At 41.9% G+C, this 72,089-nt stretch overlaps 1 protein-coding gene across 2 annotated transcripts; it reads left to right on the top strand.

Annotated features, from left to right (window-relative positions):
* Nucleotides 1-25,684: 25,684 nt before the first annotated feature.
* On the top strand, nucleotides 25,685-59,796 carry LOC120302948 (keratin, type II cytoskeletal 5-like). 2 transcript variants are annotated; one of them, XM_039331976.1, is made up of 10 exons: nucleotides 25,685-26,206; nucleotides 40,437-40,651; nucleotides 43,609-43,669; nucleotides 44,567-44,662; nucleotides 46,406-46,570; nucleotides 47,144-47,269; nucleotides 49,512-49,732; nucleotides 55,976-56,010; nucleotides 57,222-57,262; nucleotides 59,427-59,796. In XM_039331976.1, the coding sequence occupies exons 1-10, from the start codon at nucleotides 25,685-25,687 to the stop codon at nucleotides 59,766-59,768; spliced, it is 1,824 nt and encodes a 607-aa protein (XP_039187910.1). In that variant the 3' UTR covers nucleotides 59,769-59,796. The 2 variants fall into 2 exon arrangements, with proteins under 2 accessions (XP_039187910.1, XP_039187911.1); XM_039331977.1 differs by lacking the exon at nucleotides 59,427-59,796 and adding an exon at nucleotides 57,300-57,565 and having other exon boundaries at nucleotides 57,222-57,257.
* Nucleotides 59,797-72,089: the final 12,293 nt, after the last annotated feature.

Raw genomic sequence — 72,089 nt, 5'->3', positions numbered from 1 at the left:
CTCAGGTAAGCTACCTGCAGAAAGGCAAGCTGCACCTCAGAGCAATTCACTGCAGACCAACTGCTCAGCATGGCTCAAGTGGGCCAAAGTATAAGATCATAATGGAAGAGGAGTAGGAAAAGATGGGGAGTCTGCCTTCACAGTGAACTCTCAGAGGGGAGGATGAGGACGAGAGCCTATGTTCTTGTCAGTTTGTGGACTATCTTCTAATTAGGGCAAACTCCCACCCCTCCAAGTCGTCGCAAAAGGATACCATGATCGATGGTATCGAAAGCTGCTGAGAGGTCAAGTAGCACCAAGACAGAGGAATAACCTCTGTCTCGGGCCTGCCAGAGATCATCCATCAGCGTGACCAAAGCGGTTTCTGTGCTGAAGCCGGGCCTGAAGCCAGATTGAAAAGGGTCTAGATAATCCGCTTTATTCAGAGACCATCAGAGCTGGAGCGCCACCACTCTCTCTACAACCTTCCCCACAAAGGGGAGATTGGAGACTGGACGGAAGTTATTTAAATCAGCCGGGTCCAGGGTAGGCTTCTTGAGCAGTGGCCTCACAACCGCCTCCTTCAGGGATTGTGGAAAAGACCCCTCCCTCAACGAAGCGTTGATCAACACCTGGAGCCAGCTTCGTGTCACCTCCTTGGCAGCCGAGACCAACCAGGAAGGACACGGGTCCAATAAACAAGTGGAGGCGCTCATTGCTCCCACCGCTCTGTCAACATCCTCAGTGGTCACAGACTCAAATTCATCCCATAAAACTGAGCTAAGACCTGCCCCAGTCATCTCAAAAGGCCCTGCCCAATCCGAGTCTAGGTCTGTCCGAATCCGAGCGATTTTGTCTGATAAGAATTGCACAAATTCCTCCGCTCTACCCTGTGAGGGCTCCCCAGTTTCCCGAACATTAAGTAGGGAACGGGTCACCCTAAACAGGGCGGCGGGGTGAGATTCTGCAGATGCAATAAGTGCGGAAAAATGCGAACATTTTGCCGCTCGTATCGCCACTAAATAAGTCCTAATATAGGCTCTTAGAAGTGTCCGGTCGGATTCGGAGTTACTAGCCCTCCAGCGTCGCTCTAGACATTATACCCTCAAGCAGGCTGCTCATCTCTAAATTCCAGCTCCAGAGTTGAAATAATGGATCTCCTTCTATTGATTTTAATTGGAGAGAATGCTAAACAAAACAAAACAAAACAAAACAAAACCCAAGAATAAGCAGAGGCAGGAAGGGAAGCATCACTTCCTTATTTCCATTCGCTCAGTTTCATCTTCGTTTTTAGCCACAATTATTTAGACAGGGTAGTTGAGCCTGTTTGGTTTTTGTTTGAAGGTCAGCATTATGCCAATGGCAACTATTGACTAAATACCTCAGAATTATGTTTGGAAAAGCTTCAAAGTGCAGAGGGGAGTGGTTGCTCATAGAACTATTTGAATAAACCAGTTATCTGCAGGCTGGCAATACCTTGGATGAATCGTTGTGTAGCAACTCAGCAGTTTCATCTATTTATTTCTGGAAGATGTCTGAGGCTGGCCAGTCTCCTTTGAAATTTTCCTACCAATCTGTTTCCTGTGCCTGCTTCCCCCTCCTCCCATTGTATTATATTATGGTATTATAATGGCCTAAGAGCCAGAGTATGATCTGGTGTTAAGCAAAACCTGTCATCAATAACCTTCTTGTTGTGAATAATCTGGGAGATACCTCCCTGCTGCTTCAGCATTGACTGACAGATTTGATTTATGTCCTTCCTTTTATTTTATATACACATCCTATACTCTCTAAACCATGAGCTCCTGAAAAACATTTCTATTATTTGTTGTTAAGCTGCCTCTAATGATCACTATCTTCAACCAAAGATTTCAAAATCAGGAAAGGAATTCTTACTATGTTCCTTTTGAATGAAAGGGGAGAGAGATCAATGCCATAAATTGTTCTCCATTCCCATAGATTACTCGTCAAACCTGTCCAGGCTGACTGCATTGCAGAAAATCAATTAAAAAGACATTTCAAAGCTTTTTAAAAGATTGATAGTTGTCAAATTTAATACCTATCTACTCAGTTAATTATATAGGGAACAGTTCCTTGAAGTTAAAATATTTGTGAATTACTGCTAGATAGGAGGGCGAGGTAGTCCCAAAGAAAGTTAAAGGTAAATGCAATATGTAGTGGGCTTCAACAAAAATGGGATGGTGCCAAACCAAGCCCATGAATACTTTGCATTGCTTTCCTTTCACTTGTCCAACCAAGTCTACTTTGGATAGTCATATATAAAGGATCACTTCGTGGAGTGGCTATAGAACTGCATATCTCTTTATGGGCTGCTACCATCACAATGCAGAATTGACAATTGAATGCAGAAGCTTTAGGAAGAAGGATGGGGTTAGGTCCTGGTCCTATCATTATTTCTGGATGGGATAGAACTAATTGAACCTCTCCAAGGTGTAAAAGCAGGAGAGGAGAAAGTAGAAATTCTGGCTTTAATATAGCAGAATTCTCCAAGATCGTAGTGGGGATAATAAGCATTTCCCAAGCTATGCTTTCCAGGAAGGGCTTCCCATGGATACAAATGCAAGTTCATTTGGTGGTGGCCCTGGACTTTCTTTGGGTAGGTTTGCTGGGACTGGATGAGACAATGGCAACTTTGGTAATGGTCAACACGAACTCAGCTTTTATAGCTGTCAAGTCTGCTAGCACCACTTAATCCAAGTCTGCTAGCACCACTTAAACTGGAGACTGACTCCAAGATTCAGAATGTTCACAAAGAAGAACAAGAGCAAATCCAGAAGAAATGTGCTTGTTTCATTGACAAGATGGAAAATTGAATATTATGTTGGTGTTTGCACATTATTATAAGCTAAGCTTCAACTGGGAAATGAGTCTAGTCATGCTCACTGTTTTCTGCCTGTTTAATTGAATTTCCAGGGTTGTATAAATCGGGGATACTAGCTTCTTCTGCCTTGAACATATTACCATAGGAAAATAAATCCTAAACAAATCATGTTCCAGGAGGAAAAAATAAGAATTTGTGGTTTGTACAACACAGAAAAATAGGTTAGAGAAACTTTGGAAGATTCTTCACGACACCTGTTAGTGGGCAGGAGTGTGTGGGTTTATCATTAAGCTACAAGTAAGCAAAGATCAAATATTTTTGCTTGCATCATAGTAAATATTTAGCAATACTCTTGACTGATGGGCCCATGATTATATGTTACTACTTTTTAAAATGTTAATCTGTGTCTTTTACATTATGAATATTTGTCTGGGATCAACTAAGTCCTGGATCCAAATGCCTTGCAGGTGTTCCAAGACTTTTTGGAAGGTATCTGATTTACAAAAAAGATGCCTGAAAAATTTTGTGATGCCCCCTTTGCAACTTTTTATAAAAGCAAGAGAAGCAAACTACAAGGATATCTCACTACTGTCCATTCCAAGCAAGAGTTTTGCCAGCATTCTCCTGAACAGACTTGCTACCATAGTCATGTGATCAAAATTCAGACACATGGCAACTGACATATATTTATGACTGGTGCAGTGTCCTAGTCAAACAGTCACTAAATAAATGGACGTAAGTCAAGGACTACCTGTATTAATGCATCACCCATCTTTCTGACACCTTTCCTAGGAAAGTTGGCATGCACCAAGGCTCAGCATTATTACCATTGCTGTTCATTCTTGTTATGGATACCATCAAGTGAGACCTGCATCACACCTGCATCCAGGGCCTCTCTTTATGCTGCTGAAGTTCTGCTTACAGGTGCCACCAGGGAAAAACTGCAATGCTATATCTGTAAATGGGGAAAAAAAATCATTTTAACCAATTCAATATGGGCTTCAATATCAAGAAGATTATCTAAAGATTAGCCCAAGCATCTCCAGCATCTAATGGAGATGATTAACCTTTGATATGCCATGCAGATGCACATGCCCAATTGGTCATTAGGTACTTCCTTTTTTGACCATGCCAGCAATAATAATAATAATAACAACAATAATAATAATAGTAAGTTGGAAGGGACCTTGGAGCTCATCTAGTCCAACACCCCGCTCAGGCAGGAAACCCTATACCATTTCAGACAAATGGCTGTCCAGTCTCTTCTTAAAAACTTCCAGTGTAGGAGCATTCACTGCTTCTGGAGGCAGGTTGTTACATTGATTAACTGTTTTAACTGTCAGGAAGTTTCTCCTTAGTTCTAGGTTGCTTCTCCCTTTGGTTAGTTTCCATCCATTGCTTCTTGTCCTGCTTTCAGGTGCTTTGGATAATAGCTTGACTCCCTCTTCTTTGTGGCAGCCCCTGAGATATTGGAACACTGCTTTCATGTTCCCCCCCTTGTCCTTCTCTTCATTAAACTAGACATACCCAATTCTAGCAACCGTTGCTTATATGCTTTAGCCTCCAGTCCCCTAATCATCTTTGTTACTCTTCTCTGTACTCTTTCTAGAGTCTCAACATCTTTTTTACATCATGGTGACCAAAACTGAATGCAGTATTCCAAGTGATACAGTCCAGAGCAATAACAGAGAAAATGTGGGGAAAAACAACTATAGTGGCATGACTTTGTTTTATAAGCAGCACCTCAGACCATCACTTGCAGCAACTATCACTTTAATGTCAAACATTAAAGCAAATGCCCACAAAGGAGACCAAAGCAAAAATGGCAGGACACGGTTAATGCAGACATGAAAAACATTCAGTTGGACTCAGTTGGTTCATTTGTTTGTGTGAAAAGGCATTCTTTGATCTGAAAAGAAGATCTGCAGGAAAATGCTAGGATGATTTTTTTTATCCCAACAGTTTGTAGTTTTTGACACATTCATGCTCAGTTATTATCTATAATGAGATATTGTTGGGCCTATAATTTCCTTTTGTGCACAAGAACATAGGAGAGGGGCTATAATTCCATGGTACGAAATTTGCTTTGCATGAGAAAAGTAGATTTAATTCTTGACATCTTCTGTTGTTAAAAAAAACTGTGTTTAAGCAGATCATATCAAAGATCCCTTTGCTATTCAAAGCAGAAAAAAGCTTAGACCAGATGGACAAACAATTTAACCTCATAAAATGTTTTTCTGTATTTCAGTAATTCCTGTCCTCGGCCTCCAGTTGATTGTGTCTATTTTCTCTGTTGGCTCAAATTATGAAAACGGTAGTGTAGCTGCTTCAATGAGGATGTCCTAAAAGTATGTCATGAAGTTCATGAAATACCTCCTTGTAGGAATGGATTAAATGCATGGAATAAGCCCATATACCAGGTAAACGAATTTGCACAAGTTGAGCAGCAGAACAGCGGGGACAAGGAGTTAATTGATACGGAACAACCCTGTCCCCGGCAATTTAAAAACTATAGGGCTATCAGTGCATGTAGCATAGATGTGTGTGTGGACAAGAATACCAACCTTGCTATCAAGCAAAATGAAGCCTCTAATAGTGAGTGCCACATAAAGTGCACTAACCAAATAGGTGGTAAGACAATAGGGGAACTCAGGCACCACACAGGTTATGCAGAAAGTAAACACAGGGCCAGTCATAAAGGACTCAAATGTCTATACACCAATGCACAGAGTATGAACAGCAAACGGTAAACTAGAAATTCAGGTTAATGAGGGCAGATACGATATTGTTGCCATTACGGAAACATGGTGGGATGAAACCCACACATGGAACACAAAGCTAGAGGGATTTAAATTATTTAAAAGAAACAGACCAAATAAAAGAGGAGGTGGAGTAGCTCTCTATATAAGAAATAACTACATCTCCACAGAAATAGAGTACAACAATGATAAAAACTGTCTTGAATGCATTTGGGTCAATATAAAAGGGGGGGGGAATGACATTGCCATAGGTGTATACTACAGACCACCCAACCAAACAGAGGAAATAGATGAACTTTTTGCTAGTCAGCTAACTAAGGTATGTAGGAAGCACATCACAATAGTAATGGGGGACTTTAACTACCCTGACATCAACTGGGAGACAAACTCCGCACCAAGTGGAAGATCAAACAGGTTCCTGGCAAACCTAGCAGACAACTTTGTCTCCCAAAAAGTAGAGAAGGGAACTAGGGGATTAGCCATTTTGGATCTAATTCTCACTAACAGAGATGAAATGATAGACGGTGTTGAAGCCATAGGAACCCTGGGAGGAAGTGATCATGCAATATTAGAATTCAACATTATAGAAGCACAAGCAATAGAACACAGTCAAACTAGAGTCTTGGACTTCAAGAGAGCTAATTTCAATAAACTTAGAGAGGGCTTGGGAAGGATTCCATGGATGAGAATCCTCAAGGGGAAAACAACTCAAGAAGCTTGGGAAATTTTGAAAAATGAGATAATAAAAGCACAGTCTAGCACAATACCAACAAAGAGGAAAAACAACAGCTCTCAAAAGAAACCAGCATGGCTGCATAAAGAACTCTCTGACAAATTGAAAGATAAAAAGGACAAGTATAGAAAGTGGAAAGAGGGGAACATAACTAAGTCAGAATATCAGCAAATAGCCCAAGCCTGCAAAGATGAAGTGAAGAAAGCCAAGGCTCAAAATGAACTAAGGCTTGCGACCAAAGTCAAAAATAACAAAAAAAGCTTCTTTCAACATGTAAAAAACAAGAAAAAAGTGAAGGAAATGATTGGTCCATTAGTGGGTGGTAGTGGCAAGAAGGTGACAAGCAACAGGGAGAAAGCAGAACTATTTAACTCATTTTTTGCATCTGTTTTTACACCAAGGGAAAAAACAGACCAACCTATCAAAAATAGTGCCATAAAAAACGAAACAGAAACATAAGTTAAGATAGGCAAGAAAATGGTTAGTGAGCACCTGTCCAGCCTAGATGAGTTCAAATCGCCAGGACCAGATGGATTACACCCCAGAGTTCTCAAGGAACTGGCAGATGTGATATCGGAGCCACTGAACTATATTTTTCAAAGATCCTGGAACACAGGGGAACTACCAGAGGACTGGAAAAGAGCTGATGTAGTTCCCATCCTCAAAAAAGGAAAAAAAATGGATCCAGGAAATTACAGACCTATCAGCCTGACCTCAATACCTGGGAAGATCCTGGAAAAGATAATCAAACAACGAATCAACGAACACCTAGAGGCAAACAAAGTCATTACTAAAAGCCAACATGGGTTTGTCAAAAATAGATCATGCCAGACAAATCTTATTGCATTCTTTGACCAAGTGACAAAATTAGTGGATCAGAGGAATGCTGTGGACATAATTTACTTGGACTTCAGTAAGGCATTTGATAAAGTAGATCACAACCTACTACTTGACAAGATAGAAAAATGTGGGGTAGACAGAACCACCACCAGATGGATCCGTAGCTGGCTGACCGGCCGTACTCAGCGAGTGGTCCTCAATGGAACTGCATCTATATGGAGGGAAGTGTGTAGTGGGGTGCCCCAGGGCTCTGTTCTGGGCCCAGTACTCTTCAACATCTTCATCAACGATTTGGATGAAGGGATAGATGGGGAACTCATCAAATTTGCAGACGACACCAAGCTGGCAGGAATAGCCAACACTCCAGAAGACAGGCTTAAGATACAGAAGGATCTGGACAAACTTGAACACTGGGCACTAACTAACAAAATGAAATTCAATGGTGAAAAAAGCAAGGTTCTACATTTAGGGAAGAAAAATGCACAAGTACAGCATAGGTGGCACCATGCTCAATAGTAGTAACTGTGAGAGGGACCTCGGAGTCCTAGTAGACAATCACCTAAATATGAGCCAGCAGTGTGCTGCAGCTGCCAAAAAGGCCAACACAGTGCTAGGCTGCATTAACAGAGGGATAGAATCAAGATCACGTGAAGTATTAATACCACTCTTCAATGCCTTGGTAAGGCCACACTTGGAATACTGCATCCAGTTTTGGTCACCACGATGTAAAAAAGATGTTGAGACTCTAGAAAGAGTACAGAGAAGAGCAACAAAGATGATTAGGGGACTGGAGGCTAAAACATATAAGGAACGGTTGCTAGAATTGGGTATGTCTAGTTTAACGAAGAGAAGGACAAGGGGGACATGATAGCAGTATTCCAATATCTCAGGGGCTGCCATAAAGAAGAGGGAATTAAGCTATTTTCCAAAGCACCTGAAGGCAGGACAAGAAGCAACGGGTGGAAACTAATCAAGGAGAGAAGCAACCTAGAACTAAGGAGAAACTTCCTGACAGTGAGAACAATTAATCAGTGGAACAGCCTGCCTCCAGAAGTAGTAATGCCCCAACACTGGAAGTTTTTAAGAAGAGACTGGACAGACATTTGTCCGAAATGGTGTAAGGTTTCCCTGCCCGAGCAGGGGTTGGACTAGATGACCTCCAAGGTCCTTTCCAACTTTTATTATTATTATTATTATTATTATGGATCATCGCATAGTCAGCCAGATGTTCAGACTGGATTTGGCATTTTGTCTACCTATCGAGTCCTTACCCAGACCTGGGATAGGCAGATGTGGATGTTTGATGGTATTACAGATATCGTTGCAGGATGGAAGCAGTTCCTAATAAGGCCGCCTTTTGCAATTGACTAATAGCAAATTTGTCAATGCCAATGGTGTTCAAGTGGTGCTCCAGTTGTTTTGGGATTGCACCCAAGGAGCCTATGACTATTGGTACTACCCTTGCTTGCTTTTGCCACAGTCTTTCTATTTCTATTTGTAGGTCTTTGTATTTTGTTATCTTCTCCAGTTCTTTCTCTTGTATTCTGCTATGTCCAGGCACTGCCACGTCCACTATCCAGACTTTTTTGTCTTTCTTATCGACAATTGTTAAGTCTGGGTGTTATGTTGCAGGTGCTTGTCTGTTTGAATTCTAGTCCCGAGCAGCTTTAATTTTATCATTTTCTATGACTTTTTCTCTATTTTATGATCCCACCATTTTTTGCTTACAGGCAAATATATTTTTTGCAGATCTTCATGCACCATTGGTTTGCTACTTTGTCATGCGCGCTGCTTGTATCATCCTGGCAATCTTCTTGCAACAGCTTTTACCAAGTGGTCCACTGTTATCTTCTTCAGCTTCTTTGCATAGGCGGCACTTACTGTCTGTTGCTGTCTTCTCAATTTGACTTTGTATGCATTTGTCCTTAAGGCTTGGTCTTGTGCAGCCAGAATTAGTCCCTCGGTCTCTTTCTTCAATTTTCCTGCTCTTAGCCATTGCCAGGTTTTATTATTATCTGCTTTCCCAGCTATTTTTTTCATGTATTGGCCATGTAGTGCTTTGTCTTCCCATGCCTCTATTCTGTTCTTCATTTGGTCTTTCTTGTAGGCCAGTTTGGTCTCTCCAGTAGTTAGTAAGCCTTCCTGATATACTAATTTCAGTGCATCTTCATCATTGTTCTTCAGATATTCTTCCAAAGCCATTTTTTCTTCTTCAACCATCTGATGTACTTGTAGCATTCCACGCCCACCTATTTGCCTTGGTAGATAAAGTCTATCAATGTCACTGCGTGGATGAAGGGCGTGATTCATTGTCATTATTTTTCTGGTCTGCCTATCCATTGCTTTTAGTTCTGCTTGAGTCCAGTCCACTATTCCAGCTGTGTACCTAATGACTGGGATTGCCCAGGTGTTGATTGCCTTTATGGTATTTCCTCCATTGAGTTTGGACTTTAAAGATCTTCTTCACTCTCTTGATGTATTCACCTCTAATCTTTTTCTTGACTTCAGTGTGCTTGATGTTGTCAGCTTGAAGGATACCCAAGTATTTGTAGTACTCTTCCTCATCCAGACTCTTAATGTTATTTTCGTGGGGCATCTTGATTCCTTCAGTTTTCACTATTTTTCCTTGTTTGATAGTAAGTGTGGCACATTTGTCCAAGCCAAACTCCATTACAATATCTTGGCTATATATACGGACAGTGTTGAGCAGCGATTCTATTTCAGATGATGTTTTTCCATACAGCTTCAGATCATCCATATAAAGGAGGTGGGATAGTCTGGCAGATGTTTTTGATGTTTGATAGCCATGTCCTGAGTTATTCAGTATTGTTGACAGAGGAAACAGTGCAATAACAAATAGTAATGGTGATAATGAATCTCCTTGAAATATTCCTCTCTTGATATTAACCTCTCCCAGCCTCTCACCATTGATCTGCAACTGTGTCTTCCATTGTGCCATCGATCTTTGCACAAATTTTCTGATGTTTCTACTGACTCCTGTTATTTCTAGGCACTTTATTATCCAATCATGTGGCAGAGAGTCAAATGCCTTTTTGTAGTCAATCCATGCCACATTCAGGTTGGTCTTCCTTCTCTTGCAGTTTTCCAAGATCATTTTGTCTATTAGGAGTTGATCTTTTGTTCCTCTGCTATTGGGGCGGTTTCCTTTCTGCTCAGGTGGAAAGAGATTGTTTTCAACTAGATGCTGTTGTACTGCATCAGCTACTACACCAGTTAGTAATTTGAAAGTTGTTGGTAAGCAGGTAATTGGCCTGTAGTTACCTGGTGTTGCCCCTTTTGCTGGATTTTTCATTATTAGGTAGGTTTTCCCAGTTTTTAGCCACTTTTCAATTTCTCCTCCTTGTAGTATATTGTTGAACTGCTTGGCAATGAGTGGGTGTATAACAGTTAGATGTTTCAACCAAAACCCATGCAGTTCATCTTCACCTGGTGCTGACCAATTTTTGATTTTCCTTGCTCTTTTTTCTACCATTTTTGTTGTTATTACTAGTTCTTTCATTTCAACTTCTGTTTTATTTGCATCCACCTCTTTTAACCAAGCCGCATCCTTGTTGTATTTCTTTGGGTTATCCCATATCTGCTTCCAGAACTGCACTGTTTCTTCCTTGTCAGGTACTGACTGATTCCTTGCAGTTTCTCCATGATGGATTGGTAAAACGTTTCTGATTGGTTGAAAATTGTAGGTTCGGCCTATAGTTTGGCAATTCGGAGCTTCAATCTACTACTGATTTTCCTGGCTATAGCTGTTATTTGTTGCTTTATTATTTCCAGTGCTTCCTTGATCTTCCTTGTTTTCTAAGTGGTAATTTGCTTGATTGGTGTCTTGGTCTTCTTGTTCTTCGCTTCTTTTCTTTCATCTTTCTAGCTTGCTTGCATGTTGATCTTGAACTTGCTGATCTTATTTTCTAGTCTAACCTTCCATTTTTCTGGTGCACTGTTTGTTTGTTTTTCTTTTTTGTTGATTTTACATCCCAGGTATTCTGTTATAACTGCAGCTGTGCTGTACCTTAATTGGTTTGTTTCTTGCAGTGAATTGGTGCTTATACTTGCTATTGCAGTATTTGCATCTTTTAATGCTTGTGCTAGCTGTTTCTTTGGAACAGCTTCAATGCAGGCAGCCTTATTCTGTTGTTTTTGTGCTGTTCTAGATGCTCAATTATTCTTTGTTTCAATTCTTTTATTTCTTTAGTTAGAGGGTTTTGTTCTTCCTGAGGTAGAGGTGGCCTGGTTTTCCCAAACGAGAAACATTTGTATATCTCTGCTAGATTCCTGCACTTCTGCCACTCCCCCTGGTTTGCCTCTACATTCGAATTACTTCTGTAATGCTTTTTGATTTCTTGCCCTGGGTAAACCTTTGCAATTCGTCCAATTCTGTTTCTGTGAATATTTTATTTCGTATTATAAATCTGCGTTGATCTGCTAGTCTCTGTTCTGTTATTTCTGATTCTGGATGTTGTTCTTTCCAGAACTGGTGCATTCGTTTTAGATATCCTCTTCTTGTTGGACTTGATCTGTAGTAACAGATCATTCTTTCTTTGTTTTCCATCACTGTGTATCTGCGACGGGTAAACACCTTTTCTTCCAGTAGTTCTGCAGCTGCTGGCCCTGGTTGCTCAGCCAACAGTCCTGAGTCCTGTAACCCATTTTTCACCAGATATCCAGGAACTCCAATATCTAGTGCGGACCTTGTTAACCCGGCCGACGTCCGAGCCGGTATGGCATTCTGAAATTTACGTCTCACCATATGTTTTTTTATGGAGAACACTCTTTGTCTGACTCCTCTGATGAGCCCGGTCAAGTATGTTGAACCTCTGGCCTAGTCTCATCTTCTCAAGTACATAAGCCCCGCACAACCTCGTCAAGGTATTTTAGTATTATTGTGTATCATCGCACAGTCAGCCAGATGTTCCGACTGGATTTGGCATTTTGTCTACCTATTGAGTGCTTACCCAGGACCTGGGATAGGCAGATGTGGATGTTTGATGGTATTACAGGTATCGTCGCAGGATGGAAGCAGTTCCTAGTAAGGCTGCCTTTTGCAATTGACTAATAGCGAATTTGTCAATGCCAATGGTGTTCACGTGGTGCTCCAGTTGCTTTGGGATTGCACCCAAGGAGCCTATCACTATTGGTACTACCCTTGCTTGCTTTTGCCACAGTCTTTCTATTTCTATTTGTAGGTCTTTGTATTTTGTTATCTTCTCCAGTTCTTTCTCTTCTATTCTGCTATCTCAAGGCACTGCCACGTCCACTATCAAGACTTTTTTGTCTTTCTTATCGACAATTGTTAAGTCTGGGGTGTTATGTTGCAGGTGCTTGTCTGTTTGTATTCTGAAGTCCCAGAGCAGTTTAATTTTATCATTTTCTATGACTTTCTCTATTTTATGATCCCACCAGTTTTTGCTTACAGGCAAATGATATTTTTTGCAGATCTTCCAATGCACCATTGTTGCTACTTATTATTATTATTATTATTATTATTATTATTATTATTATTATTATTATTATTATTATTATTATTATTATTATTATTACTATAATCAACAAAGCCAGCTATTAAAATGAAACATGACCACAGGTTTGTTTTGATACAGATCTGTAATCTTGGTATACCCCTTTTTCTTATCAAGGGCATGAAGAAATAAGGGCAGAAATATAATTAGGGAGTTCAAACAAGCTTAATGCATTAGCTAAGTGTGAGCATCTTTTCTTTTGTATTATTATCAGTTTTTTTTTTTTAAGGCAAACCCATCCTAGCTCTAAGTCACAGGTCAGTTTAAATGGCTGATCCAGAGATTTCCATGCCTCACTTCTCACCAGGGTGATTGAAGCATGTTAGCCTTGGATGCTCTAAAAGTCAATCAGGCAGTGGTGGGATTCAAATATGTGAACAACCGATTCTCTCTGTGGATGCTGCTTCAGAAGTCCGTTCTGGGCCTGGGCAACAAAAAAATAGCTACCGGTTCTGCCGAAGTGGTGTGTGTTGAGTCCTTCGCGGAAATGCAAGACACGAGAAGCAGTTGTAGTTCTCAGTTTTCTTTATTCTGCGTTCACCTTACAAGTAGATGGCTTCAGCAGCTCCCCAAACCTCCCAGCTTCTTATATAGGCATTTCCCGGGTCAATAAGATACTTTTCCCGCGCCAGCACCCGCGCATGCGCACAGTGCTGGCGACAGCCTGTCTGGTCCCGGGCAGCTTTGCACCTGCCTGGGACTGCCTGCAAATGCCCCGAGCCGTTTGCAAGGCTCGGGACATAACACCCCTTTCCCCCGGGCTAAAACTACTACCAACATATAATCATTTATTTTATGCAGTGTTCTGCTTCCCAGTGCTCCTATCGTTACCTGGCTTTTGTTTAGCCAGCACTGTTATGTAATCTTCTAAGTATTTAGGAGATTTCCTTGCTCTCTGTGACCTTCTCAGTTCTGGGTTTCTGACAGGTGTTCCCTGACTGAGGGGTGACAAGAGCCTGTTCCCCTTATCAAGCCTTGGTGCCTTCCAAGGACTTTGCCCCAATGCCTGGCCTGCTTGCTTGCCCACCGGGCTCGTCAGGCCAGGGCTCCTGTCACTTTGTGACCTGGTTGACCCGCCTAGCTGTAGGACCTCGGCCCCCTTGAAGTGATAGCCACTGCTGGGCGTTTCTGCAGACCCTCCTAAGTCCAACCAAGACCTGTCAGAGGGTTGTCCATCCCTTAAGTCCCGTTCTGTATCCGGGCTTGTGTGGGATTCTGTACCTTCCCAAAATTCAGTTACTTCCTGATTTGGGCTAGAGGTGTTGTAGTCGGGACTTGGTTCCTCGACCACCTCCCTGTATGTTTGACCCCCTGTAGGATTTGGGGTAAAGTCAGGCCAACTCTGGGGATTGTGTGCCAGCTCTCTTGCGGGGAATGATTTGTTGGGATGCTCCCGGGTATCCTCCGTGACTGGAGTGCTGTGTGCTGTGTGTGGAAAGTGAGTATGCCCCCGGGGTGACTCCCTGGCTGGAGTAGGTGTGAGTGCCTGTTGTGTGGGTAAGCTCCATGAATTCCTTTTCGGAGCACTTGCGGAAGCTTGAAATGGGCCGTCAGTGGCTCCATCAGTGGAGATGGGCAGCAACTCGTGCCCTTCCTTTTGCTCCAAAGGGTCCCCCTCCCCCCCTGGAAAAGACCCAGGAGTCGCATCTGAAAGGTCCCGCCTAGGGCGGAGTTGGTCGATGTGCCGACGCAGGACACGACCGTTGTCCAGGGCTACCTCGTAGGATAGAGGACCTGTGACCCTGGAAATAGAAGCGGGGACCCATTTATGACCAGGCCCGTAATTGCGAGTCCAAACCGGGGCACCCACAAGTCGTTGTCTAGGTGCCCTATTATGTGAGGTAATGAAGGCATCTGTCCGGATGCAACCGGTCAAGTTTTAGTAGTAAGTTGACGGAAAACAGAAAAAAGAAAAAAAAAAAAAAAAAAGATTTGAGATGATAAGAGAAAAAAAGAGACGGAAAAAAAAAATAAGTAGAAAGAAAGAAAAAGAAAAACGGGATTAATGACGGTTAAGCAGTATAAAAGGGTAGTGGAACAGCCCCAAGCGAAGTTTTCAGCTGGGGCTTCTCCTGTAAATGGACGGTGTGGTGCGATTAAAGGAGAAAGTCATCCAACCTAGATTCAAGTCCCCTTAGGTGGTCTTTTCAAGGCGTCCTTTGTGTGCGCACCATACTTCAGGCCTACCGTTTTTGGTTGACAGGGTGGAAGGGTGCAGACTGGCAATGACGAATCAGGTTTGCCTGTAAGAAAGCTTGGAATTCGGAGGAGGTGAATTGAGGGCCTTTGTCGGACACAATGACATCTGGCAGCCCGTGTGCAGCAAAAATCCCCCTCAGTACCTGAATAGTCTTTGCAGTGGTGGTGGATGAGACAGGCACAACCTCAATCCATTTTGAATGGCTGTCAACAATGACCAAGAAGAACTGGCCCTGAAAGGGCCCAGCGTAGTCAATGTGCACCCTAGACCATGGGGACTGTGTTTCCTCCCATCTATGCACGGGAGCTTGGGGCATCTCTGGGCAAGATCGTTGGCACAGGTGGCATGCATGCACCTTAGCCTCAATATCTTTATCTACACCAGGCCACCACAAGTGGCTGCGCGCAAGAGCCTTCATACGAACAATGCCAGGATGACCCTCGTGGAGGGATTCTAAGACCCTAGTCCTCATTGAGGTGGGAATGACAACTCTGTTTCCCCAAAGCAGACAACCTGAGAAAGGGACAGCTCGTTCCTTTTGGACCAGAAACTCTGAAACTCAGGACTAGGGCAGTGCTCAGGCCAACCAGACAAAACCCAGGAATGGACACGTGAAAGTGTGTAATCTGTACCTGTTTCAGCGGTAACATCCCTGGCACTAAGAGGGAGCTCGGGCAAGGCTTGGATTGATAGAATGTTGACAGCTGGCGCGGGGTCAGCTTCTACTACTGGCAGAGGCAACCTACTGAGGCCATCAGCATGGCCCCTTTCTTTCCCAGGCTTGTGGAGTAATGAAAAATCATATGCAGACAAGAAAATAGACCACCTAAGCATTCTAGGGGAAATGATGTGGGGAGTCTGCTTACGTGTGGTAAACAGTCCCAGCAGAGGCTTATGGTCAGTGAAGACCGTGAAATGCCTGCCATATATAAAATCGTGGAATTTTTTAATTCCAGCAACAACAGCCAGAGCCTCCCTGTCTATCTGAGCGTAGTTGCGCTCAGCAGAAGACAATGTTCTGGAGTAATATGCAACAGGAACCTGAGTTCCATCAGACCTGAGGTGGCTCAGGACAGCTCCAACCCTGTAAGGGGACGCATCACAAGCGATGCACACAGGAAGAGACTCGTTGAAATGTGCACGTACACTGTTAGAAGTGAGCAAAGCCTTGACTTTGTTAAAACAACCCTCATGCGTTTGTGACCACTGCCACACTGCTTGCTTGTCTAGTAGCCTGTGAAGAGTCTCAGCTACACTAGCTTTTTGTGGAAGAAAAGAATTGTAGAAATTCAGGAGGCCCAGGAAGGCCTGAAGTTCGGCCTTGGACTTTGGCCTAGGTGCTTCTAACATAGCAGTAGTTTGGATTCAGCAGGGTGAATCCAGCAGCAAGCATCAATTTTGAACCCCAGAAATTCAGTAGAAGGCTAACCCCAATCTTGCATTTGTCTTTTTTGAGCTTGAGGCTGATTTCCTGAATCTTAACAGAACAGCCCTTAGCCTTTCAGCTTGAATGTGTGTGGCATCTCCTGCAATCCAAGACATCTCAAAGTAGGGGCAAAAACCCCTGGTACCTCTTAGTGTGTTTTCCATTCGCTTTGGAAATCCCAGGAGCGACATTCACGCACTCCTTTTACCTTGAAGGCCCTCCTTGTTGTCCATAGTCTGAGCTATAGCAGCCTCATCATCAACAGGCAGCTGTTTGATATGCTTGGGCTAGGTCAGTTTTGCAAAAACATGCCCCCCCTTTGATGGAGGCCGGATGTGACTGACCACCGGAACATGATAGGCATGTTGCTGCAATGCCTTATTGAGTGTGCATTTGTAATCAGCACAAATGCGAATGTCCCAATTTGCCTTTAGAGGCGTGACAATGGGGGTCTCCCATGGGCTGGAATCAACAGGTTCTAGGATTCCTTGTTGGATTAGTTTGTCTAATTCAGTGTCAATCTTACCTTTTAAAGCAAAAGGGACCCTTCTTGCTTTAATCCTAATGGGAGTGACAGTGGGGTCTAGCTTTAAGGACACAGGTGGTCCTTTGAATGTGCCCAGCTGGGGGCTGAAAACATCTGCAAATTCGTTGCAGACTTCCTGTAGGTCGAGTGTTTGTAAGCTGTTGAGTCCTGTGACGTGTATCCCCAGGGCCTCAAACCAATCGAGTCCTATGAGACTCGTTCGTTCACCCCCTACTACTAATAATTCAGTGGACCTTCAAAAACTCTTGTATTTCATGTTACGGGTGGCCTCCCCCTTTAACAACACACTCTTGAATTTTGAAATCTGTTTACCCAATGTCAGAAGCCTTAACTTGGCCTGAGTTCCACTGCAAGTATGAAGGAGATAATTGAAAAGGCAGACCCTGTGTCTAGTTCCATAGATAATGGAACCCCTTGTAGCTTCACCTTGAGTGACAGCTTTTTCTTAATGGCTTGTGTGTGCCTGTCCTAAGGATGCTTCTTCGCGAAGCGCAAAATCCTACCCTATTCTGGCTGGGGACCCTGGTACCTTTCAGGCGCAGTTCTTCCTGAGGTTGTACCTTTCGTCGGCCCAGACACACAGCTACAATGTGTCCTTGTTTGCCGCATGCCCGGCAGGTAGCGGAGCGGAACTTGCAGTCGGTTCTCCTGTGGCGACCTCCACAGCCGATGCACTTGAGTGGAGCTGAAGAGCTTCCCTTCTGATTTCATTCCTTCATGGGGTGGAGACGGTCGACTTCCTCATCCGGATCCTCCTCGGAGTTTCCTTGGACGTCTTCCTTGTGCACGGATGCAACCTCTGGACTGTTTCTGATCGGCCGCATGTTCTTGACGGCGCCGCCTGCTGCTTCTTCTGCGGTGACTTCTCTTAAGGCATCTTGGAAGGACAATTCTTCTTTAGCGAAAAGTCTCTGTTGTAGATCTCGATGCCTTAACCCGCACACGAATCGGTCCCTCAGTCATTCTTCGAGGTCCTTGAACTCGCAGTGCTTGGCGGCCTTCCTTAATGCGGCGATGTATTCTTTGGCCAACTCACTGGAACGTTGATCCCTCTGCTCGAAGGTGTGGCGCCATGCGATGATGGACATCTTGGGCTGGAAGTGCTCCTTCAGTAGCTTCTTCAGATCTGCGTAGCTGACAGACTCTACTGGAACAGGTGCTGCAAGGTTTTCTGCGATTTTGAAGGCGTCTTGACCGCAAACACAAAGCAGGGTGGCAGCCTTCAAGCTCTCTTCCCTCACTTGGTTTGCCTTGAAGTAGTTCTCCACCCTGGCTACGTAGGACTCCCACCGCTCTGGATGTGAGACGTCGAACTCCGAAAGCCTTCCAACCTTTGCCATCTTCAGGAGACGGGTCTATCAGCCAGCCTACCCCCGAATGCGCACTGGATTGGCGAGTAGCTGCCGAGTCGACGCCGTTCCGCCGCTCAGGACTCACTTGGGTAAGCTTACACTTCTTCCTTTCCAGGCGATGTAAGGCATCCCACCCTCGTCGCCAGTGTTGAGTCCTTCGCGGAAATGCAAGACACGAGAAGCAGTTGTAGTTCTCAGTTTTCTTTATTCTGCGTTCAGCTTACAAGTAGATGGCTTCAGCAGCTCCCCAAACCTCCCAGCTTCTTATATAGGCATTTCCTGGGTCAATGCGATACTTTTCCCGCGCCAGCACCCGCGCATGCGCACGGCGCTGGCGACAGCCTGTCTGGTCCCGGGCACAGCCTTTGGTCCCGGGCAGCTTTGCACCTGCCCGGGACTGCCTGCAAATGCCCCGAGCCGTTTGCAAGGCTCGGGACATAACAGTGTGAATCGGCTGAATCCCACTACTGCAACCAGGCCTAAAGGAGAATTACCCTATTCCATTTCATCTTTGGCTAGAAGGGCACAAGGCTTGCTCAGTGCAGGATGCTTGCTATGTAGCTCAAAAACTGCCTGGCCTCTGTACTCTTTGCAGCAGACATGGAGAATTCTGAGAGTTGAAGTCTACCCATTGTCAAGTTGCCAAGGTTACAAAACACTGCAATAGATTGTAGCAAGTGGGGGAAACCAGAAAAAGGGAGAAAAAAATCCTTCTCAAATCTTCTTATAAGGTGACCAAGGTGTCTTATGGGAAGGAAACGGGTGTCACTGAAATAATAATTTGTAAATATTTGTTTGTTGCCCAGGGGCTGTCCAATTAATCTGACTATGGTAGGAAAACAACTAGAACAGGAGGTAGGGGAATTAGGTAGGCTTGCTGCCTTAAGCTATATATAAATAATGTAGGATAAAATAATATTGTAATAACAACAGCAACAAAAACTTTATTCAGCCACTGAAAACCAGAAACATTTCATCAATACCTAATTTTCCTGCCTCCTATTCTAGTTGTTTTCCTACCATTGTCAGGTCAATTGGATAGCCACTGGGAAACAAACAAATATTTACAAATTACTTTTATACCACTTTATGCTTATAAATTTCCTGAAATCTCAGGAGAGGGACAGTACTATATATGAAGGCAATTCGGGAATAAACCTCTGTTTGATCATTTGCAAGAAATAGGCGGGGATAGCGACGCATGTCCTATGGCGCTGTGCGTAGTTCAGTAGGGGGTGAAGAGTGGAAGGAGAAGGTTGTGTTGCATTTGACTTGTCCGCTAAATCAATTGAAAATGAATCCTGCTATAGAAAATCCCTCCAAATTTGAAGTGCGTGCAGTAATATGATTCCTGTGTGCGAAAAAACTTTTGGTAGCTGTGATTCATCATGAACTGTGTAATGTTTATGGACCAAACTTGATGAGTAAAGGTGTCGTACATCAGTGGTGTCGCATGTTTAAAAATGGTTGAACTGACATGCACAATGAGGCAAGAAGTGGCCGCCCATCTATAGTCAGTGATGAACCTGTGCAGAAAATTAACAAAAAGGTTTGTGAAGTCCGTCGGTTCACAATATCTGCACTTTCTTTACACTTTCCCCAAATTTCTCAGACTGTTTTGTATGTGATAGTGACAGAAAATTTGGGATACTGCAAGTTCTGTGCTTGTTGGTTATCAAAACTCCTTTCTGAGGAGCATAAAACACACTGAATGGGTTCACGATGCTGTTACAGGGTGGCTTCATTCCCAGGCGGGAGATTTTTTTGCAGAAGGAATTTCAAACCTTGTAAGACATTATGACAAATGCCTCAATTTGAATGGTGATTATGTCAAAAAGTAATGTAATGTTGTAGTTTTCTAATGTGTATAATAAAAGTTCTGTATATGTGAGTGTCTGTCATTGATAACTAAATGGAGGTTTATTTCCGAATTGCCCTCGTATAAATGAATGGAACAAATGAACACATTCATAAGAAAGAGACTGTGTGTTGGACTAACCAGACATAGCAAAACTGCTATGCTATGATTTCAGAGAGCCTAATGGCTATGATAAAGCTTCAGTCTTTGTCCTTAGTGTTTTTTCTCCTGAGATCTTTCTATAGAAGATTTCTAAAATTCCTGCTAGGAATTGTAATAAAGTTCTCCCTTTGTTACCTCAGGCAAATGGCAGTTTGAAATAGCAAAATGGCCCCAGGGTCTGGATGGTATCCAATAGGACTCAGCTGCCCAGATAGTTTGGTCTCTGCCTTCCAGCTTCTGACTTGAATGCATGCTGGGTTGTAAAATTACTGCCAATTCAACAGAAGTATTACCAAAGGCTAGGGTGGATTTCCCTCAGTGATGTTAATTTCCTGCAATCTTATTGTCAAAAGAGTGATTTCTTGCCAGTTTTCAAAAATAATTTGGCATTGCTTCATTTGCCTGTTACCTTAAAAAAGCCAGAGGTCCTAATATATAGCATTAAAAGAGGGTTTATGTAGGGATTAGAGATACAGTATAGCTTAGTATAACATATTAAGTTATGTTAACATACAACATATGAAGTATAGTTTCATGAGGGTGAGTGGGGATGGCTTGAAGAAATTGTGATGTTTTTTAGGTCCCCAAGGAACTCAGTCAATTATTTAGTTTAACTTTAAGAAAGTAGCAATAGGTTCAATATTTTTCTTGCTTTTTGCAGATAATATGAAGATTCAATTTCAGGGTACCTATTCCTTGTTGGCTTGGAAATTCTGGGGGTTGAAGTCCACAGATCTTAGAATTGCTAAGGTTGAGAAATACTGACTTATTTATATCTCATCTTTATTATTTTTACAAACAACTCAAGGCTAAAAACGTATCCAACACACCTTCCTCCTCCTATTTTCTCCACAAAAGCAGCCCCATGAGGTGAGTTGGGCTGAGAGAGTGTGACTGGCCCAAGGTCACCCAGCTGACTTCAACTCATGATATTCTGGTGCCTTAACTACTAGACCAAAATGGCTCTTAGCGGTTGCTTGGGATTTCAGTGTGAACCTGATGCAGCTATAAAGACCAAGGATATGTCAGTTGTTGAAATAGTCAAATAATATGAAGTTCTTAGATTAGCCAGGTCTAATATTCTGCTTCTACAGCTGTATTTTCTGTATGCTTCATTTCAGAGCTGGAGCTCCTGTTGCCTCCAGCTGAAGCTACTGAGTTCTTGTTTTAAATCTCTTTTTAAAAAAAAGTAGCTGCTAATCAGGGGCTGTCATGCTTTCCATCACCATGCTTTCCAAGCATTTTGCTTGGGTGTTTTGAATAATGAATGATGCCTAATATATATTAAGATATTTAGATAGCATATGTGATCAGGATTAGGATTTTGCTAGCTCAGGAGATAAAGTGGCTTGCAGAAATGTACCAAGTGAGTTGGATGAAGAGGATGTGCATTTTACTTTTGGGGGGGGGAAGAGGGAGGGAGGTTAGTAGGTGGGAGATCTCAGGCTCCTTATCTTCTTAAACAAGCTACACTGCCTTTCCTTACTGCTGTCTTTTTCTAGCTTTGGACTTTGAAAGAATGAAAAGAATTGATGCCTTCCCTTTGTACATTACTTTCCAAAGTTATTGTTACAATTAGAGACAAAAGGCCTTCAGCTGCTGCCTTATTTTTTGTGTCGGATTCCCAATGGCCCTGTCACTGGTTGGTGGCTAGTCATCACAGGTTTCACGGGGAAAGAAAAGTCTGCTCCTCAAACAATGAATCAGCGAACATCTACAAGCAAACCAAGTCATTACTAAAAGCCAACACGGGTTTGTCAAAAACAGACCATGCCAGACAAATCTTATTGCATTCTTTGACCAAGTGACAAAATTAGTGGATCAGAGGAATGCTGTGGATGTAATTTACTTGGACTTCAGTAAGGCATTTGACAAAGTAGATCACAACCTACTACTTGATAAGATAGAAAAATGCAGGTTAGACAGCATCACCACCAGATGGATCTATAGTTGGCTGACCACCCGTACTCAGCATGTGGTCCTCAATGGAACCACTACAGTATGTAGTGGGGTGCCCCAGGGCTCTGTTCTGGGCCCAGTGCTCTTCAACATCTTCATCAATGATTTGGATGAGAGGATAGATGGGAAACTCATCAAATTTGCAGATGACACCAAGCTGGCAGGAATAGCCAACACTCCAGAAGACAGGCTTAGAATACAAAAGAATCTGGACAGACTTGAACACTGGGCGCTATCTAACTAAATGAAATTCAATGGTGAAAAAAGTAAGGTTCTACATTTAGGCAAGGAAAACCAACTGTACAGGTATAGTATAGGGGGTACCTTGCTCAATAGTAATAATTGTGAGAGGGATCTCGGAGTCCTAGTGGACAATCACCTAAATATGAGCCAGCAGCTGCCAAAATAGCCAACACAGTGCTAGGCTGCATTAACAGAGGGATAGAATCAAGATCACGCAAAGTATGATGATGAAGATGATGATGATGATGATGATTACAGTTGTGGGAGGAGGAATCTATACATGCAGGTAGATTATTTGAATGGTGTAAGGTAGAGTCACCTGGAAGGTTGCTTAGGTTTGTTTGCGTGATTATTCCCAAAAATAAATTAAAACGGCATTCTGGAATAGATGAGGCATTTTCTTGTAGTTGCATCATATAGGGCTAACTTGCAGAACCTGGTATTGTCAACAATCTTAGCAACTCTTAATTTTTAATGTGACAAGGGGAAAATTCAGGGAGTAATCAACTGGATAGTGTTAAACAAATTTAAACAATTTTATGTCTTGGCTTGACCATAAAACTCTTGGAAAGTGGTTTTCGGTCTGCTATCCAGACTAAGGGCAACCCTCAGATTCAAAACAATGGCATGTTCTCATTCATTGTAAGGAAAAACCAGAAGTAGGAAGTGATTGTTTGACCTACCACTACTGACCTTCTCAGTGAAAAGGTACGGAGAGTTGGGAATCCTTCCTTTTCTGCAGTTCAGCTAAACAGGTTTGAGGCCCTATAGCAGGGGTCTCCAAACTTGGCAACTTGGAGACTTGTGGACTTCAACTCCCAGAATTCCTCAGTTGAAGACCACAAGTCTTCAGGTTGCCAAGTTTGGAGACCCCGCCCTATAGCAGGGCTTTTCAACCGGTGTATGTGTACCACCTGTGGTACTTTGCCATGTGGTAGGTGGTACACAACTGCTAGCCAAGTGTAGCAGGGGAGGGGAATGAGCCTAAACAGCCTGAGGGAGAGGCTGCATCTGCATAACTGTCTGGGCTTGGCAGAAGCTCCAGGAGCCAGCAGGGCTCCAGCTGATTGGCTCCAGCTGATTGGCTCTTCCAGAAGCAGCTGGAGCTGGAGGTGAACTGAAAAAAAAAGGGGGGAGGAGAGGAGAGGCTATAAAAGGAGGTGGTTTGGGTAGGGGAAGGGAAAAAAGACAACAGGAAAGGTTTAATCCCTTTAAGCAAATGAAATTAGTTTTACCCCCTTTAACTGAGTCTATCTACGGCTTTTAGAAAATTTTCTTTGAAGATAAAGAAGCTTAATTTAAAGCTAAAGCTTTTCTCAATTGTCAGAGCCTTTCAGTCTAGGATTGCAACATTGTGACAGTGACATGCCTGAGGCAGTTTAAAGAGAAAAAAAAAAAAACTGGAGGCTTATTTTGTGAGCCTTTCTTGCTTTGCACTTGATTCCTGTGTCTTTAAGGATATAGAGAAGGGATTGGGGGGTGCATTCTTACTATACTGTGGAAGAGCTCAGAAGGGAGAGAGGAAGAAGGGCCAACCGGCTAGCTCAGGAGTCTACAAACTTAGCAACTTTAAGACCTGTGGACTTCAACTCCGAGAATTCCTCAACCAGCCATGAGGGCTGAAGAATTCTGGGAATTGAAGTCCACAAGTCTTAAAAGTGCCAAGTTTGAAGACCCCTGAACTAGCTGATAGTGGTACATATTAATAAACATGGATACATTCATCATACATTTGTCAGTGCAAAGGGAAAGTGATTCAGCAAAGGAACAGCCACCGAAGAAATTAAAACTGGTACTTTTTTTCTTTTTTATACAGCTTGTAATATTTTATTAGATTATAGAATGAAATACAAAAATACAAATGCAAATAGTAGGAAGGAAAAAGGGGGGAAAGTGAGGGGTAGAAGGGAAAAAAACAGACTGTTCCTCTGTTGCAATAGAAGGAAGCATTAACATTGAACCTCAACTTTTTACTTTTCCATAATATTATAAACTAGCCATTTCTATAACAACAAATGAATCTAATCAGCAAAACCCAACCCCCCTTTTTTTAGTCATCAAGTTTTTGACACCTTGCTAAGCACTGGTGGTACTCAAATATTGTCATGTCCCAAAAATGTACAATCTATGAAAAGGTTGAAAGCCCTGGATTAGGGGACTGGAGGCTAAAACATACAAGGAACAGTTGCTGGAATTGGGTATGTCTAGTTTAACAAAGAGAAGGATGAGAGGGGACAAGATAGCAGTGTTCCAATATCTCAGGAGCTGCCACAAAGAAGAGGGAGTCAAGCTGTTCTCCAAAGTGCCTGAAGGCAGGACAAGAAGCAATGGATGGAAACTAATCAAGGAGAGAAGCAACCTAGAACTAAGGAGAAACTTTCTGACAGTTAGAACAATTAACCAATGGAACAACCTGCCTCCAGAAGTGGTGAATGCTCCAACACTGGAAGTTTTTAAGAAGAGACTGGACAGCCATTTGTCCAAAATGGTATAGGGTTTCCTGCCTGATCAAGGGGTTGGACTCAATGACCTCCAAGGTTCCTTCCAACTTTATTATTATTATTAAAAGATAGCCTTTCTGAGTTACAGGACCAAAAGCTGGAATTTTGTTGTTGAAAGCAATGGATGAGATTGGCCAAAGGCTAGAAAAAGAACATTTCCTGTTCCAAGAAATGGGGAAACTCCTTCAAACATAGCAAGAGAATTGTATCAAATTCCCCTCAGGAGAAGCAATCAACCATCTGCAATAGCTATGCTGTGCTATAGATTTTAGATTTTCACCCCTGGTAGCAGGGGAGAGGGAAACCTCTATATAGCTTTGAAGCATGGTGCTGAATAATAATCAACCACAATTAAAGCAAATGATTTTTTAAAGAATCAGCTGTTAATTATTTTTTGGTTTATGTGTAGAGGTAGTGGTGGGAAAATTAAGTTGTTAGCTTACATGGTTTTTGTGCCATGTAAGCCTACGAGCTAAGCAATTTTAAGGCAGCTCTTCACTTCAAAGGCACCTTTAAGACAAGTTGAAGGGGTTTTTCGTATTGCTGCCAGATAAAACCCAGCCCAGTAGTGATCTTATTCTTAATTAATTATCTAATTCCAGCCAAGCCCATCTCCGCATATAGATATATAAAGAGAGCGAGGGGAAACCAACTCTGCACTTTAGAGAGGGGTGTGTTGTCCTTCTTTCTCTTTGTGTCTTTAGCCCACCTTTTGCTCAGCTCTTTTAGCACTCTTTGAATTAGGCACAATGAGTAGGCAATTCAGTTCTAGATCTAGGGGAGACATTAGGACTTTCCGGGGATATACCTCTTCCACTGCTGTCATTCCTGGTGGGACAAAAGCTAGTTTTAGCTCAGTTTCATTATCCCGAGGTGTGAAAGGAAGCACAGGATTGGGTGGGGGCTTTGGTAGTAGAAGCCTCTACAATCTGGGGGGTAGCAAACAAATCTCTTTTGGAATCAGCCATGGTGGCTTTGGAGGAGGCTTTGGGAGTGGCCTAGGTTTTGGTGGTGGTGGTGGATTTGGTAGCAGAGATGGATATGGCTATGGAGCTGGAGGTTATGGTTTATCTTTAGGAGTGGGAAGCTATGGTGGTGGAGGAAGAATAGGTCCCATGGTTCCTCCTGGGGGCATCCAGAAAGTGACTGTCAATCCCAACCTCCTATCACCGCTGCACTTAGAGATTGACCCTGAGATTCAAAAAGTGCGGCAGCATGAAAGGGAACAGATCAAGACCCTCAACAACAAGTTTGCATCCTTCATTGACAAGGTGAGTCAATTAAATAGATCATTAAGTTCTTTGCAGGTAGTCTCAAAAAGTCTCAAAATCTGTGTATAAGATTGCAAGAGAGAAATGGACAAATGAGCCATCCAAGTGCGTCTTGGATAAAAATGAGGTGAATGCTCCAACACTGGAAGTTTTTAAGAAGAGACGGGACAGCCATTTGTCCGAAATTGTATAGGGTTTCCTGCCTGAGCAGGGGGTTGGAGTAGATGACCTCCAAGTCCCTTCCAACTTTATTATTATCGATCATCGCACAGTCAGCCAGATGTTCAGACTGGATTTGGCATTTTGTCTACCTATCGAGTCCTTACCCAGGACCTGGGATAGGCAGATGTGGATGTTTGATGGTATTACAGATATTGTCACAGGATGGAAGCAGTTCCTAATAAGGCCGCCTTTTGCAATTGACTAATAGCGAATTTGTCAATGCCAATGGGGTTCAAGTGGTGCTCCAGTTGTTTTGGGATTGCACCCAAGGAGCCTATGACTATTGGTACTACCCTTGCTTGCTTTTGCCACAGTCTTTCTATTTCTATTTGTAGGTCTTTGTATTTTGTTATCTTATCCAGTTCTTTCTCTTCTATTCTGCTATCTCCAGGCACTGACACGTCCACTATCCAGACTTTTTTGTCTTTCTTATCGACAATTGTTAAGTCTGGGGTGTTATGTTGCAGGTGCTTGTCTGTTTGAATTCTGAAGTCCCAGAGCAGTTTATTTTATCATTTTCTATGACTTTCTCTATTTTATGATCCCACCAGTTTTTGCTTACAGGCAAATGATATTTTTTGCAGATCTTCCAATGCACCATTGTTGCTACTTTGTCATGTCGCTGCTTGTAATCAGTCTGTGCAATCTTCTTGCAACAGCTTACCAAGTGGTTTGCAACAGCTTACCAAGTGGTTTGCAACAGCTTACCAAGTGGTTTGCAACAGCTTACCAAGTGGTTTGCAACAGCTTACCAAGTGGTTCCAGCTTGAGAGACAGGAAGCAAGAGCCAATTGCCTTCGCTCATTATCACAGCTGATGACCCGGAGTTCCGGCCTGCAACTCAGTGGCTCACTAGCAGTAACGTGGTAATAGGAAGAATTTGGCTAGCCTTTCTCCAGACGCCCCCTAGTGGTTGAAGGAAGCTCTACACGCAAGCCTTTAACCGCACCCAGAGAAGCCCCTCTAGTGGACAAAGGGTGAACCTCGAAGCCGGAGCACCCTGGTAGCTGACCCACAGCAAGCGACCCCTAGTGGTGAAGGGGTGAACTGCACTGAAGTACCCACAAACACAAGAGAACGCACCCAGTGGCACCTCCACCCACAGACAGCACCTCAGAAGCTGATCTACAAGTAGCGACCCCTAGTGGTCAAAGAGAGAGGTTCTTCAAATTCTCTTCAAAATAGCTGAGAAGGACACCTACCCTAACCATGGAGGAGTGTCTTACTGATTTGGACAAAGGGGCTCAATTAACTAGCCTAGTTGAAACACCCCAACCAGTCAGTCCAGGAGAGATTCTGCACACAGCCAACATTGACCAGTATGCAGAGGCTGAAACTCAAGCCTCAACAAAGCCCAACACGTCTCAGGGTCAATACGATCTTAGACAATGCAGAAAGCTCACAGAAGCCATGCACTCACATCTGATGGAGAAATGGCACACCATCCACAGGCGCCATGAAAGAAGCTGGGAGAGATTATACAAACTCTACCACGAACAGAAGGAGGAACTCTCCCCAGAATGGGCACACGCAGTGGAAGGAGATAAGGAAGACGCCTATGTGCAATGGATGGACTCTGAACAGCAACTCAAGGACGTTCAAGAACAATTAAGAGACCCAAGTGTCGACAGCGAGATGCAAAGCCTCCAGCTATTAAACCAGGAACGCAAGAAGTTTCTAGAAAGCTCACAGGGTTCCCCACAGCCCGAGCCTCACCACAGAGGCAGTCCGGTTGACAGAGCCGAGTCCGAAGTTTCATGCCTTTCACATGCACCATCCCAACGATCGCACGCAGATCCATCTCAGGTTTCTGGAAAGGCCTCATCCTTCCGCCACATGTCCAGGGCACACTCTAGCGTGTCCCAACAATCACATGTCACAGACGCCTCCCGCCTTTCGAAGGCATCCTCCCGTCGCAGCCGAGCATCCAGAATTTCACAAGAAGAGCAAATAATTTTAGATGCTAAAGCCGCTGAAGCTGTCTTTCGTGTGGCACAAGAGGTGAGGCAGAAAAAGAAGGAGTTGTCGGCCATAGAACTTGAGGAAGCCAAAATAGTAGCCAAAAGAAAGGATGCCCAAAACGAACTTGAACTTACTCAATGCCAAAGAATTATGGCAGACAAAATGGCTAGAGCGGAAGGCCTTCAGAAAATACTCCAGTACACCACTTTCTTGCCAGACAGACAACAACTGGAAAACGAAGAGCGTCGTAGCCGCGTACAGACCTATGTGGACAACCAAAGCACATTCCAGAATGCACAGATGAGAGCACCACAGCCAGCCACAAGCCCCCCAAGACCGAGTAGACGAACAGAGGAATCTCAACGACCTGATTCGCTGGTCAACTGCAGAGTTGTTGTCACGACACCTAGGTCACGAGATCCTCCCGCCGTTGGTGCCACATCAAACCTGATGGGATTACCACCAATGGCAATGACTGCACAGCGGGGAGGGCCACAAGATCTTTCCACCATTATTACCCCAGCAACGGCGACAATTGCACAGCGGGGAGTGCCCCAAGATCTTCCCACCGTTATTACCCCACAGAACCCACCAAACCATACCACTAATGGCAATCGGATGGATCCACTTATAGCGCCAACAGCCCTACAGCAGCACCAGCCGTCGCTCAGGGAACAGATTGAAAGAGTTAGAGCCACGCTAGAGTCACTAGAGTCCCTGCTGCACCAACAGGAGGAAGCGCCCCAAGGAACTGCCACCACTCCTGACCACAGAAGACAGCCTCGAGCATCAGCTCTGACAGCCTACCAGGAAGCTAGCTACACTCTATCAGAAACACAGACCTTCCAACACATGAGCAAGCAAGAGCCTGGGCTCCCTCAGCTCAATGCCAGAGCAGCAGAGTTCAGACCAAGCCAACAAGGTCCCTTGCACGTGACATTGCAAAATACACCCAGCCACCAGTACGCCGAAGGAAGTTACCAGCCAAACATGGCACACGCCCCCACTCCTGGAAGCGAGGTACCATCGCCACCCGGTTACACCCCTATGAGACTTTACAGAAGCAAACTAGATCTGGCATCCAAGGGTGTACACAAATTCCCCGATAAACCGGGAAAGGACTACGTATTGTGGAAGCTCACGTTCCAAACCGCCATCCAAGATGAAGCTATAACATCGAGCGAAACGCTCGGACATATGAAAACATGGCTGGGACCGGCTTCCACGCGATTAGTAGAGAACACTCAACTAGCTCACCTGGGCAACCCAGCTACCGCCCTTCACCAAGCTTGGGAAAGGCTCGACGAGCGGTATGGCGGGCATGAACTGACAGAAAAGTCGCTCTTGGATTGCATTTACACCGTCCCTAACATCAATATTGACGATCACACCCAGATGTTGGAATTTGCAGACACGCTCTCGATGCTACATTCAGTTCGCGAGCAACCCAACATGCCAAAACTTACCTGCCTCGATCAGTTCGAGAAGCAAAGGATTATAGTTAGAAAACTACCAAAGCAGTCAAGGGATGAATGGGCCAAAATATCAGAATCCCACAGGAACCAAGACCCTAACGCACCACCCGCCTTCGCTGTACTCGCTGAATTTGTGACCGACCAAGCAAAACTACGTCATAATGCCAGCAACTTCGAGCCAACAAATGACAACTTCGGCCCCAACCAAAGTTCTTCCCAAGCTACGGACAGAACCATACCTTTGGTGTATAAAACTGACATCACGCCTTCCCCAAAGAAGTCTCCACACGAACAAACACCGAGAAGCGCTCTTTCGAACCCTCATCCACCTACCAAAGGCCTAACTTGCCCGATACACAAGTTCTCTCACTCTCTAAATGATTGCAGAGAATTTAGGAAGAAATCCCTAGATGACCGAAAGACCCTACTCAAAGAGAATAGGATATGTTTCAAATGCTGTGACTCTATGGATCACATAGCCAAGGACTGCACAGCTGATGTGAAATGCCACCTGTGCAACAGCGACAGGCACCCAGCAGCCTTACACCTAGAACCTAAGACGCTGCCTATGGAATCACGACAAGCAACTAGCTCTACACCAGACTAATCACTGACCGAGTCCTGTTGCTAAGGAAGACCAGCTTAGACAATTGAACCTCTTCAGTTCCAGCTGTTCCTGACCCTTCTGTCCCAGCTGTTGTTCCTGTTTCTTCAGCTCCGGCTGTTCCTGAGTTTCCTGATGTTCCTGATCAGCTCCGGCTGTTCCTGAGTTTCCTGATGTTCCTGATCTTGATTCTTCAGCCCCAGCTGTTCCTGAGTTTCCAGATCCAGCTGTTTATGTCTTTCCAGGTTTTTCAGTTCCTGAGTATCCTGTGAATCCAGTTCCCCTCATTCCCGAGAAGCTTGGGTTCCAGTTTTTTCTGTTCCAGATTCGGTTCCAGTTTCCTTCACAGGAAGAAGACCTTGTCTCGTTGGGAGACAAGACTGCATACCAGAACTATTGGCCCACGGTTCCTGCGCACCGGGCCCACCCACTTGACGAACTAGTTTACCCAGCTGAGATCCAGATCATGAAGCCACATGAGTCAGGTCGTGACTCAAAGACACTTGTACCAGGCTGATCACCAATTTGGTCCTTGCTGAGAAAGACTGAACCAGAAGATTAAACCTCAAATTATGTATTGTCTTATGCATTGTTTGATGTAACACTTGCCTTTTTCATAATTGTGCATGTTTTATGTTTACCTTATAGTTATGCATTTTGATACCAAGTTTTTACCTAGTTAGTCACAAGTTAACCACAATGAGTATTGCATGCCTTGATGCTACGTTTTTACTATTTTAATAGTGGAAATATAAATTTCCAAGCGGGGAGTGTTCTGGCCCATATAGCTCTATGGCCCATATAGCTCTATGGCCCCGCTCTATGTTGGAAGGTCTGGCAGTTATTGGGTTAAATGCTAGGTATGTGGATGGGTCAGTGGGAGGAGTTCCAAAGGTCTTTGGGAGACTTCCTGGACACAAGCCACATGGGAATCTCTTTGTCTGTAAGAAGCATGGGCCATGGAAGGTCTCCCTATAAGATGGTATAAAGAGCAAAATCTTACCTAAGGAAAGGATCTGAAAGATGAACAAACATGTATTCCCAGCAGCACCAATCTCCACGTGAACGCAAGTAATCTTTCTCATTAAAATATATTTGTTTGTTATAAGATCGTTTCCTTTGAGTTAACTATATGACTGGATTTGAAATATAACACTTTTAAATTTGAGTCATTATAGTAAGAAGATAAAGCTCTTCATATTATTATTATTATTATTATTATTATTATTATTATTATTATTATTGGATCATCGCACAGTCAGCCAGATGTTCAGACTGGATTTGGCATTTTGTCTACCTATCGAGTCCTTACCCAGGACCTTACTACTACTACTACTATTATTATTATTACTATTATTATTATTATTATTATTATTATTACGATTATTTGGGTGTTCCAAACCAAACATTTAATTTCTTGAAAGACAGGAGGAGTTAAACTAATACTTTGGCAGCCAGGAGATCACATTTTATGTTGCATGGCTGTCCAAAGCGGAGAGTGCTTTTTGGTTTGGGAGTTTCTTAATAATAATAATAATAATAATAATAATAATAATAATAATAATAATAACTACTGGAAGAAAAGGTGTTTACCCGTCGCAGATACACAGTGATGGAAAACAAAGAAATAATGATCTGTTACTATAGATCAAGTCCAACAAGAAGACCACTTGAACACCATTGGCATTGACAAATTCGCTATTAGTCAATTGCAAAAGGCAGCCTTATTAGGAACTGCTTCCATCCTGCGACGATATCTGTAAAACCATCAAACATCCACATCTGCCTATCCCAGGTCCTGGGTAAGGACTCGATAGGTAGACAAAATGCCAAATCCAGTCTGAACATCTGGCTGACTGTGCGATGCTCGATAATAATAATAATAGCAATAAAGTTGGAAGGGACCTTGGAAGTCATCTAGTCCAACCCCCTGCTCAGGCAGAAAACCCTATATCATTTCGGACAAATGGCTGTCCAGTCTCTTCTTAAAAACTTCCAGTGTTGGAACATTCATTGCTTTTGGAGGCAGGTTGTTCCACTGGTTAATTGTTCTAACTGTCAAGAAGTTTCTCCTTAGTTCTAGATTGCTTCTCTCCTTGATTAATTTCCATCCGTTGCTTCTTGTCCTGCCTTCAGGCGCTTTTAGAAAATAGCTTGACTCCCTCTTCTTTGTGGCAGCTCCTGAGTTATTGGAACACTGCTATCATGTCCCCCCTCGTCCTTCTCTTTGTTAAACTAGACATACCCAATTCCAGCAGCCGTTTCCTTATATATTTTAGCCTCCAGTCTCCTAATCATCTTTGTTGTTCTTCTCTGTACTCTTTCTAGAATCTCAACATCTTTTTTACATTGCAGTGACCAAAACTGGATGCAGTATTCCAAGTGTGGCCTTACCAAGGCATTCTAAAGTGGTATTTACACTTCATGTGATCTTGATTTTATCCCTCTGTTTTTTTTATTGAAAATTTTTAAAATTTTACAAAAAAAAATTCCCTTCCCCAAACTCTCCCAACCCACCCCAACCCTCCCCCAACCTTCCCAGAGCTGAATACAGGCTTAATTAAAATTTAAAAGAAAAAATTTTTTAAACACAAATAAATCATATACAAATTTAGTTACAATAATTAAACAAATCATAAAATACTTTAACACCAATACTTAAAAAAAACAGAAAGAGAAAAAAAAAAGAAACAAGAAGAAGAAAAAAGGAAAGAAAAAAAGAAATTAAAAAGAGAAAAAAATATCTAAAAAAAAATATCTTAAACTTTAAATATAAATTATTCAAAAGGATTCTATCCCTCTGTTAATGCAGCCTAGCACTGTGTTGGCCTTTTTGGCAGCTGCAGCACACTACTGGCTCATATTTAGATGATTGTCCACCAGGACTCTGAGATCCCTCTCACAGTTACTAGTATTGAGCAAGATACCCCCATGGACAACGTTCCTCCAGGTGTTCCTGTCCTGTACCATCTTCTGGAGTCCATTTAAGTTCATGCCTACTGCTTCAGTGACTCCATCCAGCCACCTCATTCTCTGTCGTCCCCTTCTTCTATTGCCCTCAATCTTTCCCAGCATTAGGCCCTTCTCCAGTGAGTCCTTCCTTCTCATTAGGTGGCCAAAGTATTTGAGTTTCAACTTCAGGATCTGGCCTTCTAAAGAGCAGTCGGGGTTGATCTCTTCTAGGACTGACCGGTTTGAACGCCTTGCAGTCCAAGGGACTTGCAGGAGTCTTCTCCAGCACCATAGTTTCAAAGGCCTCAATTCTTTGGCGCTCAGCCTTTCTTATGGTCCAACTTTCACAGCCATACATTGCAACTGGGAAAACCATGGCCTGGACTATACGCACTTTTGTTGGCAGAGTGATGTCTCTGCTTTTTAGAATGCTGTCTAGATTTGCCATAGCTTTCCTCTCCAGGAGTAAGTGTCTTTTAATTTCTTGGCTGCAGTCCCCATCTGAGGTGATCTTGGAGCCCAGGAAAATAAAATCTGTCACTATCTTCATTTCTTCCCCATCTATTTGCCAGGAATTGAGAGGGCCGGATGCCATGATTTTGGTTTTCTTAATGTTGAGTTTCAAGCCAACATTTGCACTCTCCTTCTTCACCCACATCAAGAGGCTCTTTAGTTCCTCTTCACTTTCTGCCATTAGAGTGGTATCATCTGCATTTCTTAGATTGTTGATATTTCTCCCGGCAATCTTAATTCCAACTTTTGATTCATCTAGCCCTGCCTTTCTCATGATGTGCTCTGCATATAAGTTAAATAGGCAGGGCAACAGTATACAGCCTTGCCGGACTCCTTTCCCAATTTTGAACCAATCAGTGGTTCTGTGTCCGGTTCTCACTGTTGCTTCTTGACCCGCATATAGGTTTCTCAAGAGACAAATAAGATGGTCTGGTACTCCCATCTCTTTAAGAACTTGCCACAATTTATTGTGATCCACACAATCAAAGGCTTTAGCATAATCAATGAAGCAGAAGTAGACTTTTTTTGGAACTCCCTAGCTTTCTCTATGATCCAGTGTATGTTGGCAATTTGATCTCTAGTTCCTCTGCCTCTTTGAAATCCTGCCTGTACTTCTAGTAGTTCTCGATCCACATACTGCTGGAGTCTAGCTTGTAGGATTTTAAGCATAACTTTACTAGCATGTGAAATGAGTGCAATGGTGCGATAGTTTGAACATTCTTTGGCATTGCCTTTCTTTGGAATTGGAGTGTAAACTGACCTTTTCCAATCCTGTGGCCACTGTTGAGTTTTCCAAATTTGCTGGCAAATTGAGTGTAGCACTTTTACTGCATCGTCTTTTAAGATTTTGAATAGCTCAGCTGGAATACTGTCACTTCCACTAGTTTTGTTTTGCTAAGATTTCCTAAGGCCCATTTCACTTCACATTCTAGGATGTCTGGCTCGAGGTCAGTGACAGCCCCATCGTGGTTATCTGGGACATTAAACTCATTCTTGTATAGTTCTTCTGTGTAATTTTGCCACCTCTTCTTAATCTCTTCTGCCTCTGTTAGGTCCCTGCCATTATGGTCCTTTATCATGCCCATGTTTGCATGAAACGTTCCCTTCATATCTCCAATTTTCTTGAAGAGATCTCTGGTCCTCCCTATTCTGTTGTATTCTTCTATTTCTTTGCACTGTTCATTTAAGAAGGTATTCTTATCTCTTCTAGCTTTTCTTTGGAACTCTGCATTCAGTTGGGTGTATCTTTCTCTTTCTCCTTTGCCTTTCACTTCCCTTCTTTCTTCAGCTATTTACAAAGCTTCCTCAGACAGTCATTTTGCTTTCTTGCATTGTTTTTTCTTTGGGATGGTTTTAGTTGCTACCTTTGTACAATGTTGTGAATCTCTGTCCATAGTTCTTCAGGCACTCTGTCTATCAGATCTAATTCCTTAAATCTATTTGTCACCTCTACTTATATTCATCAGGAATATGATTTAGTTCATACCTGAGTGGCCTAGTGCTTTTCCCTACTTTCTTTAATTTAAGCCTAAATTTTGCAAAAGAAGCTCATGATCTGAGCCACAGTCAGCTCCTCGTCTTGTTTTTACTGACTGTACAGAGCTTCTCCATCTTTGACTGCAGAGCACATAGTCAATCTGATTTCTCTGTTGACCGTCTGGTGATGTCCATGTGTAGAGCCGTCTCTTGGGTTGTTGGAAAAGAGTGTTTCTTATGACCATTGTATTCTCTTGGCAAAATTCTATCAGCCTGTGCCCTGCTTCATTTTGTACTCCAAGGCCAAACTTGCCTGTTATTCCGGTTATCTTTTGGCTTCCTACTTTAGCATTCCAATCCCCCGTGATGGTAAGGACATCATTTTTGGGTGTTAATTCTATAAGGTGGTGTAGAGCTTCACAGAACCGGTCAATTTCATCCTCTTCAGCACCAGTAGTTGGGGCATATATTTGGACTATTGTGATATTGAATGGTTTGCCTTGGATTCGAACTGAGATCATTCTGTCATTTTGAGGATTGTATCTCAGTATTGCTTTTCCTATTCTTTTATTGACTATGAAGGCTACTCCATTTCTTCTGAGGGATTCTTGCCTGCAATAGTATATCTGATGGTCCTCTGAGTTAAATTCACCTATTCCTGTCCATTTTAGTTCGCTGATTCCTAAGATGTCGATGTTCAGTCTTGTCATCTCTTGTTTGACTACATCTACCTTGCCTTGATTCATGGATCTTACATTCCAGGTTCCTATGGAGAAAAGATCTTTACAGCATCGGACTTTCCTTTCACCACCAGATATATCCACAGCTGAGCGTCTTTTTGGCTTTGGCCCAGTCATTCGTTCTGGCACTACTAGTACTAGCCCTCTGGTCTTCCCCAGTAGCATATTGGACACCTTCCGACTTGAGGGGCTCATCTTCCAGCATCATATCTTTTTGCCTTTTAGTACTGTTCATGGGGTTTTCATGGCAAAAATACTGGAGTGGTTTGCCATTTCCTTCTCCAGTGGATCACATTTTGTCAGAACTCTCTGCTGTGACCTGTCCATCTTGGGTGCCCTGCACGGCATAGCTTCATTGAATTACGCAAGCCCCTTCGTCATGACAAGGCAGTAATCCATAAAGGGGACCCCCTTTACTATACCTGTGCATTTGGTTTTTCTTGCCTAAATGTAGAACCAAGCTTTTTTCACCATTGAATTTCATTTTGTTAGATAATGCCCAGTGTTCAAGTCTGTCCAGATCCTTCTGTATCTTAAGCCTGTCTTCTGGAGTATTGGCTATTCCTGCCAGCTTGGTGTCATCTGCAAATATAATGAGTTCCCCATCTATTCCCTTGTCCAAATCGTTGATGAAGATGTTGAAGAGCACTGGGCCCAGAATAGAGCCCTGGGGCACCCCACTATATACTTCCCTCCATGTAGATGCGGTTCCATTGAGGACCACTTGCTGAGTACGGCCGGTCAGCCAGCTATGGATCCTACTGGTGGTGATGCTGTCTACCCCACATTTTTCTATCTTGTCAAGTAGTAGGTTGTGATCTACTTTATCAAATGCCTTACTGAAGTCCAAGTAAATTATGTCCACAGCATTCCTCTGATCCACTAATTTTGTCACTTGGTCAAAGAATGCAATAAGATTTGTCTGGCATGATCTATTTTTGACAGACCCATGTTGGCTTTTAGTAATGACTTTGTTTGCTTCTAGGTGTTTGCTGATTCGTTGTTTGATTATCTTTTCCAGAATCTTCCCAGGTATTGAGGTCAGTCTGATAGGTCTGTAATTTCCTGGGTCCATTTTTTTCCTTTTTTAAAGAAGAAAACTACATCAGCTCTTTTCCAGTCCTCTCATAGTTCCCCTGTGCTCCAGGATCTTTGAAAAATATAGTTCACTGGTTCTGAGATCACATCTGCCAATTCCTTGAGAACCTTGGGGTGTAATCCATCTGGTCCTGGAGATTTGAACTCGTCTAGGCTGGACAGGTGCTCATTTACCATTTTCTTGCCTATCTTGACTTGTGTTTCTATTCTGTTTTTTATGGCACTATTTTTGATAGGTTGGTCTGTTTTTTCCCTTGGTGTAAAAACAGATGCAAAAAACGAGTTAAATAGTTCTGCTTCCCCCCTGTTGCTTGTCACCTTCTTGCCACTTTCATCCACTAATGGACCAATCATTTCCTTCACTTTTTTCTTGTTTTTTACATGTTGAAAGAAGCTTTCTTGTTATTTTTGACTTTGGTCGCAACCTTAGTTCATTTTGAGCCTTGGCTTTCCTCACTTCATCTTTGCAGGCTCGGGCTATTTGCTGATATTCTGACTTAGTTATGTGCCCTTCTTTCCACTTTCTATACTTGTCCTTCTTATCTTTCAATTTGTCAGAGAGTTCTTTATGCAGCCATGCTGGTTTCTTTTGAGAGCTGTTATTTTTCCTCTTTATTGGTATTGTGCTGGACTGCGCTTTTATTATCTCATTTTTCAAAATTTCCCAAGCTTCTTGAGTTGTTTTCTCCTTGAGGATTCTCATCCATGGAATCCTTCCCAAGCCCTCTCTAAGTTTATTGAAGTTAGCTCTCTTGAAGTCCAAGACTCTAGTTGACTGTGTTCTATTGCTTGTGCTTCCATAATGTTGAATTCTAATATTGCATGATCACTTCCTCCCAGGGTTCCTATGGCTTCAACACCTTCTATCATGTCATCTCTGTTAGTGATAATTAGATCTAAAATGACTAATCCCCTAGTTCCCTTCTCTACTTTTGGGGAGACAAAGTTGTCTGCTAGGTTTGCCAGGAACCTGTTTGATCTTCCACTTGGTGCAGAGTTTGTCTCCCAGTTGATGTCAGGGTAGTTAAAGTCCCCCATTTCTATTGTGATGTGCTTCCTACATATCTTAATTAGCTGACTAGCAAAAAGTTCATCTGTTTCCTCTGTTTGGTTGGGTGGTCTGCAGTAAACACCTATGGCAATGTCATCCCCCCCCCCTTTTATATTGACCCAAATGCATTCAAGACAGTTTTTATCATTGTTCTGCTCTATTTTTGTAGAGATGTAGTTATTTCTTATATAGAGAGCAACTCCACCTCCTCTTTTATTTGGTCTGTTTCTTTTAAATAATTTAAATCCCTCTAGCTGTGTGTTCCATGTGTGAGTTTCATCCCACCATATTTCCGTAATGGCAACAATATCATATCTGCCCTCATTAACCTGAATTTCTAGTTTACCGTTTGCTGTTCATACTCTGTGCATTGGTGTATAGACATTTGAGTCCTTTATGATTGGCCCTGTGTTTACTTTCTACATAACCTGTGTGATGCCTGAGTTCCACTATTGTCTTACCATCTATTTGGTTAGTGCACTTTGTGTGGCATTCGCTATTAGAGGCTTAATTTTGCTTGACAGCGAGGTTGGTATTCTTGTCTTTTCTTAGAACTTATTTATTATATTATTATAGAGACTACTTAAGGTTTATAATCTCATAGCTCACAGCTCACAACACTAGTGTGAGCCTCTTAAGTGCAGAACAGTGTGAGTTGAATTTTCAGGTTTTGAATATTGTGACCTGAGATCCCTTTTGCAAACATTTCCAAGATTCTAAGTTCCTAAAATTCTTCCAAGGCTGGAGGAGGGAAACCAGGATTCCCACAATATCTGTTCACAGAACACATTTAGGAAATTGTTTAGAGTTTGAGCACCTACATCACCATTCATCTCACATATTTTATATAAGACTATAACTCCCAGAGTTCCATAAGAAGAGGAGGTGACTACAAAATCTTTTACATCTATGACATAGCATTATTTGTTTTTGTTGTCCACAGTATCTGCAAGCAGCAGTTGCTGTGTTTCATTCTAAATTTTTTTTTTTTTTTGCAAATTTGAATAAAGTTCTGCTGAAGAGATTTTTAACTCAAGCCTGAAGATATTTTAGGGCCTGCAGCTCTTAAAATGCAGATAGTCCTCAACTTGCAACAGTTTATTTATTGACCATTAGAAGTTACACTTGATGAATCTAGCCACTGATTTTGTAAAACTGCAACTTTTCAAGTGCCCTAAGAGAATTTTGATGTGAAATGTCACATTACTGGGAAAAAGAAAGGTTCTGCACATTAAGTTTGTGCTAAATATAACAAGAATATATACTTCTCCTTTTTTTTCCTCATAGTTAATTGGCAGTTCTCACAATGCAGCCATTCATGTAATGTTTAGACCAGGGGTGTTAAACCTGTAATATCATGTGACGTGCCACGATGTATCGTAACTTTTTTTCCATTGCCAGCAATGGGGTGGGCGCAGTTTTGCTATGATGCGTCCAGCCCATGGGCTGGCACTTTGACACCCCTGGTTTAGACTGTCATGAAAATGGTTCTAGATTGAAAACATAATTAACTATACCATCATTTTGGAATTGCCAATTGCTTATCTATTGATAGAAAGGAAGCTATTGTTTATAGCAATTTGCTTCAATTTTTTCTGCTGGTCAGTTTGGAGCACTATTTGTGCCATTTTTTTTTTTTTTACAAAAGGTGACATAGTAATTTTAAAGTAATTTTGCCCAGTTCCATATTCCCTAGTGTATAGGTTATTAGCGGGATGGTAGGTGCTGTACTCTAACTTTCCTGAAGGAGACAAGTAGAAGCATACAGATTTAGCCTTATTTTTTTTTTAGCAAATAATTAGAAAAACAATCTATCCACAATCCAACAAAGTAATATGTTTTTGTGCACAGACACGATTTAATGACAGGGCTATAAGATCTGAGCTGCAATGTCTGGATTACTTCTGGATGGCAAAAAAAGGTACAAAATTCTAAATCTTTGCTGCTGTCACCTTTTTGATCTGGTAGCCCTATTAAGGATTTGGGTGGCCTCCTGCTTGTCTTGCTGCACTTGTGGCACTGTGGCTGTCATGCCTTGATTTGAATGCTGCTAGTCCTCATTGTATAACGAGGTGTGGATTCCAATCTAAGAGGGCTTCTAAAAGCATATCTGTCTGTCTGTCTCTCTGGATTTCAGGTACGGTTTCTCGAGCAACAGAATAAAGTGCTAGAAACAAAATGGAATCTTCTGCAACAACATGGCAGCTCAGTTCCAAAGCTCAGCCTAGAGCCGTTATTTGAGAATTACATTCTTAACCTCAGGAGGCAACGCGACTCATTAATAGGCAATCGAGCCAAGTTGGATTCAGATCTAAGAAACATGCAGGATCTAGTAGAAGATTACAGAAGGAAGTAAGTGAGATTCCAAGGCCTACTTAGCAAAGGCAGTAGAATGATAAGGGTCAGAATGGGCAAGAGCTGTATCATTCAGCCTTGCAAGTGTTTATGTGGGGCATAAAAAATTCAAGGCTTTCCCTTATAAAAAAAATACAAAATGAAAAATGTCTATGGAGATTCCCAGTCATCCAGGCATGGTTGTGCCAAAGGTGCTTTATTTTTCTTCACAAGGCAATTGGACTTCCTTGTTTTTTCTTTGAAGACGTTTCGCTTCTCATCCAAGAAACTTCTTCAGTTCTGACTAGATGGTGGGGAGTGGAAGGATTTATATTGCTTTCAGACAGCTGGTAATTATATCCTTTTAGAGAGTCCTTGGGGCCATTTAAGTAGTGCATACGTGTGTGGAGCCTTCTTGGCTGCAGGATGTTTTCTGCCCTGTGTCCCTTCACTGTTGAAGACAGGCACAGGCTGTTGTGGATTAGTTTGTGTTGTCTGAATCTCAAACTGAAGCACAAATGATTCCTGTAGTCTGCAATATTTTCTGGAAATCCGTTCATACTTCCACACCATTCAAAGGGTGTTCATCCCAAAATGTGTAGCTAAATGTCTATGGAGCTTCTCAGTCATCCAGGTCATGTTTGTCCCAAAGGTGCTTCCCTCCCCCTTCAGGAGGCAATTGAACTTTCTGTTGAGAAGCGAAACATCTTCAAGGAAAAACAGAAAGTCCAGTTGCCTCCTGAAGAAAAGAAAATGGGACAAAATGGAAAACTAAAATAGGCAGAAAATAAACATGGTAGATGCTCCCTAACCACACTATTTGCCTGCTGTCTGCAAGAAGATTTTAGCAAGCATTTTGGTTTCAGAACTCCTTTATATTCTTAAAAATGATTGAGGACCCCCCCCCCCAAGAGTTTTGGTTTGTGTGGATCATATCTATTGATATGTATTGGAAATGAAAACTGAGAATCGTTAAAATATTTAAAATTTGACACTGCAGACCTCTTCCTGAGAAAGGTTCTGTCCAGACTACTGAGAATCACTTTGTGAAATAGGACGAAGTAACCGGAGGAAGCTCTGAAGAAGCTGCAGCATCCCATCCTACCTCTCTTCCTTGTAACTATACCCAGCTGAGATAGCTGTGTGGCTGTGGCATTTTGGCATGAACTTGAACTTGTGGTTTAGGGTGGAGACATTTTTTTGATTTATCAAAGCAATGAGGACATTAAAGCAAGCAATTACAGATTCATTAAAATGCCCTTTTCACTCATAAAATAGGGATCAGAAAAAACCTCTGACAGCAATTAAAGCTGAGGAGACAGTTACAATAAAATGAAAAGGAACTGACATGATGACATGGAATAGTCATCAGATGCGATAACATAAATGGAATAACCACTGAGAATGTTTATAATAAAAACAACAATTTTGTGTAGTGCCACCAAGTTTTTTAATACCTACCAAGACTTGTGATGAAATTGACAAAGCTACTTGCCTCCTCCTTTAATTTTATTTTGGAAGATTATTATTTAAATTAATAGCTTTCAGATGTTGTTTCAGATTAAACTAAGAGTATTGGTACTATATGAAAACTGGTAAACCCCCACACACAAACATGCAAACAGTAAATGATACAGTAGAAGGGATATATTCATGCTATATGTGCTTATTCTATATCCATATATTATAGGGCTGTTCTTAAGCATGAAGATAAAGAAAAAGACAACACTAAATAGGAAAATAAAAAAATGAATTATTGTATTTTTATGCAAATGTAATTTTCATAACTGTACAGTAGCATTATAGAGCTCATGTTGTGCAAGCTGGGGGAAAATGTAATTGACTGGAGAGGTTACAGCAGATTACTGAGACTTTTGACTTGGGAGTGCTGCATAGCCATAATGTGTTTCTCCATTATAACTGTTTCAATATAGCTTTTAGGGTTTTTATAATGCATGTCCTTAGTCAAACTGCTTAGACTCAACAGTGATTAAAGTGGTATTCAATTCATTTTTTTTTCAATTCAATTCAATTTATTACAGCCAAAGGCCACACATAAATCAAACATCCTAATAAAACAAAACTAGACAGAGCCATCACAAGAGGACATAGCAATATGTCACAATCAATGGTGCAACAATGGGCGACCAAGGTCTGCCTAGTTTTACAGGCAGTATATCAAAAACAAGCTATCTTCAGAAACTGAAACATACTGACCTGACACTAAAAATACAATAAGTATAGTTTAAAATTGGATAAAACATGTAATAAAACACGTAATCTTTTAAAAGATTATTAAAAGGATCTAAAATGATTATGATTCTGGCAAATCCCCAATGCTGCAGCACAGAATCTGGCCACCTGCACCGTGATCTCTGCCTGCTCATCCTTAAGTAGCCACTGGAGATAGATTCTTTCCAAACGAGATTAAAGTGGTATAAATTCTAAGTAATAAATAGCTGCTTATTTAAACATTGACATCTAAAACTTGTAATGACCTGCTGTTGCCATCAGTGATGAAAGATGACAATCCTTCACTTGCAGAAATGCTGGCCAAGCTCCAATAGCCAACTTAATGGAGTGGTAACTTAAATCAGACACTATTTTAGAGAAGATGAACTATTGAAACTCAGGTTCCTCAAGCATGGAATGTAAAATAAATGCTGGTGACTTTAGTGAAATATCCTCTGAATGACAATCAGGAATGATATTTATAATTCGTGCCTGATATTCCTTGCAGATGGTTTGACTCTGTATTATAAAATGGCTAAGAATCTTCTTTTTTCTTTTTACATGGCTGCTGTGCCACAAATTAATTTAGAACTGATATAGACCCCCCCCCCCAGAAGAGCAGCTTTTATGGCAGCCTTGTCAAGGCTATTGAAGGCTATTGATGGCACATTTTTATATGACATTTTCTCTGCCTGATATTTTCTTTGAAGAAGACTGAAAATCTGTGTTCCTTCTCTTCACAGATATGAAGAAGAAATTAACAAACGCACCACTGCTGAAAATGACTTTGTTGGTATCAAAAAGGTATCCTAACCCCCCCCCCCAAAAAAAGTTAAGAAAAAAAATTAATATGTAGGAGATTTTTACACTTAGAGAAAAAGTACTTTTGTATCAGTTTCTTAATTAGGCTGAGACATTTACAGCATTTCAGCCATTGCTAGACACAACTCCTATAATTTCTCATTCTTCACTTTGGTTGATCATCATCAGAGCACATTAATATCTGCAAATCCATTCTCTTTACTGTGTTAAAGCAAGAAACTGGATCAAGATTGTATGACAATTGTCAAAATATTTTGCATGGTGTTTTCATTGGAAGGTTTGCATTTACTATTGAATGTACACGGATTACTGATAAAGCTACAACTTAAAATGATGCTCTACATTTTACATCACTGTAAGAAAGTGATTATTCTTTATCTTTTGACATATGATATTAAACTTGTGTTAATTTATTAGGCAGTGAGCTTGTAGAGGCATGTTCAGAGTAAGATACTGAATTAAAAGGGACAGTTCTAAATAGAAATATACATTGTACAGAAGTTTTCAGCATGTAGAATAGGATTGGACAATTTGTAGTCTTCCATATATGTTCAGCTATAATTCCCAGCCTTGTTTACCATTGGTTGTATTGACTATAGTTGCTGGAGGTTGTAATTCAGCCACTTTTGAAGGACCTCAATTTCTTCATCCCTTTTATGTGGTGTAAAACATTTGGAGGACTCCTGCTCCCCAACATTTTTCTTTGTTGTAAAAAGGCATAAGTTTAATGCCCAGTTTGTTAATTAAAAACAAAGAGAAGCCTCTGAAGAAATGCTACCAGCTGAAGTATACTCTATGGGCTAAATAAATGTCTAACGTGGTATGAAGAAATTATTGGACTGCTTTTATGTAATTTTGGTATGTGTTGAATTCTTGCAGGATGTTGATGTTTCCTTCATGCAAAAAGTAGACCTGAAAGCAAAGGCTGATAGGCTGATAGATGAGATCAACTCCCTGAAGGCATTCCATGAGGCTGTAAGTGTTGAATGTTCTCGTCATTGAATCCAAAGCAATGAAAAGTCTTTCAGGGCCAGAAATCATACTGCATTGGGGGAAGAACTGGAATGATAGAGCAGGCAAGCAGAGCAACTGTAATTTACTGAGAATCCTATGAACTACCGTATTTTACTTCAAATATTTCCTGGGGACTTAGAGCAAAAACATTGAGGGCTCTTGTACGGGAAAGGGAGGCCAGTATACACTATATGGACTTTGGAGTGTCCTGATTGGATTCACATATCATGCTAAGGTGTGATTTTGCTAGCCCAGATTTGTTGATTAAGTCACAATTGACTGAGTCAACATTTTGCACTAAGATGTACTGTAGTTTCTTTAATGCCGGCATGATGTAACGTGCAAACTTAACTATAGTGCTGCTACATATAATTTCATTAGTAATTTTTAAATAGGTTTAAAGAGGTGTTGATTGACACACAATGTAAAGGCATCATTGAACTACAAAGGAGAAAGAGGAAGTCAGGTCCATTAATCAATTACGTCTTCTTGAAACAGTAAACAATTTGATATACATGAGGCCTACTAGTATTATAAACAATGACGGGGAAAGTACCATCTATAAAAAAAGTGTACTTTTTAATTGATACTCTGAATCAGAATGTTTTTAATAATGTGTTCCCAGACATGTGAGTCATATAGTCAGATCAGTATGTTTGAATGGTTTTACTACACTCTCTTATAGCCCCTGTCCTCATCCTCAGGTTAAAAAATCTACATTATTATGCTGTCAGCTATGTTCTCTTCTGTTGTAAAAGCTTGGGAAATGTCTAAAAAAGGTTGCCCAAGTTTCTTTAATTTAAGCTTTGTTTTAAATGAAAAAATAAAACTAGACTAGAGCTAAACTGGGGTATGAAAAGATCTGATAATTCAATAGAATTATATTCAATAGAATATTCAATAGAAAACTAAAACTTACAGGAATTTCTAGTAACAACCCGTCCTCTACTCTCTTTGTTATGCAGCAATATTATGGTCCATTGTTTGTTTATTATTTTAGTTTTCTTTTTTAATCAAAGGGAACTTTATAATACATTGCACTGTAACTGTCCATGCAAGAGTCTACTCTTCTTGCCCAGAATAGAGGCCTCCACTGATAAGCACAATTCATATGAATCTATAGAAAATTTCCTGAATGCAGCAGTCTTATCATGATGAGCTTTGCCAAGCCTCTGGTAAGATTTTATCTAGCAAATCTTCCAAGGAAATCTAACCCTACCGCATCTAGGCTGCAAAATCTTGAATGACCAGTAGGTAGCAGCAAAAAGGCAAAAACTGTATACTGTGGTTCCATCTAAACTGTATACTGTTGGCTCTCATAAAGTGGCTTACACTGACTCCAGATACTGGACCATGTTCTTTAACAGGGTATAGTTTCGTCTTTATAGTATAGTATGTACTATGCACACATAATGTCTAGGCTGAAATACTGTTTTTCTAGATAGGACTAGAAATACCTCCATCTAGAGTCTCAGGAATATGCTGTAATCAGTGATGACAATACTAACCAGACAGGCTAGTGGAAACTTCCTGTTTTGCCAAAATGAGGCACAACCTTTATTTTGAGTTGGCTTCCACAGAATATTTTTGTAGGATTCAGCTGGTAGGCAAAAAATGAACTTGAACTAGTGAGTAACAATGGGAAATATCTGGATGGATGGATGGATGGATGGATGAATAATAGCACCTTGTTTTTCCACAAAGGAATTGATTCAAATCCAAGGACAAATTAGTGACACCAATGTTGTCTTGCAAATGGACAACAACCGAGATCTGGACCTCAACAGTATCATTGCTGAAGTGAAAGCACAGTATGAAGACATTGCCAACAGGAGCCGGGCAGAGGCAGAAGCATGGTATCAAAACAAGGTAAGACTCCATATAACTTTTCCAGAGAAGCTTGTGGAATTAAGATAAGCTTATCCTCTTAATCTTTTCTTTTTTCAGAAATCCTTTAAGTGAATTGAATCTGATGCAGAGCTCCTTTATAATGGGGTAGTAACAAGTATTATCTTTTGTACTGCTAGGAAGAACAGAAAAATCCTAGGCATTATTATTTGAGAAGCCATGCTGGATGGACCTCATGAGCTTTGCAATTTCTCATGAGAAATAATGCAACAATAAGTTCTGGACCTACCATTTTAATCACAAAATTTTAGTGCCTATTGAGCTTTGCTGAAACACAAACTGTGATGCTATTGACTCAATGTATAATATTGGAAAGAGGTTTTTTTTTTTTTTTTGCCTCTTCCTAAGAAGCAAAATTTTGGACTCCACTTTTTGTTTTGAAATCACAATTAAGTTTAGAGGTCAGAGGTGGCAAATTTGGCAAATCTTTTATCGGCCTTTTCTGAGTTCACCTTATACCCAAGGCCTCTTGTCTAATTCCTGAAGCTAGTATTGTTTCCCATCAGTCATAAGGATTCTCCTTTGGTGTTACAGTTTCAGGAACTTCAGATCATAGCTGCTGGTCATGGAGATGACCTGAAAACTATCAAGAACCAGATTAGGGAACTGAATCAGCTTATTAACAGAGTAAGAGCAGAAACTGACCAATTGTCGAAAATGGTAAGTGGGCATTTGAATACTCTTGTCTGCATGGGTTTATCTGGTCTCTTTTTTCATCTTTGTTACTGGTCCATCTGCTCTCAGCTTTCACATTTTGAGTACTTTATTTTGCAATTCACCCGTGTATGCTAGGAACACTCTCCAATCGAATCTCAACAGGATTTATTTCTGAGGAAAAAATGGTCAAGCATATCCATTCAAGTTGGATGGCTCCTTGATTAAATGATCTTTGCCACCAATTTCAGGAGATTATTACCCCGTCCCAACTGTTTATAACTTAGGCCTACTAGACTGAAACACAATGTGCAGAGAAATATTCTAAGCTGTTATTTCTTTCTCTATAGTGGAACTGGAGCTGAAATATTGCAAGAACTGTTATGTAACAGTAGCAATAGCACTTAGACTTATATACCACTTCACAGTGCTTTACAGCCCTCTCTAAGTGGTTTACAGAGTCAGCATATTGCCCCCAACAATTTGGATCCTCATTTTACCGACCTTGAAAGGATGGAAGGCTGAGTCAACCCTGAGCAGTTCAGAATCGAACTCATGAAGTGAGCAGTGAGCAATACTGCAGTCTAGTCACTGTGCCACCAGGGGTGTTCTTTGATTCTCAGGACTATCTGTCAGTCATGCATTGCCATCTTTGACAATCTGTGCCAGTTGCTGTTCTGCTTGGATAAAATTAGATTAACTTAAATAATCTAAATTCTAGTAACCTCATATTTAAATTGTTGCAAACTTCTGTATATGAATTTGTTCCCAAAAATGCTCTTTACTACAAAACATGGCAGCCTAAATAAACTCTGAAACTCTGTGACCCTATTATACCAATATTAGATCCTATTTTATAGGTTCCTACAAATGCATAGGAATGGACTCACTAGCTCCAGAAGGCTATGGTTTGAATAAATCATTGCTAAAAGTTGAATAGCAATAGCACTTATATACCACTTCACAGTGTTTTACAGCACTCTCTAAGCAATTTACAGAGTCAGCATATTGCCCTCCCCCCCAAATCTGACTCCTCATTTTACCGACCTCAGAAGGATGGAAGGCTGAATCAACCTTAAGCCAGTCAGAATCAAACTGCTGACAGTTGGCAGAGTTAACCTGCAATACTGCATTCCAACCACTGCACCACCATATATTATATGACTTGCAATGACTGCATGATTCCTTGATTCAGAGAGCTTCGGTCTCTCATTTGCAGGCAGATACAATATGTGATAATTTTCAGGTTTACCTTTTGTTGGATAGGCTGATAAAAGCTCAAAAAACATCCACAATCAAACCCCCTGCATCTGTTTTTTTCTGAATGCATGAAAAATTCAAGATGCAAGATACCGTATATGCCGGCGTACAAGGCGACCCGGCGTATAAGACGACCCCCATCTTTGGCGCCGATTTTAGCACTTGCAGAAGTCGCCTTATACGCCGGCATATTCGGTATGTTTTTGTTATGATACTGTATGCATTTCCTCAAGATTTTTAGAAAAAAATGTACTGGTCAATAATTTGAACCAAGGATTAGGCCTGGATGATGTACGCAAGGAAAACAGGACCATGAAAGGCTTTATTGGCATTTGGCACATCAAACCAGAGTTACGTTTTTAATTATCTAAGCACATTTTCATGTTATTAATATAAATAATTCTTGCCCTGTTAAGTCTCATAGTTGGAGGTTGCCAGGGAACAGAAGGTGGCACTCACTCTGAGCTGGTTTGCTGAAGAATAAACTTGTTGATTGAAAGAGATAGTGAAGGAGAGAGAGTATTACAACTCACGGAGGGATCCCTTGAGTTACATATTGCTTTTGTTGAAATTCATTTTGCTGAAATTGAATTTGTTTAGTGGCTTTTCAACCAGATTTTGAACTTGTCTATTGAAATATGTGTGATTCCTGTTGAATTTATTCACCCCATCAATTAAATAACATATTTGTTTTAAGCAATATCCTTGTTGAGGTAGGGATTTGAAGAGTCATTGGGGCAATTAAATGCTACCATCTGATTTTTGGGGGGATCTGGGGTCCAAATAAAAGCTGGTGTACAATCAAATGATCCTGTTTACAACCCCTTGTAAACACTTAGCTGTCTGCTGCTATAGCAGAAATGTAGCAAAGTGCTGACTCTTAGCCAACAGATTCTTAAGACATCTATATTTAATACTTCATAAAGTCACACATGCTATGACATACACTTATCATGAAATTAGAACCTTAATATACGAATGTATCCAGATTTCCAGGCTCCAAAAAATAATTGCCAATGCTGAACAGAATGGGCAGTTGGCCCTGAAAGATGCCCGGGTAAAACTGAGTGACCTGCAACAAGCAATACAAAATTCAAAGGATGAGCTGGCACGTCTCCTGCGGGATTATCAGGAGCTGATGAATGTTAAACTGGCTCTGGATATTGAGATTGCCACATATCGCATGCTGCTAGAAGGCGAAGAATGCAGGTAGGTGCTACATCTCTGAGTGAAACATACCTATTTGCATGTTTCTTATGTGTCGATTTTGTCCAATCTTAAAGATAGGAATATACATGCAGATACCCTTTCATCATAGCTGTTCTACTTTTTCTATAACTGTATATGAAACATAGCCTGTGCATCCACTTTCTTCACCATTAATTTTTTTTTTGTCCATTATTTTTTCCAGCCTGTAACAAAGATCTTGTCCTAAGTTTGGAGCCTGTATGTTTTTCTATTGATTCTCTTTTCAGAACTCTGCAGGCTTCCTCAGCTGATTGTTTTCTTAGCAAATTCCCAAAATTTCCAGTCAGAGACAAATAGTATATTTGGAGGATGCCAGATTAGAGAAAATTGCATTTATTTCATCCTTTTTAGAATGCTGTTTTTCTTCAACCATCCTGTCCCTGGGTCTTATCCTTAGTTTATTCAGTTTTGAGCAGTTTTTTCTCCTTCCTCTTTCTCTCTCTTTCAGTTTCCTTTTGCCTAGCACAATTCAGTGCATAGTTCCAAAGGGCTCCACGGAGAGGACATTATATAGAGAGGACATTATATATAGACACTATATTCCAATTTCATTGGAAAGAACAAGAATCCTGTCAATGAAAAGCGAAACCAGATATTTTGTAGCCCACAATGATTTTTCTCTTTCTCTCCCTAAATATGTTGTCTCCTTAAATGTGATGTCTAGCTTTATCCCCAAATCTAACTTCTTTTGCAGAGAATATCCATGGAGAGTATAGATTATGGTATATTTAGCCAGTAAATAAAAGTGATTCTCAACCTGTCAGTAGGAAGTTTAGAATGTGGCACATTTTGCCATCTGTTAATTGTGTAAGATAATAATTTAGGCAGCCTGTGTGTGTGTGTGTGTGTGTGTGTGTGTGTGTGTGTGTGTGTGTGTAAATGTTCAATGTGCATATTTTGGAAGCACTAAACGCTGTTCAATATCATCAGTATAGCATAAGACATTTCCACACATCCATAATTTGCATTAACATTACCTGGTAATACCTCTAGTATGGCTTGGCTTTTAAGAATGTAAATAAATAATATATCCAGTCTGGAATCAATTGTAGTTGTTATGTCTACCATAATACTGCTTAGTCATTAGTCATGGTAAAAACTGGTTGCTGACTTGGAGAGAGACACATAAAGTTATCCTTCACCCCTGATATTTTAATTAGTGGTGAAAATTCAGAAGAGAAAATACTGCACAGATATAGAAGCAATCTTTCCTCAAGTATGTTTTATAAACAAAGTAAATATGCCTTAGCTCAGTGGTAGCGAACCTATGGCATGGGTGCCAGAGGCGGCACTCAGAACCCTCTCTGTGGGCACGCGCGCTGTCACCCCAGTCCTAGACCTTCAGCTGGGTTTTATAAAATCTTTTCACTTTAGGCCTCCACCGCCATGTGCAAAAAAAAAAAGAGGTTCAATCAGTCAATTTCAACTTCTCGCGGGAAAAAAAAAGATCTTGCAAAGTTGAAATTGATTGATTGAACTTTTTAGTCCCACCCAATCTGTCGTTACCACTGCAGCCACACCCATCCAATTGGCCATGCCCACCCAATGGTCACACTCAGCCAATGGGCCACACCCACCCGGCACTCGACGATGCATAAGTGGGTTTTGAGTTGCAGTTTGGGCACTCAGTCTCTAAAAGGTTCGCTATCACTGCCTTAGCTTGTATTCTATATATAATGTATGCCAGAAATTAAATCTGGTTCTCTCTGTAATATCTTTACATTTTAAGATTTCATCAATTTGCAATCCAAATGTGCATACATTTATCCCTAAAGTAACTCCCCCTATGTTTGATGGATTTTCTTCCAAGTTAGCTTCCTTGGTTCATACCATAACTTAGTCTCCTACCATCTGATGTCCTTCAGATGGGTTGTACATATTTTAATTTCCTAGGGCTAATAGGGATTGGTCTATATCAGATTGAGAAAAGCTGTCCTAAATTGCCAAGCCAAAAGTTGTGTTGTCTTCAACCCAGTGATTATGGTAGTGGTGGAGGAGATGACAGCTACTCTGTTCTTCTTTAGAAGATCATCTTTGGCTTTACCAATCTCTTTCCTAAGGCCATTCAGATCAATGGGCTTTTACTGAAAGGGGAAGTAGAAGATAGCTAGAAATGATAGAGGGCATCTACATAAATTTGTGCTGCATCAAGAGTTTGCAAGACGTGCCCAAGATATCTGGGTAAGCCTTGAAGCCCATCATGTTTAGACCAAGAAAGATCTCTCATCCTTTCAAAAGAAAGATAGCAGCATCACCACAATACAAAAAAAGATGCTGAGACTCTAGAAGGAGTGCAGAGAAGAGCAACAAACATGATTAAGTGTCTGGAGGCTAAAACATATGATAAATGGTTACAGGAACTGGTTATGTCTAGTCTAACGAAGAGAAGGACTAGGGTGTCATAGTAGCAGTCTTTCAATATATGAAAAGTTGTCACAAAGAAAATGGTGACAACCTATTTTCCAAAGCATTTGAGGACGAGACAAGAATGGAACTGATGGAAACTAATCAAGGAAAAAGCAAGCTAGAACTAAGGAGAAATTTCCTGACAGTGAGAAAATTAATCAGCGGAATGGCGTGCCTTTGAAAGTTGTGAGTGCTTCAACACTGGACATTTTTAAGAAGATTGGACAGCCATTTGTCTGGAATGGTTTTGGATCTTCTGTTTGAGCAGGGGGGTTGGACTAGAAGACCTCCAAGATCCCTCCTGACATATTCTGTATTCTTTCCCTGTTGGGCCCATGAGGCAGGACAATGGGGAAAAGATAGAATTTAAACTCTTTGACTTCTCTGAAAGGACATTAGCTTCTATTAACCTTATGAGGAAAACCTATTTTTAAATATGAAGAGCTCCAAGTTTTCATTTTGTCCTCCACTACTTAACAATGCTTTGAAGCATGATATGAACTAATGGCAGAAGGACTTGCTGGAAGGCAACTGGGCAAAGTGACCTCTTGTGGCCACTTCTTTTGTTGACATGCTTTGGGAGCTTAATTGTCTTTGTGCCAAAATGCTCCCACCAATGCCAGGGCAGAAAGGCTGAGTTGTTCGTTTTCCTTATCCCTCTGAGATAGGGTGGTCCCATGGCGATCGGCTGGAGTTTGGTACTTGGTGTCAGTTGCAACAGTACCTTGAATTTTGTTGAAAAGAAACCCCAGGATGGGCATTAATTATGAGGCCACTCCCAGAATTCTGTCAGCTACTAAAGTGGGGTGTTGGTGGCCAGCACTGATGCCAAACCATACTGTACCTTTTCTATATCTCTAAGATACAGCTGAAGTTAGTTCTGAAAACCATAAATCAACTCTGGGACCCACAAGAATTGAGATCAGGGCTCATTGTGTTCAACCCCATAGCTGCCCCTCATAGCTGAAATAATGGAGCAGAGAGCATGGCCATGTGATAGAAGAAGGAGCAAGGAGTGCTTTTAAATAATAAAGACAATGGTTTAGTATTACTTACTTGCTCTAGCTAAAATAGTCCATCTAAAATGGCTGAGTTACAGACCAGAAAAAAAAAAAAAGAATTACTATGAAATGCATCTGTCCGAAGAACACATAATGTCTCTAGCTTTTGGGTGTTGATGCTTTGTTTGTTTCTGAGCCACTGTCTGCTTCAGTACATTGGAAAAAGCTTATGCTGTAGTAACCCTTGAACTAAATGTATTTTATTCTCGGGGTGAAATAATTGCCAGTAGTTTGTTGTTGTTGTTAGTTGCGAAGTCCTGTCCCACCCATTGCAACCCCATGGACAACGTTCTTCCAGGCCTTCCTGTCCTCTACCATCTTCTGTAGTCCATTTAAGCTCACGCCTACTGCTTCAGTGACTCCATCCAGCCACCTCATTCTCTGTCGTCCCCTTCTTCTAGTTACATGAGTGTAAAAAAGGGATTATCTGTATATACCTCAGAGGCACACCAGCATTTTAGCAACATTTGTTCATGTATTTAACTCTGGTTAACCTCTGACCCTGAAGAACAGCAGATGCCGTGTGGAGTCCTCTTGCCATCTAGAGAAGCCTAAAGGGCGAGAAGGGTCAGGATTGTCTTCCCTCACTATGTTTTTGTACAAGGGAGATGAGCACTCTGGCCTCAGGAGGGCGCTCTTAAGACAGTTCTATCGAGGCAGTTGTTCCTGAGAGCAAAATGCTAACTGGGTACAGAAGGCAGGTTTTGCATTTTGTGAGATGAGGGAAGCTGGTAGAGAGGTTGCACCAACAGTCACCAGTTGCTACAGAATGCTTTCTTATGGGTTCCTGGTTGAGCCCATAGAGTGGGCACAGCCATTGTGCTGCAGGTGGCTTCCTCAGGGCTGAAACCTAAGTTCTGTTAGCATGAGAGGGGCAGCCCCCTCTTCCCCCCTCCTTCCCAGGAATTGGTTCTGCTCAGACATGGAGGGCAGGATCCCCTGAGGGAGGGGTGAACCCCTGCAAGCTGTCTGAAGAGACTACTGTGCAGCCTGTTTTGGCCTCCTCCCTACACGTGACACCCCCCTCCAAGCTCAGGGGTGTGCTTCAAATGGTGCATTACTGTTCTGCAGCTGCCCTGCCTCTTGCACAGTCTTTTATAAGGGGATGTAGATTGCTTAATCCTCACAAGTTTCCCTAGGGATTTTGTTTTAATTTGTTTAATAAAATTGTTGCCTTTTCTATCAGGAAGGAAAGGCAGAGAAACTGTAAGCTTCCTTTGACTGGCAGGGATGTGAGCCAGTTATAGCAAAGAGCCCCAACCTATCAAGGCCAATCTATTTTTCTTTTCTTTTTTTCTTTTTTCCATTCAGTTTGAAGCTAGTGACTTTTTTTTTTTTTTTGGTAGTAACTTTTTAAGGGATTTCTCTCTAGAGCAACTAGAGTCCTGGGCATTCTTTAGAACTCACTTATCTGTAGAAGCATATGCAAAATCTCTGTTTTATGCTTTTTGTAAGTAAACTACAACTCTACCGCTTTGTCCACTGGTGGTTTTTGTAGTTTGAACTGGTGTGATGTGGGTTTTCTTTTCAGTAGTCCAAGTCAAACTTTAAATGGCTTAGTTATGTGTGTAAACCCAGTCAGTTGAATAATGAAGGATGAAACGGTAGTCAATCAAATTAAATCTTTATTATGGGCAAAGACCAGCAAAATTGGGAGAGTCTGGTTGAAAAATAGCTAAAAAGCTAGCAGGAGTCAGTAGGTGAAGGAAATGCAGGTTGTCCTTGACTAACGATCCCAATTGGGCCCAACATTTTTGTTGCTAAGTGAGACAGTTGTTAAGTGAGTTTAGCCCCATTTTACGATCTTTTTTTGCCCCGGTTGTTAAATGAATCACTGCAGTTGTTAAATTAGTAACCCAGTTGTTAAGTGAATCTGGCTTCACGTTGCTGGTCAGAAAGTCGCAAAAGGGGATCACATGATCCCAGAACATTGCAGCCATCATAAATATGAACTAGTTGCCAAGCATCCGAATTTTGATCCTATGACCAGAGGGATGCTGCAACAGTCATGAGTGTGAAAAATGATCGTAAGTCACTTTTTTTTCAATTCCGTTCTTTGAATGGTCACTAAATGAACTGTTGTAAGTCAAGGACTACCTGTATATCAAGTGCTGGAGTTTCTAGGAGTAGCAAGCTATTTAAGGCAGTTTTGGGATGTACTCCAAAAGCAGGAAAGAATAAATGCAGCAGACCGAACTCCTCAGCTTAACTTCCACAGGTATTTCCTTATACTTCAGGATTCTCTTCCTTCCTTAATGAGGGCCATTCCTTGGTTATACTTTTTTTCTGTTTGACAAACCATGTGTCTAAAGCCATCTTCTTCAGCCTGGGGAACTTCCTGAAGTTTTTGACTTCAATGATCAACCAGCATGATCAGGGGACTTGTGGTTTCTGCAGAGAACCAGACCAAGAAAATGTGGTCCAGGGTGATCAGTTGTAAGGAGAGCAATTTTGGAGGTCCAACTTACATCTCCCAGCCAAATACATCAATGTCCCCCTACCTGAATTCCCATCTTTTACAAATATAAGATACGGAGGGGGGACATTTATTTTCATTTTTTTGGGGGGGGGTCATCCATCTGACAGAGAATTTAAAGGAATGGCCTGTTTCCTGGTTTTTACTTGACACTTTCTCTCTAGATCTTTATTTGCAAGGACAGGGCCTTATAGGCTAGGAGCTATAATGGACAAAGGTAATTGACTTATACATACACTGTTTTCTCTTTCTTGCCTATAGGATGTCTGGAGAACTCACTGCGCCTGTGAGCATGTGTAAGTATTTCATTTAAGTGAATTAACTATGAAGGCCAGTGATAATGCACTTGTTTGCACAGACTTTATTTTTAATTGTAATATTGAATAATTTAGAAATCTTGAAAGAAAAACACTCCCTGTCACTAGGATAAGAGGGTTAAGTAAAAAATGTTACACCAGGTGTGAGGAGGGTTGTCTATCCTATTCCATACTATTGATGAAAATAATAATTTAGATAAAAATGAGAGAGGAGGCTTTAAGAAAAGATAGCTTCAAGTATGCTAGTTGTACCTAGTTTTGGTCAATCCAAGCTGAAATTTGTTAAATAGAAGAAGGAATGGAGATGTTAGCCTTATAAGGTAGACCTCCAAGGGTATGTGAGAAAGACCTTGGGAGACTGGGCAAAGAGATACTGTCAAGGGGATGGTCAGACAAGAGACAGCACAGCAGCAGCTTGCTAGTGTGCATGGCAAAAGGATCAGAAGAGATCTTTCCAAGTTTCTCTGGTTGTAAAGCAGACGGCAGAAGTACTTTCAGTACTTGCAAGATTCTGTCAATGAAGCTTTACAGTAAAGTAGAATTAGGTCATCTGGCTGTTGATTCCTATCTGATATACTCTGACAAGACCAGATGAAGAAACAGACACTCTTGCTGTCTGTTTCTGCTTTCATTAGAACAGCTATAGTAGCAGAATATTACAAGTCCGAATGTGCTCCCCTTTCTCCCTCTTTTATCTTCAGGTGAATTAAAGTTGGGAGTGGGGCTGAGGTATCTACATAAGCCCCTTTCCTTTGCCTGGGCTAAAACCTTGCTTATTGTTGCCTTGGTAGTAGATCTTCTATTTCTTCTCCAAGGCCATCCTCTATGAGCACTACAAGAAATATTGCTTGATTTAATTTTGACGGGTGCCCCACACTAGATGGAAAATTTGAGTGAGCAATTTGGCAGTAATGCTACTCATGTTGCCTTCCATGGGTGGCAGCGCCTGTAACCTTAAAAAGCTAAGCAGGGTTGTACCTAGTTAGAATTTGGATGGGAGTTCATTTGATAATTTCAGGATGGGGGGGGCACAGTGGAGAAATCAGCATCCTGGAATATGATAATGACTTAGATATGCCCTTGTGGTCCCCAAGACTTGAGCATGATTGTCGTCCATTCCTTCTGATTGGCTACAGCCAATCGTTGCAACATAATCCAGTAATGCACCTGTGTTTTTTTTTTTCTTGCAGCGGTGGTGAACAGCTCATCTACCATGAGTGGAGGTGGTCAAGTGAGCAGTGGTGGATTTGGTCTGGGGGCTGGTGGAGGAGGGGGAGGCAGTGGTGCTGGAGGCAGCCTGGGCCTAACAATGGGAGGGGTTGGTGCTGGCGGCTTTGGTATAAGCAGTGGGATCACTACTGGAGGGAGCAGTTATAGCACTGGAAGCTATGGTGGGGGAATAGGTGGAAGAGGTTCTTCCAGCATGAAATATGTCTCAACCACAACCTCATCATCCAACCGAAAAGCGGTCAGATAAAAAAAATAACATGTTGCCAATTGATTCTGAAACAGCTCCCAATTGCCAGCATCAGCACAAGTCCCCCCAAGCTAGTCATCCTTATTTTTTTTCTGAGAAGTTTAATATAAACAGGCATTGCCCCTTGTCTCCTGAATGAACACATCTGAGCAAGTGTTTACGAAAAATGGCTGGTGTCACCCCTTTGTCAGGCAGTTTTAGAGTTACAAGTCTCTTTCCCAGCCAACATGACTTGTGGCTGTTGAGGCCCCTCTGATTTCCCTCTCTCTGTTATTATAATTCTGCCTACAGTAAAGAAATTTCCTACAGCACCCCCACATTGGACGGAATTGATCATTTCCTCCCCTACTCTCTTTCAAAGAACTAAAGGATGATGATGCCCTTTTGTGATAGGAATTGGCAATCAAGTTTTAAATCTGAAAAGGCTGGCTTTGGTCAAAAGCAAACAAAATAAAAAGCCAAGCACAAAGCTTCTGAATATTATTCCTAAAAGGAGCCCCTTTCCCCACCTCAAATACTATTGTTATAGAGCAAAAACTTTAGGACTAGAATCTGGCTGCATAAGACATTTTTTTTAAACACCTTGCTGATTTGAATGGGAGTACTCAATTCGCTTTCCATATTTGAAATCAACAGGGTGGGGAAAATGCTTATCTTTTGTTTCAGTTGTTTTTAAGCACTAAAAACAACAACAACACTGAATTGCTTCCAGCACTGGTATTCATTTTATAAGTTTCACTTCCATTTTCATGTTTCTGTGATTTCTTATGCTGCTCTTTTTGTTCAAAACAACTGAACTAGCACATGAATGCAATATAATTACATCCTCTTAAATCCCATTGAAAGCAGGAGGAAAGCGTAACCCAAACTGGACTGTATCGTTAGGACCTGTATCTTTTTCCACTTTAGACCATTGCTCTGTTTCTGTTTCTGTTGCTTGGTATATTTTTAATCTTCCAGAGCATTTAAAACTATGACATCCTTCTTCTAAGACAGCGGTTCTCAACCTGTGAGTTGCGACCCTTTTGGGGGTCAAATGAACCTTTCACAGGGGTCGCCTAAGACCATCGGAAAACACATATTTCCGATGGTCTTAGGAACCGAGACACCGCTCTCTCTGTTGCAACCTCACTCTCTTCCATCTTCTTTTTCTTCCTACCTCCCTGTGAGCTTGCGATACCCCTCAGGGCCTCACGTTGCCTCCCGGAGGACTCAGCTGTTCGGTGGCCAGAAGTTGGAGCCAGTCAGCTGTTGGTTGGGATGCCCACAGAGCCGACATCCACACTGCCACGTAGAACAGCACCGGCCGCTGGTCTCCTTTGCCTCCCCTGCCCGTTCATGTCGAGTCTGTGGGGGCTTGACAGGGAGAGAAGGAGGGAAGGAGGAAGGGATTCCTCCTCCTCTCCTAAGGTTCAAAGTATGATCAGCTTCCCAAGGGCACCACAATCCCAATTCATGAGTTTCTGCCATATCTCCTCAGCGCTCCCGAAAACGGGGTAGGTGGAAGAAAGCTTGCCTAGGCTAAGCAAAGAAAAGCCACGGAGCCATGAGCTAAGATCACAGGCAGGCTGGAGATGGGGGTGAAGAAGAGGAAGGGGATTGAAAGAGAGGAAACGCCAAGCTTGTACTCGCCTTTCCCAAGGACTTCCTGCACTACCTCACAGGAACACCTGGTTTCAGATTTACACCGCAAAAGTTTTTCTCACACAGAGGAGAGAGGAAAAACAATTACAGAACATTCAGGAATCCTTTGCAAGGCACCATGTACCTTGGTGCTTATTTCCTAATGCCTTCCCCCCGTGTTTTCTGCTCCACCCCAAATTTGCCTCCCTTCCACTCTCCTTAGGCAGCCATCTATGGTCTTAATACAGCCCTCAGTCTGTCTCCCTTTCAACACCCCCTAAAATTCTTCATTCAGGCAGGCTTCCAGAGTTCAGCTGGCAGGATGCAGGTAACCCCTCCCCCCTGTCCTACTGCCTCCGATGGCACCGCATTTCTCCACGTCCTGCGCCTCCGTGCCTCAAGCCTCAATGGCACAGGACTGCTGGCATGGTCCCCAATGGCTGCTGACTTGCTCCCCACTGCCAGTGACCATGCAAGCCCTGGCAACTGCTCCAGCCTAAGAAGCAGGCAGCTGGGAGGCTGCCGCAGCACTGACCTCCTGTGCCCATCAGCTGACGACTCCTGGACCTGCGCCCATCAGCTGGAACGTCCGGCAATGCTTTGGCCGGTGAGGAAGGCAAAGGGGAGGCCTCCGTAGTGCTGAACTCTGTGCCTGTCAGCTGGTGACCCTCAAACTTGTGCTTGTCAGCTGGGAGGTCTGGCAAGGGAGCCGGCTGGCGTGGAGGGTGATGGGGAGGCGGCAGCTCAGCAGGCAGGGTCCTGCCTGCCCGTGAATGTCAGGCCCACCCACCCCATCTGTAAAAGAAAAAGTCTTCCACCCAAGCATAATGTTTAAGGATTTTAAGGATCTTTGAGAGGGAGAGGGAAATAGAGAGAGGGAGAGAGAAGAGAGGGAGACAGGGAGAGAGAGAGAGAAAGAGAAGGAGAGAGAGAGAGAGAGAGAGAGAGAGAGAGAGAGAGACAGGGAGAGAGAGAGAAAGAGAAGGAGAGAGAGAGAGAAAGGGAGAGAGGGAGAGAGAGAAAGAGAAGGAGAGAGAGAGAGAAAGGGAGACAGGGAGAGAGAGAAAGAAAGGGAGAAAGAGGGAGAGAAAGAGGAAGGGAAAAAGAGAGAGAGAAGGAGAAAGAAAGGGAGAGAGGGAAAAAGAAAGGGAGAGAGAAAGAGAGGGAGAGAGAGAAAGAAAGAGGGAGAGAGATTAAATTAGTAACATGGTTGTTCAGTGAATCTGGTTACCCCACTAACTTTGCTTGTCACAAGGTTGCAAAAGGTGATCACATGACCCTGGAATAATTTTATGGTTGGGGGTCACCACAACATGAGGAACTGTATTAAAGGGTCACGGCATTAGGAAGATTGAGAACCACTGTTCTAAGATGACATCTGAGAATGGAAAGGGCAATTTAATGGGTCGGCTGATTGAAACAATATAGTTGCCAACAGAAAACAAAAGAATTCCTGTGTTTAATTCAGTTGTAATAATAGGCAGGCCACTTCCAACACCCTGAAGAATACACACGGTCAAAACAACACATTGTTTAATACGGAATTAGAAGACAAGTGCACTTGTCTTCTAATTCCCTAAAAGATGCTTTTTGATATTCCCTGTCTAGAAGCAGCATAGAATTTGACTTCATCTGCTGAAAAATAATGTTAGTATTCCTTTGGTTGACTCCCTGCAAGATGATGATTTTTTTTTTAACCTGTTAAATAAATTTTCCAACTGATGAAGAACATTTTAAAAATGCATCATTTTGTATGGCTTATTTTGTAAGTGTCTTCAAATGTGTGTTGTAAATAAAATAGCTATAGCAGTGGTGGCAAACCTATGGCACGGGTGCCAGAGGCGGCACTCGGAGCTCTCTCTGTGGGCACACGCACTGTCTCCCCAGCCCTACTTCCTCCCATGGCCCCCTCCTCACCAGCAGCCCTTCCGGAGGAGAGTCACCCCTGGGCACGGCCCACGTGGAGCAGCGCAACCAAGGACATGGTAGCCGGGCAGTGGGGACAAGACTCTGCCCTTGCGCCCCATCGTGCGCAGATGCTGCTGTGGGGCATGGATGGAGGGTGTTGCCGCCATGGTGCTGCTGGGCTGCCTGGGTGATCTGTGGCGGGCCCTGGAGGTGGTGCGTGGCCCAGTGGGCAGGGCGGATCAGGGATGGGGCGGGGGGCGGTTTTGGGGCACTCGGTCTCTAAAAGGTTTGCCATCACTGAGCTATAGCTCTTTTTTTTTTGGCTCTGTCTATTATTCTCTCCAACTTCATGCTTGAAATTGCAAATAAACTGCATTATGATAACCTGTTTCTTGCTGGTGTCTTCTTTCTTTTTACCTCGTTGCAGATAAAATGTTATTTTTCTCAATGTAGAACTGAAACATTGAGGACCTATAACTGAACAGAGACTGGGAATATTTGTTTTGCAACTTTTTTTTTTCTTACAAAATGGTTTCAAACTGATCAGCTTATTTATTGTTCACCTTGCTTACCTCTGGTCTCATACTCATGGGCAATACTAGAATATAAGAGAGACCTGTTATTGCCAACAGGGACGAGGCACTGGTTTCATACCAGAAAGTGCTTTTTCTCAAATGACAGGCCTGGCCTGAATAAAGCAACAGAAAGCTCAACAGGAAAAAAAAAAAAGTTTGAGATCCAGTGAAATCTTTTTTTTTTCTCTTTCCTCTCAGCAGACATGGCTTTCTCATAATTTAGATTAAATATAAATATAACAGATAACGTTTCCCAATTAAAGCCATTTCTCATTTCAGAGATTAGGAACCAATCTGGCTCTTCCCCAAATGGCCCGAGAGGACAAATCAGATCAAAGCTGGGCACTGAGGGAACTTTCAAATTCCCTTCCAAATTTATGGGCAGAGACAAATGAATTTTCAGAATTTCTCCAGGGGAATGAAAAATTGTCCTGCAGTTTGTGAAGTGAGGGTGACAGTAGCATTCTCTCAAGAACTATAGTCATGATGTCATTTATGGGGATTTAATAGGAGCCAAGGCGCCAGAGAGACTACGGAGCCCAACATGATGATGGTACTGTGAAAGGCTGGATACACACACACACACACACACACACACACACACACACACACACACGGTCACTTTGTAGTAATATAAGCAGACGAGCACATTGTTTCACTCATGAGAAATTTTCCAATTTTATTTTTTTTCCTTAGGAAGGCTTTCAAAAACAAATTCCTCTCATCACAATTGAATGAGAGCTGGTAGGAAAATCAGAAAAATGTCCCCTGGCATTGTACCGTTGAATGTTACATCAGCATGAGAAACAGTGCCTTGGCAAATGCTAATATAGCATGTAGAGTAGATAAAGCGCAGAACATTTTTTTACATGTTTTTTTTAATCTCCTAAATTGCTGAGGGGGGGAGGGGGGCTCTTTCCTCCCAAAATGGGTTATTTCTAATCCTAAAGTCTCAATTGAGGGTGGGGTGGAGGGGAGGGAGGGACCCAAGGGAGAAGGAACACCCAGGGAAGGGAAAGAGCTGAGTTCATACACTCCCTTGCTAGGCTTACAATCCACTGTAGCGTTCAGAGACAAACCAGTTCAAGTGTAACAGGTTTGCCTCTTCAACTCCATTGAGAAATACAAGAGCATGACACAGCAAGAACATGGAGGAAATGCCTGCAGAGTTAACATGAGGTCTAGGAAGGACTTCATTTAAAGAGATGTTTTGCTAAGGAATACTATTCTTATGTTTTGGGAGGTGGTGGTGGTGGTGGTGGTGGTGGTAAGAACATGGTCTTACTGAGAATTCTTCTGAAAGACTTTGTCCTTGCAGAAGTTTTAAAAGGGAGTTTTAAAACAAGGAACAAGGGATTTACAAGGTGGTAGGTAGGACAGATTCCGTATAGACACGATCAAGTTGGAGGTGAAGGTGTGACTGTGGTTCAGGAGACCCAAGAAACCTGTGTAGGAGCAAAGAGAATGCCTGATATCCAAATAGGTTAAGCATGTGTTTTATAAAGTTTTTTTTTTTTTAAAAAAAACCCTGTAGCTATTGAAAGTCGAGTAAGATGAGGAGTAGGAATTAACCCAAAAGACTTTTGCTTATCTCTGAAGTGGGAGGATTGTCTTATACTCAAAGCAGGTTCTGTTCAAGGCAAAAAAGAAGAGTGTCAACAATACAAGTGAGTGGCAGGAAAGGGGTAACAATGGTGGTGTCTGCTCCCCATTCATTTTCTTTTTATTTCATCCTCCTTATGGAGGGTAACTGGAGGAGTGGGTAGGAATGGCACGCAGATATCCTACTCTCCTTGAATAGTTTTCATCTCCCTTGATGGATTTCACAGTGACCAAACAGGTCGGACAACCCCAAACATATACATTTGGAAAAGCCATTGATCTCAATGGGATTTACAACATTGTAATCGTGTGAGGGTTTGAATTTCCTTACAACTCAGCACAAATGCCTCTGTCAAAGTTTTTGTGTTGCAAATGAAAGTGTGAATGTGTGTGTGGGGAGGAGGGAGCTCTTTCTCCAGTACTGAACCTTAGCCCTAATCCTTTTCTGTCACCCAATAAAGAGATCTGTCCCCAGCCCAGCAGTAGCCGATGAACTGAATTTACTAAAGCATACTTATTGTAGATTTATACTTGCTAAATACTGGGCTTTTTATTCTCTTTCTCTGTTTTTCTCTTTCCTTATCCCTATCCCATTTATTTCTCCTCTCACCACCACTCCAGTCTCTGTCCTTCCTTTTTTTCTTTTTCATTTTGGATCTGCCTTATTTTGAAATGTGGCCTCTAGCCAGTATGTGCACACATACTGTACATGCACAAATCCACAAGACATGTATTGTGCCAAGGTACTGGAGGAGGAAGCATTTGTTTCATTTGAAGCTGGCCATTGTGGTTTGATAATGGGCACCACATAGAGTTTTAATATATGTTTAATATCTTTTTGTCTAATTCTACTTACTAACTACTTACTTAGACAATTCTAGAATTATCTAATTCTTACTTCCCCACCCCAAAGGATCATCTTAAATTCAAGATTGTCTTCCTGTCAAGTAAATATGATATGTGATAGTCTATTTAGTGACTGAACAAGTAAAGCTAAAGATAATTTACAAAACAATAGCTAAGAATTATAGGTTCTTGAGGATGAATTGAGAGATGAGTCAGTCTATTTTTACTTAGAATCATTTTTGTATGATCTATCAATTAATTCATCATGTGAATTACATTTTCAATGTACCTAAACATTTGCATTTAAATCCAATTTAAACTAGGAATTAATTCAATCAATCTACTGCTGATCCATGTTTGTTAGTATAAGTTAATTAAATTTCCCAATAGTCAATTTACTTGCATGTATTCAACTCTATTATTTTCCTCCTATGTCTGCATCAGCTGCAAATTAAGAAATAACACATGCTAATTTACGTGCAATTTCCCTAATGCACAGATCATTATGCATTTTTCTATGCATTAGAAAATTGGATAAAAAGTTTCACTGAAAATTTAATTAGTTTGTTTACAAATGCAGAACCAATAAAATTTTTACATTTAAATATGTCTCTCTTAAAATACATATCCCGATATTTACATAAGAATATATGTTTTGATACCTTTTTGAGACAAGAGGTTTTACTTGGCTCAACACTAGCAACTGTGAGACAGCTACAGCTGTCGCACATAAGTATGAGCCAGAAGTGTACTTGCAGCTGCATCAACAGAGAAATAGCTTTAAGATCATGTGAAGTGATAGTACTATTTTATACTACACTGGTGAGGCCATACTTGGAATACTGCATCCAATTCTGGTTACCACTATTAAAAAAAAAAAAAACCTGAGACCCTAGAAAGAGTGTGAAGAAGAGCAACAAAGATGATAAGAGTTCTGGAGGCTAAATTATATGATGAACAATTCAGGGAACTAGGTATGTCTGGTTTAATGACGAGAAAGATTAAGGATGATATGATAGCAGTCATCCAGTACTTGTGGGGCTGTCACAGAGAGGAAGGGGTCGACCTATTCTTCAAAGCAACTGAGGGCAGAACAAGAAGTAATGGATGGAAGGTCATTAAAGACAGATCCAACCTAGAACTAAGGAGAAATTTCCTGACAGTGAGAACAATTAATCAGGGGAATGGCTTACCTCTGGAAGTTGTAGGTGCTCCATCACTGGAGGTTTTCAAGAAGAGATTGGACAACCATTTGTCCAGGATGATACAGATTCTCCTGCCTTGGGCAGGGGGTTGGACTAGAAGACCTTCAAAGTCCCTTCCAGCCCTATGATTCTATTCTATTCTCAGTTAATTGACCAGACCACTCAGCCTATAGACAGAAAAATGATAGACCAGCTATCCTGGCTTAACACATAAATTGAAAGGAGTTTAACCTTATGCCTCCATAGTCTAGCTCAGTGGTGGCGAACGTATGGCACGTGTGCCAGAGGTGGCACTCAGATCCCTCTCTGTGGGCACGTGCATCATGCCCTGGAGATGGCATCTGTCCTTCTTCAACCAGCCGCCTGCTAACTAGCCGAGGTCCCACGTGGCCGTTTGCATCCTGGCACGGTTGCTTTCCTTCCCCCCCCCATCCCGTCCCTCCTGGCCTTGCATGCTCTCCTTTTCCCAGGCACGACCCATCTCCTCAGCTGTCAGCCGGCCATCCATCTCAGAGGCAGCTTCTTTGAATTGCTGGCGGCGGGCTGCAGAGCTCCAGAGTGCGCCGGTCAAGGGGCCGGCAGGCTGTGGCTGCTGATGGACACTGTTGGCCCCCATACACTCACTGGCCTCTGTGTGCAGGGGCCGATGGTGTCAGGCAGCAGCCACCCCTTGCCTTGCCCCATGGCAATGGCACCCCTGCCCTGCCATGCCTCACCCCACAGGATGAGCCTCCTGCCTACCGCCCCACCTATCAGAGACCTCCCCCAACCCTGGATCTCCCCCAACCCTGCCCACCCCCCAGAGGTGTCCCTCCCCATGAGCAACATTGAGGTGACCATGCCCACCTTGACCACACCCATCCAATCTGCCATGACCACCACAGCCATGCCTACCCAGTGGGCCACGGCCACCTGGCACCTGGCAATAAATAAGTGGATTTTGGGTTGCAGTTTGGGCACTTGGTCTCTAAAAGGTTCACCCTCACTGGTCTAGCTGATAGGAATTTAGAAGACCTCCAAGGTCACTTCCAACCTTATTATTCTATTTTCTGTGTTCTCCAGCATGATTGGATGGAAAATCCACAAATAGGTTGTCTTAATCTTCCTGCTCCAATAAGACTAAGTCTGAAGTGTAGAACCGCCTCTGCTGCACCCCAGTTTAGACTTAGTCTCTTTGCTCTACAGACACGTTTCTTCAGCTCCAGAAACAGAAGTATTCAGACAGTTTGTATAGCTAAATTTCCTATATTCCTTCCCTTATTTGAACTTTCAGATCACATTACTATCCCTTTTGGAGAAAAAGACTATATTAGCTTTCTCCAGACACCTGTCTGCCCAGCCGGGCTGACAGACTTAGCACGATCCATCGTGCATTTCCTTTCCTTTTTCGATCCCCCAGAGACCTTACTCACCCCTTGATTGTCTTTAAAGCCTTGAGGCTTCAATTCACCCCTAATTGCTACGTCAACGCTGAGGCAATCCGGGGCTTCCCTAGGACACCGCCAGCCAGCTGATCGTCGGGGGGGGGGGATCTGAAAGCAAAGCCTGATAGGAATTTAGAAGACCTCCAAGGTCACTTCCAACCTTATTATTGTATTTTCTGTGTTCTACTGGAAATCACTTCTTTATTTCAAGGAAGCATATAAAAAAGTGTCTGCTTATATTCCAATATGATCTGAGAGATGCAAGCCAAGCCATTTCCTATCAGTTTGTATCATATCAGAATCAGTTGGATGGGATTTCTTATATAGTCCTAAGAATATCTAGCCCTTAAGAACTGGATGGAGTATGGATACTGTAGAATGCATTATGTTTTATCACTGTGACCTATATACATACCAAATCTTCTGTGTGAATCCGCTGGAAGAGAATGGATTGTGGCATGAAGTCTTTTTTTCTGCAATGCATACACCCACTGAATGATTTGGACACAATTCCTTTGAAGCCTGACATGTTCAAGCCACAATCCATATATTAATTATAGGGCTTTGTGATGCCTGCAGCAATTTATTAATTGTTTTTAGCCTTGTTTGTACACCGCCCAAAGCCATTGGTTTGTGAGATAGGCAGGCACATAAATTTGATAAATAATAAATGTACATGGTATTCATCAATGATACGTAAGTACTCCCAAGGTACTAGTTCTGCCTTGCTGTGCCAAACCACTGGAATTAAAAACTTACTTGGGAATTTCAGGCTTTCTTCCATTTTGCCCATGGTCAGTTTGGAAGCTGCTGAAAGGAAGACATTCAGGTCATGGAGTTTAACAGGAAATCCAACAGGTCCCCTTTTCCTTGAATTAGTGTCCTGAGACAGATAATTTTATATGAGTTATGGTTCAGCCAAAGGTTCATATCCTCACTCATAAATCTGTGCCATGCAGTTTTGTAACTATCTGTAAATTGAAAAATGTCTACAGAGAAATGTCATGTTAAATATTTAAATAAATGCATATTCAAAAAGATCTGGTCATTATTTCTAAGCATATTTTTCTTTTCTTTTTTTCTTTTAAAAAGCATTTTGATACATTTTGGAGCCATCAAGTACTGTTTTGGCTCATTCAAAAGTTGCAAGTAGGAGCTCTGCATATTCTGAGAAATACAGGACTAGATTGTGTCTAAATGCTACTACAATACACGGAAATCTAATTTCTCAAGTAGTTTTTACTTTGTTTTTTGGGATCTTATGGAGGAATTATGTCACGAAAAAAACAAACCCACCAAGATCAAGTCTCAGTTGATCACCAAAAGCAAAGGTTTATTCTTCCAAGATTTTGGACTTATGCTGGAGCCCATCATCAGAGAACTTCTCTCTTTCTGGAATCTGTGCACTGGGTTGTTCTATGCATTGTATTTATATGGTTCCTGGCTATGTGTGGCTTTTAGTTGCTAATTAGGGTGTTGAAAAAAAGTACCACTTTAAATGTGTTTGTTGTTTGTTGATATGTCAAATTTAGAGACTGCTTATCTCACTCAGAGTGACTAATCTACTGATTACTTCATATATTCACAAGCGCCCAAGTTCTACTCTTAAGTACAGCACAAAAGTCTGTGTTCTATAGCCCACTCCTTTGCCATGATACTGTTCAAGTTCATTAGACAGAGACTTACACCAGAGAGCAATTAGAGATGGGCACAGAGGAAGAAGAGGAAATAGACTTGGGGCAAGGAGAAACTCTACTTAGAAGGGAAAGGAAACAAAAGGAGGGAACAAAATAGAATGGAGAAGGGATGAAAGAAAAATCACTGAAAAAGTTACGGTTCATGGAGCAAGTGATTCTTCAAGGCTTTGACTAATGTTTATAAAACTATTGAACTGATTTGTTGATTGAATGATAGTGTGCTGTTGAGGGGTTTTTTTTTTTTTTTGACTCCCAATGATCAGACAGATATATTTTCTCCATGATAAGCTGTCTCTAACCTGGTGATTCACATCTTCCAACAGTGCTCCCATCCCCATTGTAACTGAGTCCCACCACCTTGCTGCTTCTGGTTGTCCTCTTTTTCTCTTTCCTTCCATCTTTAGATGCTATCTAAGTCTAACCACCAGCTCAATGCAGAAATCTGGATGAAAGCACCCCCAAGAGTTGGCCCTCTCACTTCCACTTGAACCATTCCATTTGTGAGCAGCAGCAACTATTTATGACATGATATCCATTAACAGACATTGTAACACAATTGCCAATGCAGATTGCACGTTCTGTGTTACATGACCTTACTCTTTACAATCCTCCCCCAAATATCCTGTAATTCAGGATCCTTCTGCATCTGATACAGTGGGTAGTAATCTATGAAGATTAATAGGATGATAAATATGTCTATGAAGATTAATAGAGCAATCAATATATCAGTCTTCAAACTAGTCCTTCTGATACCCTTTAGAGCAGGGCTTTTCAATCAGTGGTATGGGTACCACCTGTGGTACATTGGCACCTGACAGGTGGTATGCGACCATCCTAGAAAAGTGGTAGCGGGGAAGGGGAATGAGCTGAACCAGTGGCAGCACTGCACAAGTCTGAGCGAGAGATGGCTGGAACTGCAGGGCTGTCAGGGCTCAGTGCCGCTTTCCAGCTGATCGGCGCTTCTTTGGGGCTGTCAGGGTTCAGTGGAAGCGCCAGGATCAGCGCCAGGCGCCAGCTGGAGCCTGTCGCTGATCCTGGTGCTTCTGATGAGCCCTGAAGAAGCACCAATCAGCTGGAATACTGTAGCATCTCCAGGGTCTTGTGATTTACATTCAGATGCTTGGCAACTGATTCATATTTATGACAGTCACAGTGTCCCAGGGTCATGTGAAGTGACCAAACCTGCTGCAACCACCCTGCAGACGGGGGGGGGGATAAAAACCAAACACCCCCCCACCCCACCCCTGCTGCCAATCCCCAACAGAAATGCTCACAATAATGAAAACCTCACTTTTTTCAGTTCCATTGTAATTCTGAACAGTCACTAAGCAAACTGTTGTAAGTCGAGGACTACCTGTACTTTATTACTTTTTCCATTTTTTTTGGTCATCAAGTTTTTGACACCTTGCTGGTGGTACTTGGATGTTGCCATATCCTAAAAGTGGTACAATGGGTGAAAAGGTTGAAAAGCCCTGCTTTAGAGTATATCTGCAGAAATCTGAACCAGCTTATTGACCGGGATTCCAAGCATATTTTGAAACAAACAAGCTTGTGATGCCTGCTTTTAGGTATCAGAAAACTCAGTTTTGTTTTTGGTATAGGAGACTGATATGACTGCCCTATTCCCAGAAAGTTCTCTTCCATAATTTAATTTCCAACATCAGCAAGAGGGTATCATGTCACCTTCCCTATTTTCATTTTCATAATTTTAAAAATACCACTCCCACCAATTTTGACAGACCAGAACATCTCCAGCAGCAAAATATTGGGATGTTGTGTTTCCCTGTGGCATCTTGACTTCTCTCTGATTACAATCTGCCTCTGATCCTCTGATCACGAGAATAGGATAGCAACTAGTTTTAAGGAATGCAACAAACCTGAAATGAATAGTGGTTTCTTTTTTCCCCCTCACATGATTAAGTCCATCGAGGGATAAAGAAGGCTTTTATTTTATGACACCATCAGCCTTTCTTGATATAAACACAATGCTAGCTAATAACATGGTGGTTTCTTCTGGTGTATAATGTTGTGTGAAGGAAGCTAGCTGTAGCAAATAGTCTGTTGTGCAATCCAAACAAACGCAATTTGCCCATTCTGGCTTATTAAATTTGTTGCTGTTTAATAAGCTAGAATGGACAAATTGCAGTTGTTTGGATTTGCAAATAAAGTAGTTTTCCACTAAAAATCCTATTTGCTATTTATTGACCAGCAGTCTTTATAAGGACATTAACCAGCTCTCTGTGTAACAGAAGCTCAGGGCACAAGTATCAGTTATTGAAAGCTTCTCCTTCTAATTGCTGGTTTCATATACACTTTGTATCCCTACTCCAGTTCTATGACCAAGTTCATATTGTGAACATCCATACAGTACATCAGCAAGGAGAAGCACAAACAGAGTAACATTACAGAGGAGGTTGCTTTAGCAGGTGTCAAATTATGTCAGGTGCTCTTGGATGCCAGGTGGTTGATAATTACCCAGGACCAGTTGGTAATTAATGCTTGTTGCCCTGCTGGTATTTCCAAAACTGTTATGACCTCTGGGTTTGACAAGGATGAGGTAATATCTCCTTTGAACTAAGATACCAATTTATTTTAAAAATATTTTTAAAAAGTTTTTAAAAACCTTAGCCTTGTTACTGCTACTCTGGACACTGGATGCTTGCAGTGTAGAGTTCACTTCAATCCAAGACTCTCCTCTCTTTTGTTTTGTTGGCAAAGATAGAATATCTGTTTCTTCTGCAGGCAGACTAGACACCATCAGTTCTCAGTGGAAGAATATCAGAAGCTCAGAGTGGCCCTGGTTAAAGGTGACTTATTGGCCATAAACTCCTCTGGCCTTAGAAGATGCTAGGCAGGACTGCAGCACACAGAACTCAAGCCAAGTGGCCAACACTGGCAATTGTTAAGAAAAGAAGTCTTTACTAAGGGGAGATAGTTTTCTATTCTCCACACTAAGATGTGTAAGCTATTCCTTTCCAGAAAGCAGAACCCCCTTGGGAGAAGGGTTTTTTTTTTTCTCAATATGATGTTAATTCACTCTATTTTCCTCCAAGTAAGAATAATAACTCATAGATCAGGGATGGGCAACCTGTAACTCTTAGGCTTCATGCAGTTTTCCAGGACGGTCTCAATTATACCACCTGCAGATTTTTTTTTAATGACCCAGCTTCTGCAAAGCCTAGTAGGAACTACAGAACTTTCCAGGTGCAAAATCTGGATGTTGCAGAAAGCACCCAATCATTGCAATGTAGATAAGTAATTTTAGGGATTTTCCTTTTTATAAATATTGTAGTAGATGGCAGTAAAGGCTCTTCCTTTATTTTTCTGATTTTACTGCACTTATTGGTCCTGCTAAGCCACTGAAATTCTGAACACTGTTAAGAGGAGCAGGCAACAATAACAGAGTAATGGAATAAGAAAGTTGGAAAGGACTTCGGAAGTCTTCTAGTTCAATCTTCTGCTCAGGCAGGAAACCATATACTATTTCAGGCAAATGGTCGTCCAATCTCTTCTTAAACACTTCTGGGAGCACCTACAACTTCTGGAGGCAAGACATTCCACTGATTAATTGTTCTAACTGTCAGGAAATTTCTCCTTAGTTCTAGGTTGGTCCTCTGCTTGATTAGTTTTCATCCATTCTTTCTTGTCCTGCCTTCAGGTGCTTTGCAGAATAGGTTGAGTCCCCCCTCTTCTTTGTGGCA

The sequence above is a fragment of the Crotalus tigris genome, unplaced genomic scaffold (genome assembly GCF_016545835.1).
Source record: "Crotalus tigris isolate CLP2741 ecotype Arizona unplaced genomic scaffold, ASM1654583v1 scf7180000024441.2113493, whole genome shotgun sequence".
Taxonomy (NCBI): domain Eukaryota; kingdom Metazoa; phylum Chordata; class Lepidosauria; order Squamata; family Viperidae; genus Crotalus; species Crotalus tigris.
Note: the sequence above shows the minus strand (reverse complement) of the source record. Positions and strands in the feature narration are given on the sequence as shown.

Coding starts and splice junctions, on each gene's coding strand:
- LOC120302948 (XM_039331976.1), top strand. CDS start 25,685: ATGAGTAGGCAATTCAGTTCTAGATCTAGGGGAGACATTAGGACTTTC. Junction 26,207..40,436: donor TTGCATCCTTCATTGACAAG/GTGAGTCAATTA, acceptor TCTGGATTTCAG/GTACGGTTTCTCGAGCAACA. Junction 40,652..43,608: donor GTAGAAGATTACAGAAGGAA/GTAAGTGAGATT, acceptor TTCTCTTCACAG/ATATGAAGAAGAAATTAACA.